This window comes from Canis lupus, chromosome 5, assembly GCF_011100685.1.
Source record: "Canis lupus familiaris isolate Mischka breed German Shepherd chromosome 5, alternate assembly UU_Cfam_GSD_1.0, whole genome shotgun sequence".
Taxonomy (NCBI): domain Eukaryota; kingdom Metazoa; phylum Chordata; class Mammalia; order Carnivora; family Canidae; genus Canis; species Canis lupus.
The window spans coordinates 68,668,689-68,725,804 of record NC_049226.1 but is presented as its reverse complement, the minus strand read 5'-3'; the positions used below and the strand labels follow the sequence as shown (position 1 = coordinate 68,725,804).

Genomic DNA, 57,116 nt, shown 5'->3' with positions numbered 1-57,116 from the left:
TGTTTGAACCTTCCCCCGCACCCGCACTCCCTCCATTCTTCGGCCAGACTGACTCGCCACACCCGGCCACACACCACCATCTCGCTCTGATCCTGACCCGGGGCTCTGATCTAGTTGTACCCGCGCTATTCGCACCTCCCCTTCCTGACCCTAAAGGGGCATTATACCCACCTGACGAAGTGAAGGTTAAATGAGACGCCAATAAACAATGGTGCTTATGGCTAGACCCTTCCCATTCTGAGAGCGCATCAATGTTAGGAACTGCCAGAGAATTCTTGACTTTTTCCCATTGGTAAATCCTCAAAGTTAAGCAGTCCCTGCTGCCACCACGCATTGCGCTTGATCTTCAACTTAACTGTGGTGTCTTAATGTGGAGTAAACTGGCCTAGACCAGGGTTCTTTTAACCCACCTTGAAGTCACTGTACCCCTGAACACATGACCCAACTGTTAGGAACTTAGGTAGGCTAGTGAACTGCCGACACCCCTGCCATATGATGGTGAAGCTCCAAAGCAGGGAACAGGGCACTGCTCCAGCTCGGAGAACCTTATGAAATGAAGTGGGGCAGGGTAGGAGAGGGGTGTTTTGGAAATCTACCGAGAAAGAATAAGAACCAGAGGATTCTCATCTATTGGCTTGCCACCGCTCCCAGTTCTGAAACAACACTATGCTTTATATATATAATAAAGTTTTTGCAAATTCCATGGGAAGATAAGTTTATATTCAAACTAAATACTATTTTAAAGAGTAAACAGCCCAGCCAGTACTGAGAGACACGGACAGACTGGACTTGGTTTAGGAGGGCACACGATGTCAAGATGGAACACACCATCTAACCCCCTGGTTCCCAAATGTCACAAGATTTTGAGTAACTGAGATTAAAACAGAACAAAATTTCTCAAAAAAGCTCTCCCCTTGCTATCTCCCTTTTTCTCTCCACTGTGTCAAACCCATTACAATTGACCTTTCCTCCCCACCAGGAGACAAAATGGCCCATGGCAAAACCAGCAGCAACCTCCAAGTTGCCAGTTAAGGACGGAAATCTACTTTCATCTCCTTAACCTATCAGGAGAATGAGAACAAGAAATCAACTTAGTCGTTTCAAGAGAATTAATAGACACATGGTTATGTGCAATCTTCTTGCTGAATTACCAGCTTTTAATGAATTACTACCGTAACTGTTCATGGATTAATGTTTTGGTAATTTTAAAGCAATTGTTTCTATGGGGGAAAAATCTCTCTCACAAATATATGGAGCAAAATCTCCTCCACGGGAAGCAGAAGCAACAGCTTTTATTCAGTTTTCAGTTCACAGATTGTTTCAAAGGTTATTAATCTCCCCCATACCTAATAAGAAACCCCATCTACAGTGGCCCAATGATGATTCTCAAGCTCTGGGAAGAAGTATTTTATCAGAGGAAACCTAAGAAGAGTTTTGGTTTTGATCTTTCACTAGCTTTGCACCCAGCAGCTTATTTACACTTCCTGCCAAGTAAAGAATTTGAAAACATCACTGTTGCGATTTAGTAACAGTGACTCAATATGTAACCTATAAATACAACACTGCTAAGCCACATAACACCTTAGATATAAATATGGTGCATTTACACAAAGTTGCTGCTTCTTACTACATTTCAATTACAATTCAGGTCGCTGTGGCAGGAAGTCAAATTTTTTCTAGTCTTAATGACCATACGTTAATTGTTGGGTTAGGGAAAATTGCCTCATGTAACAAAATGAAGGCCTCCAAGCTCATTTCATCAACAGCTTCACGTGCTGTGTAACACCGCTAGCAGGTTTTCACATCGGAAGGTCTTTTGTGTAATGAAGGCCTGGTCTATACGTGGAAGAGCTTCTGAATTCAACCACTGATCTTCTAAGTCCAAGTCAGATCTGGAAAGACTGAGACAACAGCACTGACAAAATTGTGGGTATGACATAAAAGTATGCTCAGGCCTAACTCATAATAGAATACCATCTCAGAAGAAAATTCCATAGAAGTCCTGATTTCAGCCAATTTACTAGTTTCTGCATCAGTGTAACAGTAATAAACCCCAAACTCTTAACTTGCACATATTGTCATATTCATACAGTGATTTACAGTTGCTGAAGCACTAGAGAGTGGTCCTCAAAAATGTGTGGCTTTAGAAGATCTGAACCAAAAACATTTATTTCACAGTAGGCGTCAATGCCAACCCCCTATCATAGGGGATTGCGCATAACGATCTTCACACCAACAAAAGTGTTCGCTGTGATGCATAAATTTGTTACACTGACCAAGAATGAGCTTCTAACTTATTTTAACACATACATCATATCACACACATAATTTGTCCATATTTTAACCACTATTCCATAAGTAATTGATGTTTACTCCATTAATGCTGCTATAAGAGAATATTACATAGAAAAGTGTATGAAAACCAGATATAACAAGCTCTAAAGGGCTAAATTTCAGTTATAAAATGGGTCATAGACTGAGAAATCACTATTTATCCACAATAATTATAAAACAAGAGATGACTGAGGATCAACCATTATAGGTTCAAATCTAGGAATGAATTAATTCCACAGCAGACCAAAAAAAAACCCAACAACAACAACCAACAGAATGTATATTATACATGGCAAACCTATAGCACAAAATTGGGTAGGCTTGTATAATACGAAAAGGAATAAGCTAGAATTTTAAGACCCCATAAGGTTCCACGTTAAGCCACCTTAACAAGACACCTTTTTAAAAATGACTTACCCATAAATAAAGTTGCCCAGATGTACACAACATACATACACACACGGCTTTCTGGTGAGATATCGCTTGAAGAGCAGCATTTTCATACACAGAGTCAAACAGAGCTATACAATGCGATATACACAGATTTCTACTGCTAATTACACCAGCGATCTTACTCATAAAATAACACTTTCAAATGGTCTTTCCTGATGAACATTTGAAAACCAATACTATAATTCATCTACTGAAATAGATCACTTCCCTTAAGAAACTACATGTGAAACTACAAATGCTGACAGGTCATGCTACAGGTCATTGCTGTAGCTCCAAGAACAACATAAATCACACGGCTTTTAGACAGCTTACAGGAGAAAAAGCATCACAATTTAGGTTCCCTTGATCAAGTGTTGTGCCCTAGCCACACCCGGGTGTGTGCTCTGTGCCCTCCATGTGATGCGGCCCTTGTGGTTTTTCCACAGCATTCTCTACAAGTATTATGTATGCTTTCCAAGTGAGGAGTCAACAGTATGCTAAATACGCAGGAGTAGAAGAAAATGCAGAAGATAAATTAAATGTGTTCTTCCAAACGTCAGAATACTGCAGGTTCCCACGAGGTGGCAAAACTTCCCAGACCATCATGCAGTTTCATGCTTTGCAGGATAAGGCCTCCTTACGTAAAGAACGATTGAGAACATTTGCTCCCCACACCCAGAGCCATTCAGGCATATACTGTGCAAAAAGAAACTAAAAATGAAAGAGAAAAAGATTATAAGGTTAGAACCCAAAGCACAGATGTGTAAGTTTCAGTATATGACTTACTGCAACAAATATCATCAATCAAATTAAATTAAAAAAAGAAAAAGTCCTTAGGTGCTCTTGTACCAAGCACCTATGCCAGACTCCACAGGACTACAACAAACATGCCACCCCCTGCCCACCCCCTCTCTCTAATGAGGCTGGGCAGACTCACACACAGTCATATGATTCCATCCTTATCTAACCTGATCAATAGCAGATTCATTTGGTCAAGAAGGACAAAACCACTCCAGGAATAAAGAGCAGCAGAAATGGATAAGTGCATCCCCGATTACTACTATGAGAGAAAACTAGAGCTTGAGGGGTGGGATGGGGTGAAATGAAACAAGAGAACTAGGTCAAAAACCCTGGGACCCATGGGGATCCTTGGGTGTCTCAGTGGTTTGGCACCTGCCTTTGGCCCAGGGCGTGATCCTGGAGTCCCGGGATCGGGTCCCACATCAGGCTCCCAGCATGGAGTTTGCTTCTCCCTCTGCCTGTGTCTCTGCCTCTCTTTCTCTCTCTGATATACATAAATAAAATCTTAAAAAAAAAAAAAAAAAAAAAAACCCTGGGACCCTGAGGCCCCAGACCTGAGATGTGAGGAGACAGCCTGGGCATCCCAGGGGGATATATAGTGATGTCCTGAAACATCCCTGGTTGTCACGCCTGAGGTGCTGCTGAACATTCTATGATGCCCAGGACAGCCTCCCAACAAGGATTATCCAACACCAAATGCCAACACTGCTGATGCGGGAAACCCTGCACTATGCTGACAGGTTTGTCTAAGACTGAGCTGAACACAAGTTCTACTCGTATGGTTAGGAAGGGAGGTGAATGGGATGACTGGCTAGCTAAGTCAGTAGACCATACAACTCTGATCTCAGGGTTGTGAGTTTGAGCCCCATAATGGGCATAAAGCTTCCTTTAATAAAAAAATAAATAAAGGGAGGGAGGGAGGAAGGGAGAGAGATGAACAGGCCACTGCAAGTGCTACAATTCTAGCCTTGAACAGAAATAAAACAACAGAGGTTACCCAGACCCAGGGAAGCCACACTGAACAGGAGGGAGTCCCAGTATCATAGACAGCCACAGCTCTCCATTGCAGGGTCCAGAGAAGCTCCGGCTCATCACCTCAGAGACAGGAGCTCAGTATTTGGTCCAGAGCCACAGGAAACTTTCTGGGGACACAACAAAGGTCACTTTGGGCCTCTTTAAAGAGCCAGGATTTTGTGGAAAATATCCTGGGATACTCTTCCTTGGAGCTCTGTTTTAAAGCACAAGATTCTAAATGCAAAGAGACAAAAGAAGTCAGCTTAGGGTCTCTTAGGAGGACCCTGGAAGTAGCGATGCACTCAAACACGTAGGCACCTGGGACAGACTACAGAAGTCCTCTTCCAAGTACAATAGTGCTCCCACTCTCCTGGTTTGCTTTCCACAGCTTCAGGTACCCATGTCAAGGTCAACCATGGTCCAGAAGCAGATGATCCTCCTGATTTACCGCCCTGTCAACAGCAGCCTAACGTGTTATATCCTCACTCCCTCTCCTCACACAGGCATTTTATCATCTCATGTCATCACAACCAGAAGGCGGCTTCATACTGTACAGGTGTTTTCGGAGAGACCATATTCACATGGCTTTTATTATAGGACATTGTTATAATTCTTCTATTTTATTATTAGTCATTGTTAACCTCTTACTGTGCCTAACTTATAAATTAAACTTTATCACAGGTACATACAGAAAAAAACATAGTCTATACGGGTTCGGTACTAGGTATGGCTTCTGGCATCCCCTGGGTGTCTGGGAACATATCCCTGTTGATACGGGGAAGACTGTTATGCATTTTTTTCAGGATTTATTTAGCGGAGAAGGGATCAACACCTAGAAATCTGTTGGTTTTTAATTTCCATTCACGACCATTGTCTATTGCATGGGGACCAGCATCAGCATGTATCTTGCCAGCCTCCTACAGCGCTACGTGTGGAGACATCACTGGCACAGCATTTCTGGCTTATCCTAATGGAGTCTCAGCACTCTGGGGAGCAGGATGGAAAGAGCTAGGTAGAAAGAGCTAATGGAAGAGGAGAGAACTTCATCCTCTGTGTACTGGTAGATTAGAAACTAAGGGGTGACTCATCTACTTGTTTAAAGGCAGAGTGAGTGAGTGAGGGGGCGGAGGGAAGGGAGGGCTGGGTTTGGGCTCTGGAAGGCTCTGTGCATGTTCAGAGACCCTGACCCAGCTATCTAGGCCTAGGAAAGGAGCTGTCCTCCCCTGCAACAAAAGCCAACAGTCTCTGCTCCTGATGTGGCACAGCCCCTGTGCAGATTGCTGTTCAGTAAGACTTGGGGCCCAGAGCCAGAGGAAGTCAGTGGGCAAACGTACACATTCAGCTGATTGGAGATCTGCCTTGGCAATAAAAACGCCAATGCCGTATATTTCCCAGAGACTGGGATGGGTAGGCCTAGGTAAGAAATGGGGACAGAGAGGAAAAACTGCGGCTGGATCCTTAGGCCAGAGTTATTCCAAAGGTAGAAGCAAAGCTGCAGTGAGGGTGTATGGTTCACAGTTCCTATCCTGGCTGGCAACGGGCATGGGAACTCGGCCTGGACAGGAGGGCCATGACCTCTGACACAGCTGCTGGCCTGCCTCCCTTGGACCCTCAGCCACATCTCAATATGTAGCCCCAGGGCCTTCACAATGCCAACCAGTTTGCCTCTCCTCTAAGTGCCACATCCTCTTTTCCAATAGCAACACACGCATACTCTATGGGAACAAATACACCTAAGGTGGGTAGAAATTCAGAGCAGAATGCAGGCCAATCCAGAGAGCTCAGGGACACCTAACCTGCTTGCCAATTCCTGGGGCTTTCTCTATCATCCCACCACTAGGAGGACAGCCCCCAGAGTTATAAGCAAGACACTTACTGGTCAAGCTGTCAAGTTAATGGCTTTTTCAACCCAACACAAAGCCATGTGTTTCTGGTTCACATCAAGTAACCCAAACAGAAGGCTACGAGCTTTTCTGCCAGCCTTACTTTGTGTTCCGAAGCTGACAATACTGGCTACTGCACTTCTGAGAAAGAGAAGAAAGGCTTCCAAATCAACACTGATAACTAGGTGACAACTAAAGCTGAGACATTTGACCCTTTTATAGTTGTTTTAAATCCAAATCTTTTTTTTTCTACTTCCTGCTTGCAAATCATTAAGACAACTAGCATAACACAAAGATGATTAATCATCTAATTAAATGTATGCCAAGAAAGCAGAAAAGGCCAGTTCTCCAACTGCTCCTGTGTAGAAACAATGTTTTTGCAGACATCTGTAAGGGCTGGGGCCCAGGCAAGGAGTGAAGATACCTCCTCCCTAACCTCTGTGCAAGCTCATCAAAAAGAGCCTTTTATACAGACCTAGCAGTGATCAGTAGATCAATAAGACTGTGAAATCACTGTATAGGCCAGCCCGGCAGTGGCTCCCACAAGAGTCACTCACACAGGTACAGCAGGCTGCTCTCCACCCCAGACAACTCTCACTTCAAACCTCCTCACTCTGCAAGCCCCCACTGCACAGGAGTCAGCAGACAGTGGCCCCTGCTGGCCTCTGTGACTTCCCCCATGGCCCCTCCACTGTGCTCTGGGTCCTGCCCCCATTGCTGGGAACCATGCTTTCTCTCTCCCATCTTTAGGCTGTTCTTCTCCACACACCCCTCCCTGCCAGCACTCACTCACAGCCATGTCTCTGCTGCCATAAATGGATTAACAAACCCAACTCCCTCCTCTTACCCAATCTACCTGCCGCCACACCTACACAGCCTTATTTATGGAGAATGCAGTGTCCACTCCCTCACCTGCTCATTGCAACCCATCTCTCCCTAAAAAGCTCCCCAAACTGCCTTCATCCAAGGCATTGAGTGTTTCCATGATCCTACACGTAACACAGGCTATCACTCTTACTTAGGCTGTAATGTGGAAGAGTAACGGGGGTTAAGCACAGATAACGCTTTATACAGTGTGTTTGGCACATCAAACTCCCTCCAGGAAAATCCTTATATGCTAAAAATCGACAGACAATGAAATCCTGACAAAATTTAGATCTTTGTGACCTGACAAAACTCCATTCAGAAGATATGGTGATCACAAATGGAAAGCCTCAGTGTGAAAAGCCGCCAGAGAATCTGGCTATAGGCAAACAGTGATTGATGGCCAAATAACTGCTGTAAAATTGAAAGAAAAAAAAAAAGTGATAATGCTGAAAATATTTTGAGGAAAATAAAAATGAAAACAGGGAAAATGAAAAGTTTTAACAGCTTTATACAGAAAACTACTCTGGGAATTAAATTAACAGACTTTTCTGGGTAGAAAAAAATACACATTCTCAAGAAGAGTTCATCAGTGTGAATGAACTATAATTTAAAATGTTGGTGCTGGGGTGCCTGGGTGGCTTAGCAGTTAGCTGAACATCTGACTCTTGGTTTCAGCTCAGGTCATGATTTCGCCTGCATCTACATGCATGCACGCTCTCTCTCTCTCTCAAATAAATTAATAAATCTTTTTAAACCAAAAAATTAAAAAGTAAAATGCTGGTGTTTTACAAATGCAATGCAAACATCCGCCGTCTCTAAGCCCCACCCTCGCCACCTCCACTCGTCACTTCTCCAGGAACTTTATGCTCAGTGGCTTCTAAAGTTACTTCTTTGGTCTCTCTGCTTTTCCCTAGTAATGAAGGATCTGGAAATAGCCACTTAAATAAAGCTCCTTTTATTAGAAAAACTTTCAGCCAAATCTTATGATAAAAGTAAAAATTAATTGTTGATTTTCTTATTTATTATGTGGTGATGGCAAATTTAATCATCTTCATGCAAAGAGTCCCCAAAATATCTGCTTGGTGATGGAGATGACTGCATACTTGCGAACAACAATTCTCAACTACTGCACGTCCACTCACACTGCCACAAGCCCGTTACAACAAACCAGGAGCTCACAACCTCATACTCGGAATCAAATTGCCAGATACTTAAGTTACTCTTTAAAATACTAAAGCCCTAAATCTTTGTCATACCTGAAATGTAAACTTGTCAATAAAGTCTACGCTTCTTGAACAAATGAGTCCAGGACTATGCTGAGATATTAACTGGCCTGACAGTTATGTGAGATCCAGACCAAGTCTGTGGTTTTATGTTTGCGAAGTAGGCTGCTGATTCACAGGTACCCTCTGAATCTTTGTCACTTTGAAATTCCCACATGAATACTGAGTATTTTATACTACTGCCATTTACACCATATAAGCACCATATTTCATCTCTTAGGTGCCACACAGATTAAAATACCAGTAATAGTTTCACAGAAGAAAATTTAAGGACTTAACCAGAACCACTACGAGTGTCAGGTTTAAGAATCAGAATGTGTAATTCTCATATTTCAGCAGTAGGCTTCAATCAGATTGCCATGTATCATTTAGAAAGGTTTAGCATGCATTAACCTAATTACAAGAGTTGAGCGCGTACTGTTACCTGGATAGAATGGGACCAGTATCCTGTGGTCCTTTTTGAAATGCCAAGGGTAGAAACAGCATGATGTGCATATACTTTTGGCGAAGGCACCAACCATGGGCACTTGTGCAGAAAGCTGCCGGGAGAGGTCATGTTGGTAGCCACATAGAATGGGATTAGACTCTGTACAAAGATTCCTTTGGAAGCATATTCATACTGCAGTGCTCTGCTGAAGTGGTCTAAATAAGCCTGTTAAAACAGAGCAGGAGTAAAGATTTAATTTAGGGGGCAGGAACTTGGAAGAAAATTCAGGAGAAAAAAGGCTTATTACCACTTCAGGAAAAAATACAGTATAAGTAAACATGAGTTGGAGACAGAGAGCTTGACAAACTGGACCAAACCACATAAGTGTCCTATTGCTTTATGACTTCACTTTCCAATCAGGAACACATTACCTTAGAAGCAGAATATGCAGCCAGCTGGGGAGTTGGTTTGCAGCAAGAACCAGAAGAGATGGTGACAACGGCGCCCTTCTTTCTCTCCACCATCCCTGGTAACACTATATGGACCATCAAACTAGCTGCAGCAATGTTTACATTTATGATGTCCCAGAGTTTGTCCTCAGAGACCTGAGTAAAATATTGGGGGTAGGGGTAAAACACGCCGACATTATTCACCAAGATGCCAATGTCTTTGTCTTTCAAGGCTTCTCGAATCGGGTCGTAGATCTCGCGGCCATTGCTGAAGTCTGCAACAATAACTTCGGTTTCCACTTTGTAGGTGTCAGCTATGTCTTTAGCAACCATCTGCAACTTGTCTTGATTGCGACTAATGAGGATGATACTGAGACCACGGCTCGCTAGCTCTTCTGCATAGGCTCTTCCGATCCCATCGGTCGCACCTACGATATGAGCCAGGGAGAGCAACCATGCTCATTTAGTGGCACGACCTTCGGAGTGAACCTTAAATTCCCCTGGGTTTACGCCGAAAAGTTTCACTCTAGAAATAAGCCCAGTCCTAATCCTGATCACTATGTCGAGTACAATGTCAAATCCAAATATGCACAACACATGATAATCCAACCCTCCTTCAGACACCCTGACAAGTAGAGGAAAGGTAGTCTCCCGTTCACCAAGCTGCTGGTGAGACATGGCAGGAGACGGTTTCCAAACTCCTATCTGGCTTGAACAAGTGCCAGGAGGTACTTTCCTGGGAAACAACGATAAATCAAAATGAAATCTAAAATAAGGGAAGCACTGCTGACAGTGGTGACAGTTTCTAAGGACAATTTCAAAACAAAGCAAAACGAAAAATGAGAGGTGGGAAGGTGGGCTGAGGCAGGACCGGGAACAGGAGGGCAGAATAAGAAGGACAAAACGTCACAGGATGATCCTTCAGAGGAGGGCAGTACAAAAACATCAACATAATAACAACAGAACTATGTTCCCATGAAAACATCACATTGAATTCAGTGACTCCTCAAATAAGGCATCTAATTTAAAACACAGCTTAAAACAGAAGAGATTATTCTGTTTTTAAAATATGCAACAATTGAAATCTCATTTCTTACCACTCACGACTGCCCATCTTCCATACTGCTTGATCAGATCTGCTCTGCTCACCAGGCGTGGGATGAAATGCAGTCTGATCAGGCTGTAAAAGTCACAGATGACAGTGATGCTTTTTCTGGCCGTATACCAAGCTCCGACCAAGGCCAGAGCTTCCATGTAGCAATTGCAGGACCTGGCGATCTCCCTATACAAGAGGTAGAAGCTGTCAACAGCAGCCATGGCAGCCTGTAGGGAAGGGGAAGGAGATAGGAGTTCTTTACTTAATTAAGTTAAAGGAACATGCATAGTCTAAATGAAGACACCTAAGGACATCAGAGCTTAACAATTATGCACTTAAATAACAGTGACGTTTCAAATGCATGTAACCCACGGATCCACTCAATTTATAATCTCATTAACATATGCAGCTTATGAAGTCCTTTTCTTCCAAGGAGATTAGTCAACCTAACTACCAAGAGCTATCAAATTCCTACTAAAATTCAGGCACTGTGCTGCATGTTGTGGATACAGAGATAAACACAATATGCTCTGCGGCCTAAAAAAGCTCCTCACCCGGCACAGTGACAGACACAGACTTTTAATTCATGTAACAGCTGAGAGGTGTGTTTACTTCTCTGCTTTCTTCATAATCAGCCAGTACAGAGGGCCTACCACCCACACAGACAAAAAGTAGAAGAAACGGCAGCAGTATTAAGATACCGCCTTGGCCAAAAAGAGCTTACAATACATTTGAGGCAAAACTCAGCTGTAATAAACTTTCACATAAATTATATTCTGTATAAATAATATACATAACCATTTATTCACAAAGAGATGCTCCCCAAACTTGAGGAACTGGTTTTCTTAAACGACAACACAGTGAGCGCTCCTCCGTCTTACTGGGGCCGGGGGCACCCCTAACTTTGCCCTGGCCCTTACTGTGAGCAAAGAGTCCAATGCAACTAAGTGTCCACACAGCAAGCATTTATGAAGCACCTAGTACGTTCCATGCACCGTGACAGATGCTAAGGGTTCAAAGATGAGTTTAACAATTGGACCTAGGAAGAGAAGGACATTTAACAAAACTATTTTATTTTATTTTTTTAAAGATTCTATTATTTATTCATGAGAGACAGAGAGAGGCAGAGACATAGGCAGAGGGAGAAGCAGACTCCATGCAGGAAGCCCGATATGGGACTCGATCCCAGGGCCCCAGAATCATCCCCTGAGCCAAAGGCAGAAGCTCAATCACTGAGCCACCCAGGCACCCCTAACAAAACTATTTTAAATGCTGTCGGAACCGCACTAGGTGTGCCTGTGGTGCAAGAGACGACCCTGCAGAAGCAAAGGCCAGGCACCACTGATGCTAATGAACTTGGTCCTGGACTAGACCTGGGAACCGCAGAGGCCAATCCAACTGTGTGCTGTCTGTGAGGGACAAGATATCGAAAGGATCACAAGAGGCTGCAATTAAATTATAGTGAGCTCTGAGAGGCACAAACACAAGGACGTAGCATTTATTACATAAAAGAAAATTGACTTGCATCCAGAATCTATATATAACACTTCTGGGAATGGCCCCTCTTTAGAAATCCCATTAGAAGAGAAAAAAAAAATTTGTGAAACTAAGAAAATTTCCAATGATAGCAAAAATAGGTATAAGCTGAAGGAAGAATGATTGAACGCCCTCTCACTCCACTGCAGTGTAATCTGAGCCCAATCAAGTTCTGTGGAGTGAAAATGAGCAAAGTAGGAGAAAACCAATTAGCCATTGAAATGGAACACATTCTAAGAGTGACAGCATCCTGTGATAAAAGGCACATAAAATAATGGAAAACCTGATGAATATAGAGAAAAATAGATATGTGAATATATATTGATACTGATACATATATGAATGTGTAATCCCAATTACAAATCAGCAAAGCACACAAGGAAATGGGACAGAAAACTAAAGAGAGGTACAGACAGTAGGATCCCAAATGTCCTGCAACAAGGACACGATTGCTCACATAGGAAGTCATATACAGCCACCGTACTACCAAGTAAGTTGATATGGCATTCAGTTCAAGAAATGTTTTCCCCAAATGGCACAGAAAACAACGGAAGTTGGGCCATCTCATTTCCTGCTGGTAAACGCTATATCCTGAGGTTCTATTCATGGAGACGCTCCTCCTAGGACAGGAACGCCAAAACTGATTCTGAAAAGAAAACACTGTAAACTTTATTAACTCCACAAGCCAAATACTTAATAACATAAGAACAATTATATGCTCCTTTGGGGTAATTTCTCTTCAGGGACCACATCAACTGAGATTCTCTGAAATCTGAAGTATCAAGATCAATGGAGTTTGGACCAAAGAGGCCCTTCTTGTCCTCATCAATCTACCAAACAGGAGGTAACAGCACTGGGAGAGTTGCTCCCAGATCCTTAGAAATATATTCACAGTTAGGATCATCTGTCTCGAATATCTCCATTCTCTTCCTGCTGTACATGAATGCCCCTCCAGGCCCCCAATGCTAGAGAACAAGGAGTGTCACATCACCCCTCTCAAGGGCTCTTGCTCTGCATCTCAGTACATAGCCGAGTCCCCGTGGTGGCAGGTGGCTGACTGGGCAGGCCCCTGAGCTGCGCAATGGCTGCAGTCCCTCAAGCATTGTAACTGTAAGATTCCCAAAGAAACAACCAAAACAGGAATTTCTTATAAGAAAGAATATAAGAGGGCACCTGGGTGGCTCAGGGGTTAAGCATCTGCCTTTGGCTAGAGAGTGATCCCAGCGTCCTGGGATTGAGTCCCACATCAGGCTCCCCACAGGGAGCCTGCCTCTCCCTCTGCCTGTGTCTCTGCCTCTCTCTCCGCGTCTCTCATGAATAAATAAATAAAACCGGAAAGAAGAAAAGAAAAGAAAAGAAAAGAAAAGAAAAGAAAAGAAAAGAAAAGAAAAGAAAAGAAAAGAAAAGAAAAGAAAAGAAAAGAAAAGAAAAGAAAAGAAAAGAAAAGAAAGGAAAGAAAGGACAAAATAATGCAATTCCATGTTAAACCTTCACTTTGTGGGAATCCCTGGATGGCTCAGGGGTTTAGTGCCAGCCTTTGGCCTGGGCATGATCCTGGAGTCCCAGGATCGAGTCGAGTCCCACATTAGGCTCCCTGCATGGAGCCTGCTTCTCCCTCTGCCTGTGTCTCTGCCTCTCTGCCTCTCTCTCTCTCTCTCTCTGTGTGTGTCTCATGAATAAATAAATAAAATCTTTAAAAAAATAAATAAACCTTCACTTTGGGGAGTTCCTGATTTAAAAGTGTACAAGTGCCTTCTGTCATAACGAATCCAATATGAAGCCACAAGAAAAGTAAATGCAAAATATACTATTTTTATATTACTAGTACTAGTATATACTAGTTTTCCAACACAGTGTAATAAAATTAGGAATAACAAAACTACAACAACAAAAAATCTAAATTCTTAGAATATTAAATCTATCCTCCCAATCAGGTGGGTGTATATCTAAGATACTGAAACACTGTTTTGGTGCAAATTTATATCCTATGTATCGCTATCTACTGGATTGTCATCAAAGCACTACTTGTGGGAAAATTAACTATGCCCAGAGTCTGCACCAAGGTTCTACTCAGAAGGAGCAGGTCAGACATGGCTCGTGAAATGGCCTTGTACTAATGAGAACTGGTGTAAAGGGAACTTCTTCCTCTTCAAACACAATTTTTTCCAAGAATCTGAACGTTTGTGAAGGAAAAACTCTAGCAAGAGGTGCCTGACCACACACAAGATTTCTGATTTTTCTGCTGTCGTCCTTAGCTACCTTGGTTTTCTCTTACCTTCTCTCTGCCGGTCCTGGGTTTTCAGGAAAACACTGCTCTGTCTTTAAGGCCAACCTGTGAACAAAAACCAACATGAAACAAATTCCCTTCTTTCCCCCTCACAGCTCAGCTGGGAAACCTTTATATAAACATTAAGACCAAAGTTTTTAAAAATTAAGAAAACACAAATTCTGAAGCCCTGAATCCCTGGTACAGGCAGGGAAGCATTTCCTCATCTCAGAAAAAGGAAGGCACCAACAGCTTCTGCTGAGAGGCTCAGCTGGAATGTGCCCACTTTTCCTGTACCTTCTTTCTTAAGGGACATTTCATCAAACGGAACAAAACCAGTTCTGAGAGCTGGAAGAGAGATGGTGCTCTGCACAGACACTGGGAGCTCAGGAGCAGCTGGGTCCAGGAGGGGGAGCAGACCAGGCCATCTTTGTGCCCTCATGTCCACCCAGGCTTTCCCAGGGCCTCACTGCTCTCTCTCTCTGCAAGCCACCTTCTTCTGCTCCACCTGCAGAGCACCTGAACTTCCACACTACTGCAGCCCTGGCACCTCTATTCCTGAGCCCAGGCATCTAGCAGTCACCTAACCCACTGGCAGAGGTGGTGGGGAGAAGTGTCCTGTGGTATTTGGAGCAGCCTCTTCTAGCCTGTGGGTGGGGCAGGTGCTTTCAGGTTGCACAGAGGAAAGGAACCTCTGGCACACCTCTCCCCTTCTTTCCACCCTAGACACTGTCTTACACCACTCTGTTTTTGAAGAACCCCAGTGGACTGAGTTGCTCCAGGGCTGAGGCCAAACTTTATGCCTCTTTGTTCTTCTAGTCCCTTCCACAGCCTGCGGCCCATAGCAGGAGCTAATAAGCAGGCAGCTGCTACATTAGCCACACTACCTAATCTCTCTAGCTCAGCTCTCAGCTGCACGCTTTTCTCATTCCCCTACTTGCCAGGGGACCACCAAAATCTCTGATCCTCTACAGAAGGAAACTCCATGGGTAAAACCCACCAGGGACCTCCTGCTCAGGTTCAGCAGAAAGACATAGCAACTTCAGACACTCGCTGAGAACAGCAGTTTCAAGGGCCTTGGACATGGAGTGGCCTGGCTTCCTGGCTCTGCCCCACACACTCTCCTCTACCGTCCTGGCACAGGGGTACCATGACGATATTTAACATCACAGTTCCACCACAGGCAAACACCTTAAACGTATACTGACATGGCTACATTTTTTTTTTTTTTTAAATCACAGAGAATCAGAGAGCTGAGAGTATTCTAGGCCTGGTCTACAGCCTTGAGGAAGAACAATGCCATCTCATCATTCTTCAGATACAGCTCAAGATGGAGAGACCTGACTCACAGCCACCAACTCACAGAAGACTGACAAATTCAAACATCAACTTATTTATGAATAATATACAACACTGTCAAGAAGTATAAACACGCATGGTCGCTGGTCTATAGGCAAGTCCACCCAGGAAACCAAACTACTAAAACAGTGATGAACAACTAAGCAATGAATGACCAAGTGTCAGATGCTGAGGACTCTTCCCGAGTAAGCCAGGAGTCCCTGCATCGCTCTGTACACAGAATTCATCAAGAGAAATAGCAATTCAGTGCAAAGTGACAAGAGCACTGTGGAAAGGTGTAAGCACTCCTGAGGAGAAAGGAGGCAAGGGCACAGCACTGAAAAGGTCCGGCCTGCCGGGAAATGCTGACCAATTCAACAGGCATAACGGCACAGGAAGAGCACCCAGGGGTGGCAAGGGGGTTGGGAGAGAAGGCCAGATTGTGAAAGGTCTTTATGCCAAACAGAAGTGTGTGGACTGACTCTGTGTAAATCCCTTCTGCCAAAAGAGGGAGCCGAGCGGGGTCTGTTGTAAAAGGCGGAGGCTGGTGGCAGAGGGCCAGCGGCAGAGGGGGGCGGCTGTGCTGGAGCAGGCAAGGAAGTGAGGGGTTGGAGATCCTGGTCCTTCCTGATGGAGACAAGTCAAGGCTGAATGGAGAGCCTGTGGTTTTGTGATGTCCTCTGTCCTGCTTCTCAGACACACCAGACGTTTTCACACATTTGTTCCTACCCTGATGGACCATAAGTGGAAAACAACAGGACATTAGACATTCCTCACATCCTCTTCATCCTCTCCCCACCCTTAAATATGTGATGGAAAATAATGTCTTCCTAATGAAAGAAGAAATCAAGACTTCTCTCAAAGCCACTAACATCCAGGAAATCTCACGGAACCCAGGCTTAATGGAGTTTATTATACACTTAGGTGCAGAAGCCCACCAAGATATGAACAGATATTGAGCTGCGTTTAACTTGCGATGACAGTTTGACTAGTTAATTTTTCTGCAGATAGGTATTAGCCTAAAACTTAGAAAAATTCATTATTTAGAAAGCAACACTGAACCACAGTAAAATTCTGGTCCCTACCCAATCTGCTCATAAAAGTTATCATAAAGCTTTGTTTTCTGGCCTCTACAGAAAACTAAATCATCAATGAACAAAATAGAAGAAAAACAGGTGGAGGAAAAGAGTCAGAACTGTGCCCAAAATAGGAAAAGAGCAGTCCCCTATCGTCTGTTAGGCATCTTCTACATCTACAGGGAAACATTCATCAGGGCTAATGCATCAAACACGTAAAGGTCCCCCAGGCAAACTATGAACTTCGCGTGATGATGATGTGTCGTAGGTTCATCCTTGATAAAAAAAACAAAAGAAAACAAAAAAAGGTACCATTCTGGTAAGTGATGTTGACAACAGGGGATGTGTGGGAGCAGGGAGGGGGATACGGGCAAGCTCTGTGCCTTTCTCTCAATTTCACTGTAAACCTAACCCTGCTCCCGAACAGTTCTAAAACAAAGCCTGTAAAAAACAACAAACAAACCCTAAAGGAAATATTTCAAGTATAGAAGTATCAGTGGAAAATTTTGGTCAAAACTGCAAGGAGCAAAGTCACCTCTTCAGAGCACTGCCATGGGGGTGCCTGGTTGGCTCAGTTGGTAGAGCGACTCTTGATCTCAGGGTCATGAGTTCGAGCCCCACGTTAGGTGTAAAGATAATAAAATAAATAAACTTTAAAACAAAGCACTCCTGTGGCCTGTAACATTCTCTCAAACCAGAGTTTAGCTTGCTCAACTCAGCAGTGAAAAGGGCAGCAAATCTCATACAAAGCCTTCATGAATCAAGAGTTCGGCAGGAGAAATCTTGGCTCAAACACTGACATCATCATGTTATCTAAACGAATGAGGCCTGACAGTAAAAGAATATCAGACAGACTGGCCACAATGTTTTCAAGGAAAACGAAGCAAGCATGATGGGAAAAGACAGTGAAAGCAGCACTAAGTGAAGGCAGCACAATGGGCTGAATAATAGCCCAGGGAGATGTCCACATCCTAATCCTCACACTTCACAAATGCCCCACCTTATGTAGCAGAGGACTTTGCAGATGTGATTAAGCTAAGGACCTTGAAATGAGAAGATGATCCTGGATGATCCAGGTGGGCTGCTGTGATCACACGTGTCCTTGGAGGAGGGGGGCAGGAGGTCAGAGTCAGAGGAAATGTGATCAAGAAGTGGAGGCCAACGAGACAGAGAGTGGAATTTAAAGATGCCAGGCTGCTGGATTTGAGGATGGGGAGAGGGTTTACCCTCTAGAATGCAGGCACCTCTAGCATCTGGCAAAGGCAGGAAACAGATTCCCCAGAGCATCCAGGAGTGACACAGCCTTGCTGACACCCTGACTTTAGCTAACCAGGCTGATCTCAGATTTCTGACCTCCAGAACTGTAAGAGAATAAATCTGCAGTTTTAAACCACTAAGTTTGTGGTAATTTGTTACAGCAACAATAGGAAAATAAGATAGATGAATGGATAGATGGATGGATGGACTGAAAGACAGAGAGACTATCAGTCTAGTTTTTAGGACAGTACAGAGACAAGTTGCAAATCCTGCACATCCCTTAAGCCAAAACATTCTAGTGTTCTCAGGAGCCACAAACAGCCTGAGAGAGTCCTCTGACCTTCCATGGAATGGGGCAGGCCTGAGGTGGTCCTCCCCATCCTCAGCCATAGCCAGCACTGTGCAGCCTTTCAGTAAGGCTCCAGGCCTGTGGACTTCATTCTCGTTAATATGTTTTCATAGGGATCTTACTTTTTTTCACAGGGTCTGCATCTGTCTTGCTCTTAGCACTCAAATCCTGTCTGTCCTCCCAAGACCAGCTTGACTCTCAATTCAATGTCAGGGCTTACTGATCAGTGCCAGCGACACGCCAGGCCTGGGATGAATGGGAGCCCTGCATCTCTTCCCACTCCTTCCTAGGCTACTACCCCAAGCCCCTCCCCTCTCCCTGAGTGTGTGTCTGTCTGTCTGACCCATGCGACTCTTGCTGCACTGCTGTGTTCTGCTTAGCTGTTTCCTTTGTCTCTTGGTTCCCCAACTAGAGCACAAGCCTCTAAAGGGCAGGAGATGTATCTAAAACTAGTTTTTCTGTAACTTGAAAAGAACTGAAAAAGACACACGGAAGTCATACAAGCTATTATGCGTAGTTCAAAGAATAACAAAACAACACCCATTTAGAAGCCCCATAGCTTCTTCCCTGACCATATCATCGCCTTTTGCCGCCCTGGAGGCTACCACTCTCCTCAATTCTGACATCATTCCCTTGCCCTTTTTAAAAAAACAGTTGTACAATTACCTCAGCAGAGATTCTGAAAGAAAGTGTTCAGTTTTGCTGGCTTGGGACCTTATATAAAAGAATCCCAGCACGTTTGTTCTTTGATAACTTGTTTCTTTAACTCAATATTGTTTTCGAGACTCATCCACGGCTCCTGGAGGCTGTGGGTCATATACTTTTACTGCTGCACCCTCTGTCACCATACAAACATGCCACGATTCGTGCATCCATTCTATTGCCAATACACATTTGGGTTGGGAGTATTTTGGCTTTTAGTTTACAATTATGAACAGAGCTGCCATGTGCACTCTTGCACACATCACCTGCACCCTAGTGCCAGAGTCCATTGAAGGGGTATGCCTGAGGCTGATTGCTGTGCCACAGGGTGTCCATGTGTTCAAGCAGGCCCTGCCCAAGCTGCTAGGCCAATCCCCACGCCCACCATCAGCCAGTGTGAGTTCACAGTACCCCTTCCCTGTGTGGCTGGCTCTGTCAGTTCACCTGCCCACAGGGTGTCTTGAACCAGGGGCTGACTGTGGTTTTAACTTACATTTTCTGATTACTGATAAGGGTGACTACATCCTTGTGATGCTTCTGTGTTTGTGGCTCCTTGTCTGTGAAATATCTGTTTCTAGCTTTTGCCCTTACTTCTACTGTGTTATCTTCCTTTTCAGTCTATGCTCTAGATACTGGTTCTCTATGTTTGGTCTCTTTATAGTGCTTCTGATGAGTTGAACTCTTGATTTTAATGCAGCCAAGTGTATTAGTCTTTCCCCCATATGCTTTGTGCTTTGTTATGCTCCACTTCAGAAATCCCCTCCTAGCCCCAGGACATAAAGGTATCTTCCTATATTATTTTCTCAAACTTTTCACAATTTTGCTCTTCAGATTTAAGTCTTTAATCTTCCTGTGGCTCTGCAATGGTGTGAGGCTAGGATCACACCCACCTTAATATTCCTCCTCAGCAGCTGGTACAAGACTGCATATATAATATCTGTTTAGTAAATAGAAGCAAATACTGCTTTGTGTTCAAAGCTCAAATTTCACTCTTGAGAAAAAATTTAAGGAGCTCCTCAAACTTTGTGTCAGCACTTTGATGAAGTTATTATTGGTGTATCGTGACATTCTGGAATTTCCTTTCCCTCCTTTGCCAATTTTTGGGATACGGCTAACCTGAATTGACGCGGAGCTCAGCGGAAAGAGCAAAACATGGGAGTTCTCCACCTGAGATCCAACAGGCCTGCGTTTCAGGTCTCCATTTGTACAGTAGGAATTGAAATAACAACGGCATCCACTCCTAGGTATACACCCAAGACAACTTATACCCACACAAAAACTTATACAGCCATATCCCCAGCAGCACTATTCACAAGAGCTAAAACACGGGAACAAAATGTCAACAGACAAATGGTAAACAAAACGCAATCTGTCCACGTAATGGAGTATCAGTCAGCAATAAAAAGAATTAAGCAGGATGCACACTGCTACAGATGGACCTGGAAACCACCACACTCAGCAAAAGAAGCCAAACACAAAAGGCTATGTACTGTATGATCCAATCTACATGAACTGCCCAGATAAGGCAAATCCAGAGCCAGAAAGGAGACTGGGGGTGCCGGAGCACAGGTACAGCGGGCATGGGGAGTGCCTGCTAATGGGGTAGTTTTTTTTTTTGTTTTTTTTTTCTGGGAGGATGGGAAATCATCCTCGCACATAATGAATATGCTAACGGGGTAGGAGTTTTTTCTGGGATGATGGGAACCACTGCACATGGCGAATATGCTGCTATGAAGGGCACACTTCTAAATAGATAAGATGGTGAATTTTATGTTTTTTAAAAATTTTACATCAATTCTTAAAATCTACTTAAATGATTTGTTGGACTCCATGCCCCTGGAATATTACTGTAGTGACTAAACCACAGACTCTGAAAATAGACTTCCTGGAGTCTGATCCAGGCTTCCCACCTAAGAGCTGTGTTTTGGGTGAAGGTGAAGTCCCTTCACCTCTGTGCTTACCTAAAATCAAACGAAGCCCTACACACAGCACGGAGACCTCGGAGCTCCACTAGCCGCTCCCGCCGGCTTCTGTGCGGCGGTCAGGGTGAGAGCTCGGCCACAGACCCCCGAGCGCTTCCTCCCGACGCCCTCCAGTCCTCCCACCCACCTTAGGAGGCAGTTACAGCCATCCCGTTCGCAGAGGGGGAAACTGAGGCCGACAGAGACGAGCAGTACCCAGGACCAAGGTCCACCGAGTCCAGAGCCCGGGCTACCGCCCATGGAGCCCCCCGCCCCGGGGAGGGGTCCGGGCTCCAGCACCAGCAGGGCTGCGGGGCTGCGGGGCTCCGGGGCTGCAGGGCTGGGGCGGCGGGGCTGCGGGGCTGGGGCGGGCTGGGGCGGGCTGGGGCGGCGGGCTGCGCGCTGCTCCGGGCTGCCGAGCCCCTGCCCCCGCCGCAGCACGCCGCGGGGCTTCGGGGGCCGGGGCGCCCTTCCCGCAGCGCTCCCTCGTTCGGAACAAAGACGACACATCCCACCCCGACCCAGCGCTTTAGAAAGGAGAGCCGAGCGGCGCAGACAAAGGGGCGGCTCGGGGCCTCCCGGGAGCCCGGGCCGGGGTCGGGGTCGGGGGTGGGGCCCAGGGCCGCCGGGTCCCGGGGGGGGGGGGGGGGGGGCCGACCCGGAGCACGGGGTCCCGGGGGCGCAACGCCCGGTGCAGTCCGGCAGGGGCGCCGCGGGGCGGGGGCCGACGGGGTCGGGGGTCCCCGGTGCGCAGGGCGCGGAGGGGCACGGTCCCGGGGGCGTGGCGGGGCGCACCGGGCAGGGCGGCCGAGGCGGAGCAGGCGGGGCCGGGGCGGGGGCGGGGGGGGCGCGGGGCGCGGTACCTGCAGAGGCGGCGCAGTCCCGAGCCGGTCCCGCCAGAGCCGCGCGGCCGCCGCCCCCGTCGCCACCGGCAACCCCGTCACCGCCGCCGCCGCCGCCGCCGTTGCCGCCGGCCGCGCCCCACGTGACCCGCGCACGCGCAGGGGGCGGAGCCGTTGCGGGGCCCTTCCCCCGGCGTCCCCACGCGCCGGAGCCCCCCCGAGTGCGCGTGCGCGGCGGTTGCCGTGGCGACCCGGCAAGCGTTGGGCGGCCAACGACTCCGACGCGGGCGGCGGGCGGGCGGGGAAGGAAAGCAGCGCGTCGCTGACCCGGCGGGCGGCTTCGGCGACCCCGCGGAGCAGGGTGTGCGGGGCTCCCGGATGAGCATGCACCCCGAGGCCTCGGGGCCCGCGGTGGACGGGCGGGCGGGGCAGGGCCGCGCACAGGAGCCGGGCGTGGAGCAGTCGGCGGGCGACCACGGGGACGCAGGCCCGGCGGGCCGCAAGGAAGGTGCACACCGCTGCCCGGGAGCCGAGGGGCGGGGGGCTGCGGCCGGCACCACCCCTGACCCGGCCGGCCCGCGGGAGCCTTAGTAATAATGACGCGCGCGCCGCACGCCTTGTAAAGGGTGCTCCCGCCCCCAGCGATGGGCACTCCTCCCCGTTTCATGCAATTGGAGAAACTGAGACTTAGAGAGGTTACGAACTTGCTCCAGAGACATTACCCTCGTGAGGTCCTTGACAGCACAGACTCCCGCTGGACAGTCGGACTTCGCAGCGCAAGCCCTTACCCAGCACACCCGCCTCCCCAGCGCCCACCTATTACCTATTTGGAATGTTCCCCTTTATTGCAAGATCAAAGATCAAAGGCTCGGGGGGCAGGACGTCCTGACTGAATTAGCAGGGTCCAGTCCAGTGCCTGACCCATGGTAGAGAGTGAATGGGGAGCTGGTGGTTCTGAGGTCAGTGGGTGACTCCTCACCAGCTTCTCAGACAGCTTTCAGCCTCTGCTCTCACTTTGCTTGGGGCCCCAAGGGAAATCTTTCAATGGCTGCATAAGCTACTTGATTTGTATTTCGTTTTTTGAACTCACTCAACAAGCGTGTCTGGAGCATTAGCCGTCCAGGCAAGCCCTGTATGAAGAGCTGCAGGGAAGCTGTGTGGCTCACTGGAAACAGACAGGCTTTGGAGGTATTCACACTGGGTACAGATTGCAGCTCTGCAACTTGCCAGTTTTATGGCTGTCAGCCCAGAGATTAGCCTCTCTTTGCGGAGGGGGGGGGGGGGGGGCAGTGTACTGGTCTGTAGGTAGGGGTAATTATATTAGGTTTCTGGGCTACAGTGGGCCATTAATCAACACTAGCTCTTATTATTCAGATAATCAATTATTATGTATGCTGAACACCTCTTGTGTATTTATTCCCCCAAACACTTATCTGGCACCTCCTGTGGCTGGACATTGCATGCAGTGGGAAATGGAAGAGTGTAAGACTCTGTCCCACACACAGAGTGGTTAGTCTGGTTCGATAGACCACAGGAGCATAGAGCACAGCAGCCAACAACTCTTAAAGATTTAAGTGCATTTGAACTGGCCAATTTTGATTGACCTTTAAAAAAAATTAAGTGCCTTTGAACGTGCTCCTTCTCTTTTTACCAAAGATGTTTTCGACACTTTTGTTTCTTTTCCTGTGGTTTTTCTTTGGGGCACTTTTTAAAAAGAAGGGAGAACATTGGGATCCCTGGGTGGCGCAGCGGTTTGGCGCCTGCCTTTGGCCCGGGGCGTGATCCTGGAGACCCGGGATCGAATCCCACATCGGGCTCCCGGTGCATGGAGCCTGCTTCTCCCTCTGCCTGTGTCTCTGCCTCTCTTTCTCTCTCTGTGTGACTATCATGAATAAATAAAATAAAATAAAAATAATTAGAAGGGAGAACATTGTAACAAATAGCCATGTATCATCACTAAGAATTGAAAATGATTAAAGTTTTATCATTTTTACTTCAAGCTTTTTTAATTAAGACATTTCAAATAAAGTTGATGCTCCTTTTGCCCTTCTCCCCCCAATTCTCATTCCTATACCCTCCTCCCCTTCCCTTGTCCAGAATTTTTGTGTGGATTCTTTCAATCACATCTGTCTCTCTCTCTCTCTCTTTCTGTCTCTCCCTTCTTCCCTCCCACCCTCCCTTCCACACATGCTTTCTCCCCTCCTCTCTCTCTATGTATATATATTATTTGTCCATAAACACCTCATAACATTGGTTTGTATGTTTTTAACTTATATAAATGGTATATATATGTGCTTATCATGAAACTTTATTTTCTCCTACCTGTTTCTGAGAATTATCCGTATTGATTGATGTAGTGCATTCTTCCCCAAGGCAGATACTAATCCGTTGTTTTACGTAACTAGCCACCACGGGTGGTTATTTGCATTGTTGACTGTCTTCTGCTATTAAAAGTAATGCAGTAATGAATACCTTTGTACATGCATCCTTGTGCACCTGTACAAAAGCTCTCATGGAGGACCTCCCTAGAAGTGAACTTGCCGTAGTCTTTACCAATGCTTTACAAATCGTCATACATTTAAAGAGCCCTCATGTTCCATATTAAAAGCCAACATTTACTAATCAAGTTGAAATTGGGCATTTTATACATCTCTTGATCTCTATTCCCTTATTTTATAGAAATTAATGACCCGAAGGAAACATGTGTGAGTCCTTCTGACACATCTTACCCAAGCAAGCAGAAACAGAGTGGTGACAGCAGGTCGGGCAGTTGCTTAGCAAATGAGAGAGATGACCAGGAAAATCACAGCCCCAGGTATGTGAGCATGCTGCTGCCAATTACAGCACATTTACTGAGGAAAGTATATGGTATAATCACCCCCCCCCCTTTTTTTAAAGATTATATTTATGTAATCATGAGAGACACAGAGAGGCAGAGACATAGGCAGAGGGAGAAGCCCCCCATAGGGAGCCCAATGCAGGGCTCGATCCCATGACACCAGGATCACACCCTGAGCCAAAGGCAGACGCTCAACCACTGAGCCACCCAGGTGTCCTGCTGTAATCACCCCTTTGAACAGATAAGGAAATTGAGGCTCACGGAAATTAAATAGTTGGCCCAGTGTCTAAGAATTAGTACCAGAGTCAGAATGGCGCTGCATTTATAGCACAACTAACCACAGTGTATTAAACTTTAATGCCAGGCCTGGAGAGAGAAACATCAGTAGTTCTTGATGACACTATTAAAAGTATTTTTATTAGAACATACATTGCAATTTTTAGGAATGCTGAAAGTAATGATATTGGAGGAGGCCCTGAAAGGTATACAAAAAAAGAACTTAAAATAGTTTATTAGGCAGAAAGAAAAGAAAGAAAGAAAGAAAGAAAGAAAGAAAGAAAGAAAGAAAGAAAGAAAGAAAGAAAAAAAGAAAAGTTATCAGCCACTTAGGTTATTTTGGAATTTGGAGAAGAAATGGGTGTGCTAAAGAATTTTTGGAATGTTTCACAGCTGACAAATTGAAATAAATTTCTTATTCATGTTTCTCACTTAACAGAATGACTAAAAGTTTCCTGCAAAAACTCTGCAAGCAACACAAGCTTTATATTACCCCAGCATTGAATGATACACTGTATTTACACTTTAAAGGTAAGGACCTGGTAGAGGGGTCTGCTGTCAGGCAGAAGGCTCTAGTGGTATAAAAAAATTTCTTGCTGGGATCCTCTGGAGTTCTCAAAGTATATATGAGTAGAAATTTCAGAGTTTTGGGGTACCTGGCTGGCTCAGCCATTTAAGCGTCTGCCTTCAGCTCAGGTCATGTTCCTAGGATCCTGGAATGGAGCTGTGAGTCAGGCTCCCTCCTCAGTGGGGAACCTGCTTCTTCCTCTCACTGCCCTTGCTGTTCTCTCTCTCTCTCTCTCTCTCTCTCTCTCTCAAATAAATAAAATCTTTAAAATAAAAAAAGAAGGGGCAGCCTGGGTGGCTCAGTGGTTTAGCACCGCCTTCAGCCCAGGGCATGATCCTGGAAACCTGGGATCGAGTCCCATGTTGGGCTCCCTGCATAGGGCCTGCTTCTCCCTCTGCCTGTGTCTCTGCCTCTCTCTCTCTCTTTCTCATGAATAAATAAAAAAAATCTTTAAAAAGGGGGGGGGGCACATGGGTGGCTTAGTGGTTGAGCATCTGCCTTTGACTCAGGTTGTGATCCTGTGGTCCTAGGATGGAGTCCCACATTGGGCTCCCCACAGGGAGCCTGCTTCTCCCTCTGTCTCTCTGTCTCTCATGAATAAATGGGTAAAATCAGAAAAGAAAGAAGAAAGAGAAAGAAAGAAAGAAGAAAGAAAGAAAGAAAGAAAGAAAGAAAGAAAGAAAGAAAGAAAGAAAGAGAAAGAAATGGGTAAAATCAGAAAAGAAAGAAGAAAGAAAGAAAGAAAGAAAAGAAAGAAAGAAAGAAAGAAAGAAAGAAAGAAAGAAAGAAAGGAAGAAGAAAAAAGGAAAGGAAAGGAAAGGAAAGGAAAAATTTCAGAGTTCAGTGAAGATCTGTAGAAAAGCAATAATATTTCCTTGACAAGTCTTCACTGACTGGAGCTGATAAAAGGGGCCACTGAGTATATAGATACCAGGGAAGCATGTGACATCCTTTACTTATATTTTCTGAAGGACTTAAAAATTTCTCAAACCAGCAATCCAGTAGTGAATGCTGGGCTTGGGTGGGACACATCTCGAAAGAGGAGGGTGATTAGTGCCTCCCAGGTCAGAGAAGCATGAACAGTGGCACCCCAGGGGCCCCAGGCCTAGTGTGCAGGATCCCATGTAAACCTCAGCGAGGGTCCGTAGACCTCACTAGTCCCAGCAGTGATGAAGAGGAGGGACAGCTTCAGCTTCCTCTGAATTCGGGTGGTCAACTCACTTCATAGACCCTCTCTGTGTGTTCCTTTAGTAGGAACTCTTCTGTACTCTGCTGGCGATGCAGAGGCACGTGCAGCCTGGCATCTGGGGGTTGGGGCAGCCACCGCGAGGCATGCCATGCCAGGGAGACCCAGGAAGGGTGCCAGCAGCACACACCCCTTAAGGAAATGCAAGGACTCCTAACTGATCTCCACACCTCCACGTTGCCATCTCCAAAATCTGGCACCCAACATGTAGGTGTCACAGTGAATAAGATGACTTAGGGGAGAGCCCAGGGGACCAATTTGAAGAGGTGGGGAGAAGAGGATCCAACAGGTCAGACTTAGTGCAGAGTTAGAAGGTGGAAGAGCCAAGACGGAGATGTGCCCGTATTCGCTCCTGCTCCCCTAGACCACACAAACCTAGCAACTGAATTCACTATCTGCTGCTATTTCGAGGGCCAGAACCGGGGGAATAGCTTAGCTGGCTCATTCTGGCTCACCAGGGATACTATAACTTTAATCAAAACTTTTTTAGGCAACAGAATAACTTTCAAGGGCTTTGGTGATAACAGATGAACCCCCAGTTACAAACTGATAATGAGTTACCAATGTAAACAAAGTGTTTGTTCTCCTTACCTTAAATTTGGCTCCTAAAACTGAAAAATAGAACAGGACCCACAGTTTGCACTGGCCTCGGGCTCAGCTGGATCCCTGTGCTCACGGCATGGCTTCACCGCAATGCCTGTTTCCTTCGCTTGGTTGGCCCTGCTCCTCTGGTTCACTGGGGGCAGGTGATCCCTCGCCTCCACCCACTGCCAGCCAAGAAGGGAAGGCAGCTGCTGCAGTGCTAGGCTTCACCCCACGGGGCTGGCAATTCCCCATTCTCTCCAGTGGAGCCAGCAAAACCTCCCAGGGTCCATCAAAGTTGGCCCTGCTTGGCTAAGTGTGACCAGCCCAGAGCAAATGGCCGTGCCTCTGATTGGCTGCCCGGGGAGCCACGGGGCAGTATCAGCAGAGGAATGCTCCCATGGTGTCACTAGGGGAAGGACATGTGGATGGTAGACGGGTAGTCAAAAACAAGGGTGACCCTGTGTCTTGCATGCATGGAGGAGCTTAGCCAGCACCCCCCTTCCTTCTCACTAGGTTTCAATCGGATCGAGAACTTGGAAGAGTACACAGGGCTACGTTGTCTCTGGCTGGAGTGCAATGGAATACAGAAAATCGAGAATCTGGAAGCCCAGACCGAATTGCGCTGCCTCTTCTTGCAAGTGAACCTGCTTCATAAAATCGAGAACTTAGAATCTCTACAGAAACTGGATGCTCTTAACCTGAGCAACAATTACATCAAGACCATTGAAAACCTCTGTGAGCTGCCCCACGAGGGTCCTTATGCCACTAGGTCCACCGCTTTCCCTTGGGGGAGGTCCTAAAGGTACTTTATACTTTTGTTGCTCACTTCTGCTGACCTCACCTTCCAGCCTGTCTGCCAGTCCTGAACACGCTCCAGATGGCCCACAACCACTTAGAGACTGTGGAAGACATTCAGCATCTGAAGGAGTGTTTGAAACTTTGCGTCCTTGACCTTTCCCACAACAAGCTGAGTGATCCAGAAATCCTGAGTGTCCTGGAGAGCATGCCTGACTTGGTAAAATGTGCATGCACACAAAACTTGCCTTCTTTCTTTTTTATTTTTTTATTTATTTCTTTCTTTTTTTTTTTTTTTTTATGATAGGCACACAGTGAGAGAGAGAGAGGCAGAGACACAGGCAGAGGGAGAAGCAGGCTCCATGCACCGGGAGCCCGATGTGGGATTCGATCCCGGGTCTCCAGGATCACGCCCTGGGCCAAAGGCAGGCGCCAAACCGCTGCGCCACCCAGGGATCCCAAAACTTGCCTTCTTTAGATACTGAATCTCTTCCCCCCTTGCCTCCTCCCACCCCTCCTTTCCTCCGACCTTCTTTACCCAGCCTGTCCTCTTGATGTCTTTAGCTGGAGCACTTGAAAGCTTTTTGAATGCTTTTTGTTTGTGGACAAAATGTGTCATTTTGTCCACAAACACTTCAGTGTGAATCTCCTCGGGGGGGGGGGGTCACTCTTAGTCTCTGCTGTCCCCTCCCATCAATCTCCGAAGACACCAGTCCCGTTTTCAGGACTGCCACATCTGGATTTGGTTGATTGCGTCCCCAGGGTGTCATGTAACATGTTCTGCTGGTCCCGTATTTCCTGTGGAATGCTGATGGAGCCGGAGGCTCTGTCCAGTCCAGGTTCAGGGTTTCCCTTGGAGGTGTGTGGCTGCGTCGTGTCACAGGGCCTTCTCATGTCTGGTTGCCTCTGTTGTAACTCAAAGACAGCCTGATGGGGACCCGCGTGGTCAGCCTGCCACAGCCAGGAAAAAGCCCTCATCCCTCTGTCCCCAGTTGTATAGCAGCTGCTGGTGGACACCGACTCTGCCTCATGAGTCATGGCTTCTGGAGCCACGCAGTGGCCATTGTCCAGCCCTCCCATCCCTGCCTCATTTATTAGCTGGAGCGTTCTCTGACGAGCACCTCCCTCATCACCTAAGGGTTCCCTAATATAGAGTTCTCACAGAAGGGTCCAGGATGGAGGTTTGGTTCTTTTTATTCATGGATTTTCAGAGAAAGGGAGCAAGTACCTAGCAACCACGAACAGTGACAAGGAATGGTTTTTCCTTCCCTTGTGTCATTATGAACCATGGTTTATGTATATAGTACTTGATCTGATTTCATCCTTGCTGTCATTTTAGTTTTGGATATTCAGATAGTCCCTTCTTCCGGCCTATGGGGACCCCTCCAGGCAGCTGCTTCCTGTGTCCTTGTGACTCAACTCCAGTAGCCCTTGACAGCTTCCTTGCTTTCTTGTGTGTGCATGTTGTCTTGTGCTCTAGGTAAAACATTAAAGATAGCACCCCAAAACCCTGAGTTCACCATGTACTGCCTAGGGTGTGGATATGTAAGGAAAAAGTGAGATGATTTAAAGAGAAATAGTGAGCAACTCATAGGTCAGGAATAGTGTTCTGAGTAGATTGTCAGGGAGGACTCGTTTAGAACTGCCAGCACACAGCGATCATATACAGCTGTGTCATATAACACTTTATTTTCTTTTTGCTTAACTGCTATAACAAATTATCACACACTAGGTGGCTTAAACAGCAGAAATTTATCTTCTCATGATTCCAAGAGGGTAGGAATAGTCCAGAATTGTGGTGCCAGGGGTAGGTGAGGGGGCTTCTCCCTGTGTCCGGTGTCCTCGCATCGTCTCCTCTACATGTCAGTGTTCCAATCCCCTCTTCTAAGGACAGCAGTCGGGTGGGACCAGGGCCTGTAATCTGAATCACCTCTTTAAAGGCCCTCTCTCCAAATACAGCCACATTCTGGGGTGCTGGGTTAGAAATTGAACATATGAATTTGGGGATGGGGAACACAGTTCAGTCCATGACAAAAGCAGTCTGCTTTACAATTGTTTTGTGATTGGTTTTTAAAAATTTTTATGTATGTATGTATGTGTATGTGTGAGAGAGAGAGAGAAAGAGAGTGAGCAAGCAAGGGGAAGGGGAGAATGGGAATCTCAAGCAGACTGCCTACTGAGCATGGAGCCCAATGTGGGGCTCGATCCCATTACCCTGAGTTGGGTACTTAATCAACTGAGCCACCTAGGCACCCTGTTTCGTGTCTGCTATTAAATTCTCCACCCATATAAAATCTTTAAAAATAAATAAATCTCCACCCACCATGCAGCCCCCTCATGCCTGCTCTGGGGTGTATATTGCACACACATACACACCCCTATTCCCCCAGCCCCACAGAGTAAATACCCACCAGAATGAAGTTTGGGGAATGTTAACCTTACTAGGTTGCAGTATATTTGTTTTTTCCAATAACACAGACCACTTTCAATAAGAAAACTCATGAGTGGGACGCCTGGGTGGCTCAGCAGTTGAGCGTCTGCCTTTGGCTCAGGTCGTGATCCTGGAGTCCTGGGATCGAGTCCCACGTCGGGCTCCCTGCATGGAGCCTGCTTCTCCCGCTGCCTGTGTCTCTGTCTGTCTGTGTCTCTCTCTCTCTCTCTCTCTCTTTCTCTTTCTGTGTGTCTCTCATTAATAAATAAATAAAATCTTAAAAAAAAAACTCATGAGTTCAGGCAAACTAGTTTTAAGTGGATCTTCTGCTGCATGTTGCTTTAGCTGCCCACTTCTCCAAGTGTCACGAGCAGGAAAGGAGGAGACAGGGTTTAAAGACAGGGGATGCCACGTGACATCCAGCAGATGCGTGAGCCTGGCGAGCTGGCACATTCCATCCTTTCCCTATCCGAGCTTCCCATCTGCCTGGCTGCTGTGTATGCTTTCTTAAAATGAGTCCTGGCTGGGAAGGTGAGAAAACAGCCAATTAGACTGAAGCTAATGTCAGCCAAAGAGCTTGGGTGAGCAAAATAACATCCTCACTGAGTTGGACAGGCCTCCAGACGTGTTTTCCAAGGTTGTTCTGGAAGGACAGTGAGATTTCAGGTCTGTGGTTGAAGTACAAGAATGGGCTGCTCCATTACTAGGACAGTTATGATGGCCAAAAAGCAAGGAAAACCTTCTAGCTTCCCTGATAAAGTCATCTGGGGGTGGTGGGGGGCACAGGCGTCTTATTTATGTACTGTCAGAGCACAGCACGTGTAGACTACTTGAATCATACCCATGTTTGTTAGTAATCAGTCTGGCTCTGCCTGTATGCTTCCAGCGCGTACTGAATTTGATGGGAAACCCCGTTATCAGGCACATCGCTAATTATCGAAAGACTGTCACCGTTCGGCTGAAACACTTAACATACCTGGATGACAGGCCAGTTTTCCCAAAGGACAGGTAAGGAGGAGAGAAGCCTTTGGGTCGCATGTTAGTACGTAATGGTTGAACACGCTTAATAATAAACTTGTACACATTGCTAAATTGCGAGCATTTGCAATATTCTTAGGAAACAAGTTTAATGGCTACATAATTGTTTATAATAAGAAATTACCTATTCTTGAGCACTTACTCATTGATTTTTTTTTCATAATCCTCTTATAACTATCCTTACACATAAGTCTCTGACCTCATTGCTGATTTTGTTAGGGTGGAATTTGAGTAGTTGTATTATTGGGTTAAAGACTGCAGTTTGAGACTTTGTAGAGGTGCTTGCAAATATTTCCTAATCATTTTCTAGAAAATTTGTGATGATTCATGACTTCATCAGACATAGCCATATAAATGAAATCTTCATCAGGCGACTCAATGAGTGAGGACTGTATCTCATCTTACTGTGGGGTAACTGATGAGGTTGGGCACTCTTATGTGTTTGTCAGGCAGGTGGATCTCTTGCTCTGTGAGCACCCCATTTATAACCTCCTCCCAGTTTCCTTTTGGAGGTCCTTTTGTTATTGGTTCATAGGAGGTCTTTTTTTTCTTTTTTCTTTTTTTCATAGGAGGTCTTTTTTATATTAAGAATATTGAACCTGGGACTGCCATGTGTATGGTCACGACTCTTGTATCTATGTTTTTAATTTAAGTCACCATTGATTCTCACTTAGAATAAAATCTCTGTACCATGGGCTGCTTGAAGTGAAATGCAATCTAAACTTTAAGGTACACAGCATTTTTTTTTTTTTTGGTACACAGCATTTAAGAAGCAGTGTAGCTGGTAGTATGTTTTTGAATTCACAAAGTTAAATCAAACTAACAAATATTTCAAGTAGAAGTGAGAGCCTCCAGGTGAAGAAAACAAGACCACCTGCTCCTGGGAAGTCGGGGGAAGGCGTACCCAGCTCCACGGCACCCAGGGGCCACAGGGGCCACAGAGCAGAGCCTAGGCAGTGACTTTGAAACACAGGCCTGCAGCCCTGAGGTCTGTTCCCTTGGGTGGGCTCCCCCAGCTTCACATTCCTCATCAGGAAGGTGGGGACAATATGACCACAGGTGGGATTTGAGAAGTGCTGGGCTCAGAAGGAGTAAACCCATGGGAGCAGCAGCTAAGGATTCTGAGCCTCAACCATGGGTGGTGCTGAGCCACAGGAAAGTGGGAGCAGGGATAGGAGCCAGCCTCTTTGCATATTGCCACTCTGGTTCAGGGGTCGGACTCACTGGGGTTTGAGCCCTAGTTCCTCCCATCCCCTTGCTGTCCCATATCAGCCACTTGCTGTTCTCCCTGCCAAGGAGGTTCCTCACAGGTGTTTGCAGGTGTCTGATCACCTGTCCCCTCAGGCAGCTCTCCATCTCACGAGCACCTTTTCCACCTGGTGTCTCTCTAACCGGCTCTCTTTTCTTTGGACACATCAGCCTTTGACATACTTGTTTCCTTTTGAGTATCCATCTTTCCCCATTAAAAGGCAGCTCTAATAGAGCAAGTATTGTCATCTCTTGTAACCTGCTGTATCCCCAGCCACTAGAACAGTTTGCCCACTTAAAGTGTACAACTCGATGGTTTCTGGTATATTCACAGAGTTGTACAGCCACCACCACGTCAATTCTAAAATATTTGTATTGCCCCAAAAGACTAACCCTTACTCATTAGCTGATATTCCTCATCCCCTCTCTCTTCCAGCCCCATCTCCATGTTTTTTTTTTTTTTCCCTATGCTGGATGTTTCCTATCAATGGAATAGTACAATATGTGGCCTTGTGTGATTGGCTTCTTTCACTTCCACAATAGTTTCAAGGTTCACACACACTGCAGTGTAGATCAGTAACTCATTCCAAAATAATGTCACAAAAGAATATTCCATTTGGAGACACCATGTTTTATTCAGCCAGGAATTGGTGAACTTTGCAGTTGTTTCCACTCTGGGGCTCTTGTGACAGGTGCCGCTACAAGTGTTTGTGTGCTGGGTTTTGTGTGGACATTGGTTTTCAACTGTTGAGCAGATACTTAGGAGCACGATGCCAGCTTGTAGGGAAGATTACTCGTAGCTCTGTAGCTGCCAGGCTCTCCTCTAGGGGGCCGCACCAGCCTGTGTTCCCACCAGGATGAGTGGGCTCCACCTTCTTCCCAGCATCTGGTGTCAGTGTTTGGGATATCAATTGTCCTAATAGGCGTGATGTGGCATCTCCTCGTTGTAACCCGCAATTCCCTGATGTCAGAGGACACTGAGCTGCTTTGCCATCTGCCTGTCTTCTTTGGTGAGGTGTCTAGATCGTTTCCCGCTTTTTTTTTTTTTTTTAATTGTGGGTTGTTTCTTTTTTTTGAGGTCTCATAGTTGTCTGTTTTGAACATAAGCCATGTATCAGTTCTCTTTCTTGTAAATATTTTCTCCCAATTCATGGCTTCTCATTTCATTCTTTTAAATTTTTCTTCTACTTTTAAATTGTGTTGTTTTTGTATTCATGAGTCATAGGAGTTCTTTATTCTATATACTCATCCCCTAGTAGGTGTATGACTTGCAGATATCTTCCCACATTCTGTGGGGTGTTTTTTTACTTTGTGGTATTCTTTGTGTTACAAACATTTTTAATTTTGATGGAGTCTGGTTTCTCTATTTTTCCTTTTTATTGCTGGTGCTTTTGGCATTGCATTGAGAAGCCTTTGCAAGCCATTAAGGAGGGGAGTGTGCATATGTTAACCGATATTCTGTGGCCACACGTCCCATGTGCCTTCAGTTTGATTTGGAGAAAATGAGCGAGTTTGGTGAGACAGTATATTTTGAATTACTTTTACCTTGTTGAAAATTAGGAACTCTCCAATTTCTGTTTTTTGTTTGTCCTCTTCAACAGAGCTTGTGCAGAGGCCTGGGCCAGGGGAGGGCTTGCAGCGGAGAAGGAGGAGAGAGAGAAGTGGGAGAGCAGAGACCGGAAGAAGATTGAGGACAGCATTGAAGCCCTAGCAATGATCAAGCAGCAGGCAGAAGAGAGAAAGCGGCAGAAAGCCAGCCAGGAGGGAGGTACGCGCTCTGGGTAGCAGTAGCACCCAGGGCTCTGTGTAGACTAGAGATCTGGGCTGGGGAACTTGGCCTTTCATCTCTGGGATTTAGCTTTGACCTTTAGCTTTCACACACCTGCGGATGCCTGTGCATGTGGCCTCACCCACCTGCCAAGGGTTAGGAAGAGCCCCAGCATTAATGGGCAGTTTCAAGCCACTTTCAGTGATAAAAGTGCAGTTGTGTTAAAATAGCCTCAGTCTTCCAAAATAAATGATCTATTCGTTTTTTATGACTGTCATGACAAATTACCATAAATTTAGGGGCTTTAAAACAACACAATTTTATAGGTCAGAAGTTGAACGTGAGTCTGTGAGTCTCACGGAGCTAAAATCAAGGTGTGGCCAAGGCTGCATTCCTTCTGGAAGCTCCTGGGGAGAATCTGTTTTTTCATCTTTTCCAGCTTGTTGAGATCCCCTCAGTGCTGCCATCCCTGGACCTGTGGCCCCTCCTCCACCTTCCTCTGCAGGACCTTCAAATCTCTCCTGCTCTGACCCCCTGCCGCCCTCTCTTTAGGATCTATGTGGTGACGCTGAGCCCACCTGGATACTCTAGGATCATCGCCCCATCTCAGGGTCCTTAATCTCCTCTGCCAAGTCCCTTTTACTCTGTGAGGTCACATTCTGACAGGTTCTAGGGTTAGGATGCAGACACCTTTGTGGGGCCATTATTCTGAATATCGTGAGTTCATATCAAAGCACTGTGCTATTGTACTGATTTCATGCTCACCCCACATAGTGCCATTGACAGCAATAAATCTGCCAGCATCTAGACCGGGGGCTTAGTCTGTGTCTTCATCCCGTATCTCAGCCACATGGTTATTAAGGTTTTCCATTACTACTCTTGCTCCTTTAAATCCACCATTTGCACGCAGGAAGTTCTCTCTGCCCACGTAGTGGGGATGGGTATAAATAAATAAGCTTTTGCACACAAATGCAGGCACATGTTCTTCCTCACACAAGGAACTGGCTCACAGACATTGTCACAGATCCTGACAGGGAGAGCACTAGGTCCTTGCTCCTTGGAGTTTCCCTGGGGAGGTGAGCTTTTTGGAAAAGCCTAAGGAATAATAAAACAGCTGTATTGTCCACCTAGATTGTGTTGAGTGCACCCCCACCTCCGTGGACACAGCTCCGTGGCTTCAGTGCTCAGCGCACACTTGGATGGACATCGCTGCATCCCCAACGGTGCCCCGAGCTCGCTCCCAGCAGTTTGCTGCATGTCCCCGAGACATGTCCAGACTGCCCTCCCACCCCAGGTCCTCCCGGCCCACCTTTGGTCATCTCTCGTTTAGGGGAGGAGCCAGTGCCAGAGGAGAACCAGAACGTGGATGCCAGCATGCAGGGGAAGGACAAGTCTCATGAGGAGCAGGAGAGGCAGCAGAAAATGGAGCTGTTTGTCAGGGAAAGCTTCGAGGCCAAGGATGAGCTATGCCCGGAAAAGCTGAGTCTTATAGAGGAGCTGCCTGTGGAGGTCAGCAGGCAGACTGAAGACCAGGAGCCGGGGGTGCTGCTCCTGGGGGAGGCCCTGAAGCCGGCCGCCCCCAGAGCCACCTGCAAAGGTAAGGAGCTGGGGGCTGCATGAGGCCCCCCGGGGGACCACAGCCTCTGAGCCACCCTGTGGGGCGTTTCCCATTGCTGTGCCATTAGGACACAGTGGTGTCTCATTTGCCAGAGCAGCACTGCCCATGGAAATACAATGAGGCCGAAGTATATTTTCTAGTAAACAGAGTAAAAAGAAATGGGTGAAACATTAATATTATATTTTAACCAAACCCAGCCTATCTAAAAGATAATCCTTTTAATCAATATAAAATTCTTCACATGATACTTTTATTGGCACAATGTCAAAGCCCAGTATACATTTGACCCAGCACGTCTCAATGTGGATGCTACCTTTTCCCTGGTTCAAGGGAGATGTAATCCTCCTAAAAGGAGGGAGGCTGTTTTATACTGCTTCAGGTGTCGAATTTAAATGAATCAAAAATCAAAACAAATTAAGAACTTCAGATCCTCAGGAGTACTGGTCACATTTCCAGTGCTCAGTAGCCAACCTTGTGCAGCTACGGCTACTGCGGTGGACGATGCAGGTCTAGGCAAAGCGGGCCCCCTGGTGGGTTCAGCCACATTCCTTGGGTCCTGCTAACTAGTGGAAAAACCCAGGACTTCCCTGAGATGCTGTCCTATTGCTGTAGCATTGGTGAAGATGAGCCAGGCCTGGGCCATGCCCTACCTGCAGGGCCTTGAGAGACGGGGAGCACGTGGTCCCCCTGAGCAGCATCTGGGGTCTGTTTGGGGAGTTCAGCTGGTCTGACCCAGAACACAGGTGCCCAGCAGGAAGGTGCCCACTGTCAGAGAGACCTAGAAGTAACCCTGTCCCCAGACCGCCGAGACCACCAGCCAGAGGGACAAGGGCCACACCCCATCATGCCAGGTAGGGGTGAATTCTCTTTCCAGTGAAAGGATTTGGACAGAGCAGACCATCCTCAGTGATGAACTCAACTGACCCCACCCCCGAACAGTGCCCCACTATCCATCCATGGGGACTTAGAGCCACAGCCTTTCTTCAGTGATATGTGAAAAACCCAACTCCTTTCACAGGCTGCGTGTGGGAGATGAAGATGCACATTAAGCAGGAGGCATATATAGGCGGGGATAGACCCCCCGCCCCCAGGGACTCAGAAACCCTGTTTCTGCCAGGGCCGAGACTCAGGAATTCCCCAGGGATCCCAGGGGAGCGAGAGGCAGTGGGCAGAAAGGAAGAAGGAGCAGGAGGGACAAGTGTGCAAGCCCTCCAGGCCCTGCCCCCGAGCGCTACAGGATGGAAGAGTTCTGTCCCCGAGCGGCCACTGCCACAGAAAGAGAACAGTGCTCTCTGGTGCTGCACCTGGTGTGGCAGCAGAGTGACCCCTGAGGGATGCCAGCCTTTGCCTTCCTGAATGGACAGAAGGCACATTTGAAAAGAAGCTTGTTCACTGCAGTGGCCATGGTCTGGAGCACGAGACACAGCCAGCTCTGTTATCCAACATGCATTGCCCCCTGAGATGGCCAGGGCTTCCCAGGTCTTGTGTGGCCCCATTTGACGGAAGTGGAAACAGAGGCTCAGAGCAGTGAAGTAACTTGCTCCAGGAGGGGAGCAAGTGCATGGTGGACACAGGGATCAAAGCCAGCACTGCCCCGGTCCCTGCTCTCTGCTCCCCCTGGGCTAACCCCTCTGGGTGTCCGCGTCCCGAGAGGTGAACTGGGCTGGCAGAGCAAAGAGATCCTCCTTCCACTTTGATTCAAATGACTCTGCCACAAGAAGGGCCAATCTCAACATAAAAACCTTCTGTTTAAACAACTACTTTCCATCCCCCTTTCCTGCATTGGACCGTCTTTCCTCATATGTGGAGGATGGGAGGAGTGAGGAGGTGGCCAGCGTGAGCAGCTGTGCTCCATTCTCCGTGCGAAGTCTGGACCACCTCCTGTGATCAGGAGTCCGTGCTGGCTCCCTGAGGAGCAGGGCCGGGATTGGGTGCCCGAGTCACCTCCCAAGCCCATGGGAAGTCTGCATCTCAGGGCAGGGGGAGCACCTGCACCATCGTGGAAATCGCAGCACCTCCCGCCTCTCCTTCCACCCTCCCCAGAAGGGCTTCAGCTGCTTCCTGGTGGTCCCCAGCACGGTCTGAGGACAACACAAGTGTTTCACTAAAACTGTGTACAGGTGGGGCAGGGAAGTTTCTAGATAGATATCCTGAGGTCAAAGCCACATCCAACCCCTCAATCAGCTGAGTGACTGCAGGCAAACCCCAAAACCTCTGGGAGCCTGTTTCAGCCACTGTGAAATGAAAACAGTCTCTCTGCCATGGATTGAACGAGGTACGTAAGCTACACTCCCAATAATTGTTCATCTCTTCCCTGCCTTACCTTTTCCCAAAACAAAGCCTAGGCAGATTGTTTTTAGGCAACAAAGGGACCCAGCTGCTGCCTTGAGAAGCTTCTGGTGGCTGGCCGGAAGGGAAGCAGACCATGGTAGTTATCACCAGCACTGAATTGCAGAAGCCACAGGGACGATGATGTGGAGACCGTGACCGCTGGACCCAGCGAGGGAAAGCCAACCACAACAGCGACCACAGAAGCCCTCTGCCCACCTTCTTGTTTCATGGGACATCAGGCCCACTGGGGTTCTCTGAGCCAAACTGGACACAGTGGACCTGTGTGTGGCTAGGAAGGTTGAGCCTTGGATCTCTCATGATGGAAGCCATGAGGCTGAAGAGCAAGCAGAGAACAGGACCCAAGGATAGGGCCTGGGGACGTCCAGGAGTGGGAGACTGGAGTAGGAGGAGGGACCCGTCCCAGCTTCACATTCCCAGGCAGCCCTGTGTTACTTAGTGAGCCTCCTGGATGCTGGCGCTGCCACCAGGGATGGGCAGGCCCCACGGGTGGTGGACTCTGCCCGTCTTGGGCAGGGCCGTCACCCTGGAACCTCCAGCCTGCCTCCCATCCACCTCCCAAAGGCCTTTATCCCCTGCCAGCCACCCCGGCCAAACTGCCACCCGGCTAGTACTTTCACCTTGTCTGAGTCACTGCCCAGTTCCAGCCAGAGGGTGGCTCTCTCGTCTCCTTCTCCTTTCTCTTTAGACAGAACCCCGTCCTAATCTGGTGATTCTCGCAGCTTCGGTCTCTGGGGCTGGCCTCCCTCTGCCCTCGGGCTTGTCAGCCTGTGCACCGAGCATACAACCAGCCCCGAGGTGACTAACTCTGTGTCATTCTTAGAACCGGCCCCCGACACTGTGGCCCCCAACACCGCGAGCCCTGAGACTGTGGCTGGAGATGAAGATTTGGAGGTGAAGGAGAAGCTCTTCATCGATGTAAGTAAACAGCTGCCCCTGGAGAGAAGGGTCTGCTTTATGGTTGGTATCGGATCACACGGAGACCCTCCAAATCCTCACGAACCAACGTGTGCTCTGTGGCCAACGGGCTTGCCATCCACAAGCTGCTCAGAATTCATTCCGGGTGCTCGGGCCAGACCTGCCTGTTAACATGGTCTCCCCAGGTGTTCATACGTGTGTGTGTTCAAGATTGAGAGGTGCCAGGCCAGACGGTTCCCCATCTCCCTTGACAGAACTCTCGATTTGTTTTCTCCAAAGTGACACTGCAGAGCAGTTCTCTGGCGAGCCTAATACAGAATCCTTGAGAATGTGGCATTTTTCACTGGAGCCTCCAGTCCTCTGCTGACGCCATCCAGTGAGCAGCATGTGCCACATCCAGGCTTGTTGCTTCTTGATGGTGGGCATGTGGCCTCGAGAATCCCTGTCCTGGCTTTGCCCACGTTGGTGACACAATAAATGCCCTGGCCCATGGGGGTGGGTACCATGGGGTTCACACATTTCCCACCTGGCCAGGGAAGCGTGCTGGGAGTGGGGACCAAGATTGCGGAGGCATTTCTCCCCACTTCAGCCTCACGGCCTGCAGGCTGCCGGTGCTCACTTGGGTCACTGGGTGGGATGGCCAGCTTCCCGGGGCACGAGTGAGCTCCTGCCGGCTTCCCAGGCAGCCTCCTCCATTTCCTGTGGCTCAGCAGGACTTACACGGAGCAGTCAGTGTTCAGAGCAGGCTTCTAGTTTTCAGAGCCTATGTAGAGTAAAAAACAGAGCTGGGGAGAGAGAACCAGCTGTATATAGGATGGCTAAGAGCTAATGCTTATTTTTTTTTAAGATTTATTTGAGAGAGAGAGAAAGTGAGAGAGCGAGCATGAGCAAGGGGAGGGGCAAAGGGAGAGGGAGAAACAGACTCCCCGCTGAGCAGGGAGCCCCACATGGGACTTGATCCCAGGACCCTGGGGTGATGATCTGAGCCGAAGGCAGACGCTTCACCGACTGAGTCACCCAGGTGCCCCAATACTCACGGTTCTAATTGTGCCTGGCACTGTTCTAAAGATACCATATATTGGTTGACTGACCCTGCCAGTAGGTACCATTCTCATCCCCATTTCACAGACGAGGAGATTGAGAAACAGAGGTTAAGCAATTTGCCCAGGGCTCCACAGCCAAGCAGGGACAGAGCAGGAATACCAAGCTTGGCAGTCTGGCTCAAGGTCACACATCCAACCACATCCATCGCTGCCTGGCTCACGTGCTGGGCTGGTGGCTCTAGAGGAAGAGACAACAAACCCACAACACAAAAGCCCCCTAGTTGCAGGGAGGCCCAAACCACACTCATTTTATAGCACTTTGAGTCCCAGGATGAATCTGGACATTGGCAGTGCACGTGGTTTGGGCCCCACATCTCTCCCAGGTGATCTGGCCCCGTCTCTGATGACAAAGCAAAGTGGAATGAGGAATAGGTATTCCTGGGAACCCCTTTCGCTGCTGAGGTCGGGATCCTCAGATGGCAGCGTGCGTACGGTTGCCCAGAGTGCTTGCGGTCCTTATGTCTCTGCACGCTTTGCTTGCACGGGACCCAGGCTCACGGACTTGCTTGCTCTTCCAGGACCTGCCGGACTTGGAGGACGCTGATGTGGGCGAGGCTCTGGACGGCCAAGATGAGGTCATCAGCCCTGCTTTCCCACTGTCAGCGTGATGTCACGGTCACTTGGGCCCTGTGACCCACAAAGCACGGCTCCCTCCCTAATGCACCCGGGCCCCCTGAGCCCCCTCTCCAGAGCAAGTGCAGCCGCTCACTTCCATCAGGTCTTATGATGACTCCCGTGTGTCTTCCTGGACACACGTTTTGTCACTGACCTTCACTGCTCCTAGCAGATAATTCCCTGAGGACAATTCTGTCCTTCAGAGGTAGTTGGTGTGCACTTTCAGGATGTCTGTCCTGTAGTGACACACAGATGGGGAAGGGAAGGAGGAGTACAGGAGGCAGGATGGGGGCTCTCCCACGTGGACCGGCATTGCTGGGGCCTGGGTGCCAGACTGGGGCCCGAGGGAGAGGACAGCGTAAGGCACCGTCTCTGTGCAGGAGCACATTGTGAGCTAGGAAACGCGCGCGCGCGCACACACACACACACACACACACACACACACACACACACAACCCACCCCACAGCTCCCCTCATCTCCAAGTGAGCTAGGTCCCGGAGGAGCATCTGCCAGCCGATTCGGAGCCCTGGGGGGTGGTGTTGGTGTAGCAGGCACAGCACTGGTGGGGGGAGTGTGGCTGGACGCCTGGCGGAGGGCTGGAGCGGAGCCCCGCTGCACACCTCGCCACCACCTCGGGGCTCGGGAACGGCTGGCCAAGGGCATCGGTGCTGAGGCCTCTCTTCCCAAGGGCAGAGTGTTAGGCTCCCTCAGGCCTGTCTTATACGTGGAAACAGAGTATTTTATGATTAAAAAAAGAAAAGGCAGAATCAGCATTGGGCATTTTATAGGTGACTATCGGGAAAGCAGAAAGGGTCACACACGTTTTTATCTTAACAGATGTGCTTTCCAAAGGTGACAGCCATCTCGAGCTTGAGTGATGACAGTGAACCCGAACTGGATTACTCCTCACTCCCAGTCCTGGAAGACACCCCAGATGCGCTTTCAAACATATTCGCAATCCCCAGGGACACCTCCAGGAAGGCTGAGACACCCTTTACAGACATATTTAAAGCAGCTAAGAGGAACTCGGAAACCCCAAGTAGAGACACCAAGTCCCCACGCCCGCTGATCCAGGAGCTCCACGGCGAGGAAGCTTCAGACCAGTCACCAAGGTCGCCAACCTGCCAAAGGGACACCACACCACCCCTACCACCCCCTTCCAGTGAGGACGGGGACAGTGACCTGCTTCCAGCCTCTTCCCCAGGTAAGACCACCCTACTTTCAAGACCACAGAGGCCCAAGCTCGGATGGGGGGAAAGGAATTGCCAATAACCCAACCCCAAGCGGAGGGCAGCTGATGGGTTGGAGAGGCCGCTCACAACAGGCCACAGAGATGGCTTGGAAACCTGTATTCACCCCCAGCCTCTCCAGACTCAGGCTTCTGAGGGCAGGCGGGCTCTGGTGACGTGAGGACTGGGAGTGTGGGACAAAATGAGTGACTGCTGGCCTGAGGGTAGAGGATCTGGTGAATGCTGAGAAGGGTGGTGCTGGCGGGGAGGGGAGGCTCACCTCCTGGCAGGGGTGGTGCTGGCAGGGGGTGGCCAGCTAGAGTACACCTGGCTGGGCAGGACAAATCACACGTTGACTGGTCAGCCTGGCCTGGCACTCGGGGCCCATGCATATGGCCAAGGAGAGGCACGTGTTGGGGAAGCGGGGAAAGCGGGGTCGTGTTCACTAGAATGAGCCAATGGGGCGGGGTAGGGTGGCTAGTTCAGGAACTGTTGCTGGGCCTCCGCTGAGCTCAGGCCATTCCTGTTCTCACCCGACGCTGGGCTGACCCGAGGCCTGCAGGCAGGAACACACGAGGGGCTGCCCACAGTTCCCATGCACACGACCTTCTTTCCTAACTCCTTAGAAAACATCACCAAAGAGAATGAGGCGCTGTCTGAGCCCGAGCTTGTGGAGCGTGAGGCGGAAGGAGACCGAGAAGACATTGAATTTGGCTTGGACTGAACCCTCAAGTGGCCCTTCTGCCCCCACACTAATGGGGACAGCTGGTGGCTAGGGCCCTCCATGGGCTCAGGTCACCCCCTTGACTGGGCTCCCCTTCCTTCCTGAGAGTGCTCGGGGCCTCCGCTGCCCCTCCACTGGTGCCTCTGCAAGCGTGCGACAGCCGTGTTCCTGTTCTCAAAGCAGGACACGACTGACCTCCCCCGGTTCTGTGGCATAAGCTGTGTAACTGAGCATTACAGACATTTTAGCATCCACGTGAGTCAAAGTGTTATTGGATTATTTACTATCTGTGTGAGTCCTGTGCTTCCTTGCACCAAGTATCCTGAGAAAAGATCCACTCTACATGTGTGATTAGAAATCTAGATCAAATCCTGGTGTCCTGTGATATTCTGAGGGGCTGTTTTGCCCCCAAGGGAGCAAGATCTTCCACTGAGTGAAAGGCTTCCGAGGACGTGAATGTAGGCGGTACACATCCCAGGCCATGTGAGGGGACACTGCTGGTCTCAGAAACTGGATCACTCTAAACCATGCTCAGCTGCCAGCTTTATTCAATCCCTAAATGTGGGTCCAGAGTGCTTCCCTCTACAAAACATCAGATCCTGGTAGAAACTGCTGAATAAAAACTAAGCAGCAGCAGCAGCTGCAGACTCCAGGTGAGGAGGTGGCGCCGTCACCCCAACACCAACGGGGGACTCAGGAGGCCCCCGCTCCCCTGCAGCGGCTTGACTGGTGCCCCTGCTTTGAAGCATAACACTGCCTCTTGGAGGGAATCCCAAAGACACTGACTTTCAGGACAGGGTCACCAGGGCCTTTCAACATGCCTTTTGGAATGATTTTCTAGCAAAAGCATAAACAGGAGAAACCACCATTCTGTTGTCCCCCCGACTCCAGAAGCAGAAAGGCCTGCAGCATGTTCTCTGCACCTCCCAGCTTCTAGCTGTGCAAGGCACCACCGGTCCAGGACGAAGGGCTCTCCGAAGGTGGGGGAGCAGCTCCCCTGGGCTCTCAGAAGCCCATGCGGGGCTTCTTCCGGTGTCGTTGAGAGCCGGAGAGGACGGGTGTCTGTTGCCTGGAGGGGGTGGCCTGGAAGCTGGAGGTCTGGGAAGACGGGAGAGCCGCACCTCTCGGGGGGTTCCTTCGTGGTGGCAGCTGGGTCGCACCACCCTGGAGGGTCTGCTGCCAGGAGGGCGTGGCAGTCTGGGAGAGGGATGAGGAGACCTCTCCTGGGGCATCCCCTTGGACTGGCAGCTTGGCCATATAGTCCCGGAGGGTCTGCTGCCGCTCTGAGGGGACACCCTGAGCCCACAGCTCCTGAGTCAACTCCTGGGAGGGTGGGGTCACCAGGGGTTGTGGCCTGGCCTCAGATGAAGTCCGGTCTGGGCTGTGAGGGGGGCTGGTGGCATCTGAGAGGTCCAGGCGGCCACTGAGTGAGGAGAAAGTATTGGACAGCTGAGTCCGGCGCTTGTGCCGCTTAGGTGGTTTTCTGGGCCCGGAGCTCCTGCCCTGCTGCTTCTCCCACCAGGCAGCCACCTGGCCTTCCCAGGCTGCCTCCAAACGTGCACTAAGCTCATTCTCAGGGCCTGGCTCAGGGGCGGGGGGCGGCTCCGCAGAGGGGAGTGAGCCCAAGTCCCTCTGCTGTAGCAACCGTCCTTCAGCCATGGCTGCTCGGAGACCCTCCGGCACTTTCTGCTCCACCTTGCTTGGTTCCACCTGGGTGAGCAGACAGCGGTTGGAAAAGGTGGGTGCTGCCCACACAGGCGGAGTCGGGGGTACCTCCAGCAGGGTCTTTAGCCACCGGCTGCAGCAGGCAGTGGCTTGGGGAGTCCAGGAAGCTGTGGGTGCACGGGAGTGATGCCTGGGTTCTGCCTGGAGGCGGAGGCGCTGGTAGAAAACATCCCCAGCCGCAGAGAGTTGGAAGAGTGACAGGACTGGCTCGGAAGCCGAGGACGGGATGGTGGCAGCCAGGCCTGGAGACAGGAGGGACAGTGACGCCAGGGCCTGGGGCGGGTGAAGCCCCCCCCCGGGGCAAAGCCCCCCCGGACCTGTTCCCCACCCCGGCGCACCTATGGTTGGTGCTTTCAGACGCTCCTGCAGCCGCCACTGACTCCTGGGCTCCAGCAGGGGGAATGCGGAGAGGGAGTCGCTACTGGAAGGGAGAGACTGGGGGGGCCCCGCCAGCCGGGGTACAGACGCCCCCTCTCCTGGAGGAAGGACACATGGCTGAGGCCCTGCCCACCCTCCCACACACTTGCCACCTGTGCCCCGAGCCTTACCTGCGAGGTGCAGCAGCTGCAGGTGCCCGCCCTGGCCCCCCAGGAGCAGTGGCTGTGGGTGCCCGGGGCGCGGTGGCGGCTGCAGCTGGGCCCACAGAGGAGCAGAGGGGAGGCCGTGGTCCCACTTCAGCATGGGCACCAGGGGGAGGCGCTCGTCCACCAGGTAGAGCGAGAACTGGAGACCCATAGGAGACAAGACATGGGGGCGGGGTGTGACCCAGGGGGGCCATGACCGAGGAGGGGAAGGATGTAATGGGAGAGGTAGGGGAACAGGATGGGTGGGGGGGACGTGATGGGGAGGTGGGGGGATGGGATGGTGAGGAGAATGTGATAGAGATGTGGGGGGGCAAGGCTAGATGAAGGGCTACAGTGGGGGTGAGTGGGGTTTCGTAGGGGTAGGCTATGACCCAGGGGGGCTGTGACTGAGGTGGGAGGTGGGGGGAGATGGTGACGGAAGGGGGCCGTGACCAAGGCACAAGGAAAGTGTCTGATGGGACAAGCTGCTCTGCGTGGCCTTCACAGGGCCCTGTGTGGCTCCCAAGAGGAGTTCAAGTCCCAGAGCTGTCCCAGCACTGCAACCACCCTCACATCTGTCCTGTCCTGTGTAGGCACCCCACAGGAGCCACTGCCCTGGTGCATTGCTCGGAGCGGCCCTCAGGAGAGGCGCAGAGCAGTCTTGTCATACAGAGACCACCTGGCCTTCCCCAAACCCGCCCAACCCCGGAACCTGTGCTTGACACACACAGGCTAACACCCCAGGGCTCAGGGGGATGGGAGGCAGACCCTCAGACCTCTTCTTTTCCTGAACACACAGGGAAACTGCCCCACTTTGCACACATGCTCCCCTGACACCCCATGTCTCAGCTGTCCCATCTGACGCGGCGCACAGGGACAGGAGGGAGAAGGCACCACTCACCTGGGTACAGATGAGATGGACCGTGGGAAGCAGAGGCTCAGGGCCGCACTTCCCCAGGTACTGGGTCAGCAGGACACGTTCCCCTTTCTGGCATGATGCTTCTGCTCCCCCACGGAATAGCAGCAGGCCACATCCGGGTGGGCCCTGGGGGAGAAACCTAGGTCAGCCCTCCCACAGCCCGGAGCTATGGCAGGATCCCTGTCTCCCCTGACCAGGCCCTCCCCCATGCATCTGCTCTGTCCCACTGCTAGGCCTGTAATGGTCCCCTCTGCTCACCTTAGTGTCAATCATTTTCACTCCCGTGCGGTCACCCACAGTCAGCACCCGGGGATGAGCAGTGAAGTCTGCCCAACGCCAGGGAGAGGGGTCCCAGAACACAAGGGTCTCAGGGTCCTTGTAGACTTGCTGCAGCCTTGGGGAGACAGGCCAGTCATGGGTGAGGAGATGGGCTGATGTTGGTGTGGGGGCCGTGGGGGACACAAGGATGACCTGACCCAGCATGCAGGACATGCTGTACAGGGAGCACGGGCTGTGGTTCTAGGGTAGCTGTTTACAGTGGTGGAGGATTTTCACAGGTAAGGGACATTACCCATCCTGGGGAGTCCACAGACAGACGGCTCCAGAACGGCTGCAGACAGCCAGCTCCCCAGGCAGGTGAGGGCTGCAAGGCACAAGCAGGGTCAGCTGACCTGCCCCTTACCCACACCCATCTCCGTGCAGACCAGCCCGACTGAGCCCCTCACCTGAGGCTGATCCCTGAGGCCCCCTTCCCGACCTGCAGCACCTGGAGAGGGGCGGGGTGTCCCTGCTTACTGACCTTCCACAGGGCACAGTGGTAGTCAGAGCGGACAGCCAGCAGGGCTGAGGGATAGAGAGGCAGGGCCAGTTAGGCGGCAGACCAGTCAGGGACGGAGGCAGAGGGGAGGGAAGTATCCAAGGGACTCACATTCCCCTTGCACAGTGCGGGTCACCACCTGCCGGACAGGTCCTCGAAGCTGGATGTGGCCAGGGTCCCCAAGAGCCTGAGGGTCACCATCTGGGGTCAGATTGACCTCTTGGAAATCTGGCCCTCTGGCTAAGGATAAGCATATGAGCTCTGGTCACTCCCAAGTCCCCCGACATCATGCCATTCTCCTGGACCACGCCAAGAGCACCTCTTCCACCAGAGAGCCTCCTCCACCCCCTCCTGCCCCTGAGAAAGGATACAGAGCTTGTCTAGAGCACCTCCCGCTGGGTAGACCAACTGTCCAACCTGGGGCGTCTTGCCGGGCACCCAGGCCAGAGCGCCCCCCGTGAACGCATCATCCAGAAGCAGCTGCTCCCACCGCATAGCCAGCTCCTCATGCAGCAGCTCTCCCAGAAGGCTGGCCACTGACTTGCCCAGGACAGGGCCCCCAAGGATGGAGAATCGGCGCTGTCGGAAGCTGAGGAAAGCCCAGGGACAGCTGGGAATGAGAGAACAGCAGGAGATCAGGCTGTGGTGGTGAGAGAGAGAACAAGGTCCCATCCCAGGAGAGACCCAACCAGTAGATGCATTTTTTTTTTTTTTTTTTTTTTTTTTTTATCAACTTAGAGTGTCTTCCATTGGGAAATAATTCTTCCCTACTCCCCAGCTGCAATGGCACTCCCATGTCACCTCTGGCCACAGTGATTGGCTCATGGAGGAGCCAAATACCCAGGCCAAGCCAACCACACCCTTCCCAGGACTTCTGCTGCTGTGTCAGGAAAAACACTGGCTTTTTCCTTGAAATCGTAAACCAGCTTCCTGCCACTTAGAAACAATCTGCCCAGGAATTAAGCCAAGCAAATTAGAAAATAAAGAGATACACCCTATTAACAATATTTGAACAGCTAGATGCAGTCACGCCGGCAGTTCATCAATTCCCTCTTCCACTTAGAGCTGGAGTTTGGTATAAGGAACCATGGCTCCTGACCACATGGGGGAGGGGAAACAACTGTGAGGGGAGCCTGGATTGGTGCCCCAGCTGCTTCCACATCACCCCAGCTAGGCCTGCCCAGACCGTCCTTTCTCACTAGCCACTTGCCCCCAGGGCTGGTGTCCACCGAGGTCCTGGAGTAGCCTCTTCACACTGACCACTGTCTTCTTCTTAGAACGACTCTGTGTGGAAAGGCCTTGTCAAGCTCGCACACCCAAGGTTACCCCGACAAGAAGTAGGGAACCCCCTCTCCGGGCTGGACAGGTGTCACTCACCCCTGCTCCCTCCAGTTTGAAATTCTCCAGCATCAGCTTCCCCAGGGGTGCAAAGGCTATGTCCCCATGGTCCCACAGGAACCGACTGAGCTGCAAGGGAGGAGGCCAGGTCACTTGGGAGGGCCCCAGCTGCACAACACCACCCACTATGTGTCTACTCACCTGTTCGGTAACATCCAGCACTGCCTGGGGCTTCCTTCGGAATGAGAAGCCTCCCCGGAAAAGCAGGTCCTGGGCAGTCACCCCAGGGTCCCAGGGATCTGAGGGAAAAGTTGAGGCCAGGAAAGGGGTCTGACTTGAGTGGAAAGGGCCCAGAAGTGGGGCCAGATGTCCCAGATGACAGGAGGTCACCATCAGGGAAGAAGGACTTTGGGTGAGAGGTGGGGGACAGAGTGACATGGGGAACAGCTTGGAAGGGAGCCCCAGGGACCAAGATGCTTACCAGGACCAGGAGGCAGCAAAGGAAGAGGCCCCGGGGTCTCTGGCTCCCAGAGTAGGCCCGTGGCCAAGCGCGGCACCCCGTTCTGAAGAAACACAGACAGAAACATAGTGAACATATAGTCCTAGGCCAGGCGCAGGCATGTGTCTTTTTTAAATTATTTATTTCTTAAAGATTTTTGTTTACATTCATTCAATCATAAGAGACACACAGAGAGAGGCAGAGACACAGGCAGAGGGATAAACAGGCTCCATGCAGGGAGCCTGACACGGGACTCGATCCCGGGTCTCCAGGATCACACCCTGGGCTGAAGGTGGCACTAGACTGCTGAGCCACCCAGGCTGCCCTTTATTTTTAAATTTTTATCTTAAGTAGGCTCCACATATAATGTGGGGCTTGAACTCATGACCCTGAGATCAAGAGTTATATGCTAATACCACTGAGCCAGCCAGGTATCTCACGATTTACTTTTAATCTGTAAGAATGTATCTTATCAACTCATTGGTACAAGTCATGCCACTTTGAAGCACTAGAGGCAAGGGGAGGCTCACCCCAGGAAACAGCTGGTTAAGAGGAGGGCTGGGAGCCTGGGACTAGTCCCGGCTTCCAACCTGCAGGCCCCGCCCCATGCCATCACCGGCTGCCCCAAGTGCCGCCTGATTCTCCCTTCTACTCAGGAGACCTGACTTACTCAGGGCACCCAAAGGCCACTCCACTCCCCAGTGCGGGGCCGGCCTAAGATAACTCAGCCTCAAAACTTGCAATCACTGGCAAGCTGGGCTCCCAGAGGGGACCAATTGGACATTAAGCCCTTCCTTGTCGGGGGACCCCACCTCACCCCTGGCATAATCCCAAGCCTGTCTCCAAGTGGGAGCCAGATGGTTTAGGCTTCCAGGGAAAGCACCTTGTCCTTCCTGTCCCAGGAGGCCTCTCCTCCCCTCCCATACCCTGCCTTCTCTCCCGGCTTCATGCCTATTGCGCTATTTGAGCATCCTCTGGGTTTCACGCAGAGCTCTTATCACACAGGGTGAGGATTTTATCCTTTGGTCACTTGTCTCATGGGACCTAACCCTAAGTTCCACAGTGCAGGGGATGCCTCCGACATAGTCACCCTGGATTCCCAGGCCTAAAAAGGCCCCCTGAACACTGTAGGGGCTGATCAGTGAGCATCTGCTGAGCAAAGGCAGGAAAGGAAGACTGAAGGAGAGGTGCTCCTGTGCTCAGGAAACTTTCTGCGGAGAGCAGGGTATCCCCTGCAAATGCAAGTGGCTCAACCTATGTCTTGGCATAGTGCCTATGTCACCCCACCCTGGCTCCTGATAATGGGTGTGAGTGCTGGAGAGGAGGGCCGGTGAAGGGGCCCTGCCAAGGCTCTCTGTGCCGTCCTCACCTGAGAGTTCTCGGGCAGGGTCAGTGCGTCTCTCCAGCTACACATGAAGGACATGTCAGGGACATTACTCAGACCAAGGGGACCAGTCATAAACAGTGTGGGGTGGAGAGAGCTAGGGAAATCCATCCTGGAAAACAAGAAGCACACGTCATGCCTTCGTAGAGACAAGAATCTGATCATGCCCTCCAGGGTTCCTGGGAGAATGGCAAATACCCTAACAAGAGCATATTTCATTTCAGGAGGTAGATAATAAGCAACAAATAAATATGCAGCTTACTACCAGATATGAACAAGTGCTATATTAATGTCCATGAGGCACGGGATGGTGATGGGCAATGGCAGCCAGGGAAAGCCTTGCTCATTAGGGAGCATTTGAAGCCTGAACCCAATGAGGAACAGAACCATGCAGATGACTGAGAGGTGGGTTCCTGGAAGAGTGAATGGCAAGTGCAAAAATCCTGGGGCAGGGAAGTATGTGAAAAACAGCTAGGAGGCCACAGAATGAACAAGGTGGAGAATGGGAGGGGAAGAAGTCAGCCAGGCAGCAATGGGGCAGCTTCCTAGCTCTCCTGTGCTACAATCACACATTGTAGACTATGCACCCTACACCCCAGGCTGCATTCCCAAGACCAACTCAAGTTCCCCCAAAGCCAGGACAGAATCTTATTCATAGGTCTTCCCACTGTCAAGTACGGTACTTTGCAGAAAATACAATTGACCTTGTGCTGAATAATAATAAGTTTATGTCAAAGGGGAAAAAAATTTAAAAATAAATTTATGTCAAAGGGTTTTGCCAAACGCCAATTGCTCTAGAAAAATAAGCAGCCATACCATCCCTTTTATTTTTTTTAAAGATTTATTTATTCATGAAAGACAGAGAGAGAGAGAGAGAGAGAGGGAGGCAGAGACACAGGCAGAGGGAGAAGCAGGCCCCACGCAGGGAGCCCGACGTGGGACTTGGTCCCGGGTCTCCAGGGTCACGCCCTGGGCCGAAGGCGACGCTAAACCGCTGAGCCACCCGGGCTGCCCTCCCTTTTGTTTTATTAACCACAAGAATAACAGTTCGCTTTACTGAACACAGGCACCTGCCAGGCTCGGGCTACATGTCCATTCTCCTGGTGCCCCATCTTGGGGTTCAGGAGACTGAGGCTCAGCCAAGACAGCAAGCACCCCAGGGCCACCAAGCGTGAGCCCCCGTGCCATTCCCGGTCCAAGTGCTGAACCCGTCTGCCCTCCCGCATCCACAGCAGACACGAGCTTTCGTCTCGGTCCACAAAAATCTTCCCCCGCGCTCTTCGCTGGTCCAGAGCGCCCGCCACGCCGTCAGGGCTGCTGAACCCTCCCCAAACGGACGAGCAAGCGCGCGCGGCCCGGCGCGGCAGCCTCCCCGTCGCGCGGTCTCGGCCTGGCCTGGCCTGGCGGGCGGGCCTGCCCTCCGCTCTGCTCGCAGACTCGGGGCTCTCCTCCCGGGGCACGGTCGCAGCCGACGGCTTTCGGAGTTGGTGGTGCCGCGCTCCCGCCCTCACGCGCCGTGCTCCGGCAGAGCAGCAGAGGGCGGCAGCACGCATCAGGGGAGCGCTCGGAGGAGCCTCGGGCAAGACGCCGGCCGGTGGGCAGGGCCGAGCGCCACCCTCGCGGCGGAGGCCGCGTCCCTCCCGCCCCCCGGCTGCGCTCCCCGCCTCGAGGAAGCCAGCGCCCTCCCCCCGCTCGGCGGGCAGCAAGCCTCGGCCCAGCACCCGCACCCTCGCCCAGGGCCCGCGCTGCCACGTGTGCCAGGGCCGGCGAGGCCGACACCCTCGTGCTGGGACCTGCTCCGGGGCCGCCGCGGGGCCTCGCTCTGTGCTCCCGCGGCCCGCAGACAGCGAGGGAACAGGCGCAGCAGCGAGCGCCCCCGGGACCCGGGACCCGGGACCCGGGACCACGGACGGCGGCGGGGCGGGGTGGGGGGGGGGTCTCCGGGCTTGGCCTCCGCGCCGACCGCTGCGGCCACGCTCCGCCCCTGCGCGGCCCCGCCCCGGGGGAGGGGAGCCGACCACCCAGTCGCACAGCGTGGGGGCCGCGGACGCGCGCGCAGGCCCAGCCCGGAGACCCCCCCGCCGTCCCGGCGGCGCGCGCTCTTACGTGGCCCGGGCCCGCTGCGCTCCTCGGGGACCTGCACCTCGCCGCGCCCGCGAGCCGCGAAGGAGCCCGCGATGGGACGGCGCCTCCGCCGCAATTAACGGTCTTCCGGGCCGTGCCGGAAGTGCTCCCTCCAAGGCAGGAAGTCCCGCCTCCCAGCCCGGCCTCCTCGGGCTCCCTAGAGCGCCACCGCCCGGGTGGAGGGGGAATGGGCGTGGAGGCGGCGCCCTGGTCGGTGAAGTATACAGTCTCAAGGGCCCATAGTGAAGGCCAGTTTGACGCGGGTTCGAATCCCATCTCTGTCTAACTTCCTAGATCACAGGCTTCTTATTGAGCGCTTAAAAAAAATTTTTTTTAATCTATTTTCTCATGAGAGACACACACAGAGAGGCAGAGACATAGGCAGAGGGGGAAGCAGGCTCCCTGCGGGGAGGCCGATGCGGGACTCCATCCCAGGACCCCCCAGGACGAGGACCTGAGCCCAAGGCAGACGCTCAACCACGGAGCCACCCAAGCATCCCTTGTAACAAAAGTATTAACTGAATTTATTCCACAAACACGCACTGAGCACCAATATGAGCCAGACACTGTATTAGTGAGTAGAAATCCAGTTAATTGTCCTCATACCCTATGAACCAGTCTTTACAACTAGGGTTACCAGCATCCGTAGAGTGCATGAGGCCCTCCCAGTGGTCAAGCAAGTACAGCTCTAGGCATTGCTTCTCAAATTCTAGCTTGCATCGCATCACCTGAACAGGGTGTAACATAGGTTTTAGGTGCGGTGGGACCTGATAATTTGATCTAAATTCCCAGGTGATACTGATTGTGCCTCCTGGGGCGCACACTTTAAGAACCACTGTGCAATCATAAATCTTACCATTATCTTAACCCAATACCTCTCAAAGTTGAGCGTACAACAGAATCTGGAGGGCTTGTTACACCAGTTTGCTGGGCCTCACTCCCAGAGTTTCCAGTTCAGGAGGTCTGGGATGTGACTCAAGAATTTGGCATTTCCAATGAGTTCCCAGGTGATACTGATGCTACTTGCTGGTCCAGGCACCATGCTTTGAGGCAATTGTTTTTTAAAAATCCATTTCCAAATTCTCAGCTTCCATCTATACAGTTTTATCTGAGAGGTGCTTGAGATAAGACAGTTGTCCTTCCACATTTTCTTTCTTCCACACTGTGGAGTATTGCCAGAATTGTGTGCTGAACAAAAAGCAGAGTTCCCACAGAAGAGAGTTCCCATTAGACTAAGAAAAGTGGGTTCAGTAAGAAATAGTGATGGAAGGACACAAAAGGAGGACTTTTGGGAACTGACCATACTATGTTCATGTCAGTGCTAGTTACATGGATGCGTTCAGAGTGTGAAAATTCATCAAATGATCTGTGCAATTTTCTGTACCTATGGTGTACAGCATTAAAGCAGCATTTTTTTAAAAAAGAAAATGTGATGCTTTATCACTTTGAAATTTCAACTCTAGGTTAGGCTGCATGACTTCTCAGCTGTCTTAGAAACAGAATGCATGGGCATCCCAGGGGGCTCAGCAGTTTAGGACCGCCTTCAGCCCAGGGCGTGATCCTGGAGACCCAGGATCGAGTCCCAAGTCGGGATCCCTGTATGGCGCCTGCTTCTCCCTCTGCCTGTGTCTCTGTCTCTCTTTGTATATCTCATAATAAATAAAATCTTTTAAAAAAATGCAGATGGCACTTTATGAGGGCAGGAATTCTTTTTTTTTTTTTAATTTTTATTTATTTATGATAGTCACACACAGAGAGAGGGAGGCAGAGACACAGGCAGAGGGAGAAGCAGGCTCCATGCACCGGGAGCCTGACATGGGACTCGATTCCGGGTCTCCAGGATTGCGCCCTGGGCCAAAGGCAGGCACCAAACCGCTGAGCCACCCAGGAATCCCCCGAGGGCAGGAATTCTTCCTGGTTGGTCACTCCTGCACCCGAAACACCTGGGAGTGGATGCTTGGTGAGTACTTGAATCAATGGAAGGGGACATGAAATGAGATGTCCTTCTGAGAAAATGTCAACACGTTTACTAAAACTGAAAAAAAATAAAGTCAGACTGTTTCGGACAGGTAGTGATTCTGTTTTAGCTGATAGGTTTGATTAGGAGGGTAGGCTTTGCCAATAAGATTATTTGGAGGTGTATTTCATAAGTGGAATAGGTGAAGGTTGCATCTCCATGATTTTGGTGGAAACATTGGAAAGATGATTATAATATACAATAAGAAATTGCTGCTTTTGTAAATATTTAAACTTGCGATCAAAAAATCGAAGATGTATAGTTTTTCAAAATTGTTCTAAGGGTATATATATGCAAAAAAATTATGAAGACCATTATATGAGTTTCCCATTACTGCCGTAACAGATTGCCACAAACTTAGTGGCTTAAGATAGCATAATATTGGGGGTGTTTGGGTGGCTCAGTCAGTTGGATATCAGAGTCTTGGTTTCAGCTCAGGTCATGGTCTCAAGGTCCTGGGATGGAGCACTATGTTAGGCTCCACACAGTGGGGAGCCGGCTTGAGATTCTCTCCCTCTCCCTCTGCCCACCCCTCCCTCTAAAATAAATAGATAAATCTTAAAAAAAAAAAAAAGACAACAGAACACTGTACAGGTTTAGAGATCAGAAGTCTGAAATGGGTCTCACTGAGCAAAAACCAGGGTTTTAGCAGAGCTGTATTCCTTTCTGGAGGCTCTAGGGGAGAATCGGGGTTCTTGCCTTTTCTGTCTTCTGGAAGCTGCCTGTGTTCCTTGGCTCATGGCCCCCTTCCATCTTTACAGCCAGCAACGGTGATGCCAACATTCTGATTCTGCCTCTGTCTCCCTATTCCCTATTTAAGGACCCTGGTGATCGATTACCCTAACACTAGCTCCCTTAAAAAAAAAAAAAAAAAAAAAAAGAGGGCAGCGGTTTAGCACCGCCTTCGGCCCAGGGTGTGGCCCTGAAGACCCAGGATCGAGTCTCACGGGCTCCCTGCATGGAGCCTGCTTCTCCCTCTGCCTGTGTCTGTGCCTCTCTCTCTCTCTCTCTCTCTCTCTGTCATGAATAAATAAAATCTTTTAAAAAACGAAAAGGCACCAGTGCAGCTCACCAAATCTTTACATGTGCAATACCCCCATAACCAGCACCCAGATCAAGATAAAGAATGCTTCTGGCACTCAAGAGAATTCCCCAGTGCTACTTCCCAGTCAATATCCCCTTCAAGAAGTAATCATGACTTTGACTTTTATCACTATAGATTAATTTTGCCAATCCAACAGATTTATATCAATACACTCATGTTGAATGTGATCACTTTAGTCTGGCTCCTTTCACTAGACATGCCTAGGAGACTCACTCATTTCATGCATGTGACAGTAGTTTCTTATTACTGAGTTATAGTTCATTGTTGAATAGTTCCCCATTTGTCCATGCAATTCCTTATGGGGGATGTTTCTTTTTTTTTAAATTTTATTTATTTATGATAGTCACACACACAGAAAAAGAGAGAGAGAGAGAGGCAGAGACATAGGCAGAGGGAGAAGCAGGCAAGCAGGCTCCATGCACCGGGAGCCCGACGTGGGATTCGATCCCGGGTCTCCAGGATCACCCCTGGGCCAAAGGCAGGCGCCGAACCGTTGCGCCACCCAGGGATCCCGGGATGTTTCTTTTTAAATTTTTATTTATTTATGATAGTCACACAGAGAGAGAGGCAGAGACACAGGCAGAGGAGAAGCAGGCTCCATGCACCGGGAGCCCAACGTGGGATTCGATCCCGGGTCTCCAGGATCGCGCCCTGGGCCAAAGGCCCGCCGCGCCACCCAGGGATCCCATGGGGGATGTTTCTGAGCCTGAAACCCTATTCATGTTTTTGTGGTTGTCTGTAGCCATCATTTCATTTCTGAGCGTCTGCTGTGATGACCCTTCTATCCACTATGCCTACTTCCACTCTCTGAACTATACCCCAAAACCAGAATTCTACTTCCTGATATCATCCCTTAAAACATTTGAGAGGGTGAATCTACCCTGCCCTGCTCTTCCCAGGTCAAACCAGATTGCTGGTTCCACTGATTGGTCCCCATGTGCCCCAGCATCCACACTACCTGGTTAGCATCATCAGATCCAAAGGTGACTATCACTAGCAGCAGCAACCATAGTGACAAATCTTACAGACTGTGTACTAAGAAACTGATCATATCTTCCTGTTTCTTGACTCCTGTAGGACTCAGTTAAAGGTGTGGCCTCTTAAAACAATTGTGTATTGCACCTGACTTAATCTTGCTTTTGATATTTTTCCTTCATTCCTAGTCCCTCATCTTAAAGAACTGCTGTCTTATGGTAATTTTTAAAAAGATTCATTTGAGGGAGGGAAGGAGAGAGAGAGAGAGAGAGAAAATGAGCGGGGGAAAGGGCAAAGGGAGAGGGAGAAGCAGACTTCCCGCTAGGCAGGGAGCCCAACATGGGGCTCCATCCCAGCACCCCAGGATCATGACCTGAGCTGAAGGC

General features: G+C 49.7%; 3 protein-coding genes across 10 annotated transcripts; 1 reads left to right on the top strand and 2 right to left on the bottom strand.

Annotated features, from left to right (window-relative positions):
- Positions 1-1,136: 1,136 nt before the first annotated feature.
- HSDL1 (hydroxysteroid dehydrogenase like 1) lies at positions 1,137-22,038 on the bottom strand. Of its 6 annotated transcripts, none has more exons than XM_038538155.1 (6): positions 16,209-16,483; positions 14,398-14,454; positions 10,588-10,772; positions 9,473-9,918; positions 9,039-9,266; positions 1,137-1,901 (listed from the first exon to the last, which is right to left on the bottom strand). In XM_038538155.1, the coding sequence occupies exons 1-6, from the start codon at positions 16,466-16,468 to the stop codon at positions 1,887-1,889; spliced, it is 1,191 nt and encodes a 396-aa protein (XP_038394083.1). In that variant the 5' UTR covers positions 16,469-16,483; the 3' UTR covers positions 1,137-1,886. The 6 variants fall into 6 exon arrangements, with proteins under 6 accessions (XP_038394083.1, XP_038394084.1, XP_038394086.1 ...); XM_038538156.1 differs by lacking the exon at positions 16,209-16,483 and adding an exon at positions 21,935-22,038 and having other exon boundaries at positions 1,140-3,477; positions 10,588-10,813; XM_038538158.1 differs by lacking the exon at positions 16,209-16,483 and adding an exon at positions 21,935-22,025 and having other exon boundaries at positions 1,140-3,477.
- Positions 22,039-22,220: 182 nt separating this feature from the next.
- DNAAF1 (dynein axonemal assembly factor 1) lies at positions 22,221-43,523 on the top strand. Its single transcript, XM_038538153.1, has 12 exons — positions 22,221-22,421; positions 24,593-24,728; positions 25,468-25,559; positions 27,941-28,162; positions 28,276-28,442; positions 31,540-31,661; positions 34,541-34,707; positions 36,038-36,304; positions 39,498-39,592; positions 41,214-41,270; positions 42,149-42,515; positions 43,167-43,523. The coding sequence occupies exons 1-12, from the start codon at positions 22,292-22,294 to the stop codon at positions 43,262-43,264; spliced, it is 1,920 nt and encodes a 639-aa protein (XP_038394081.1). The 5' UTR covers positions 22,221-22,291; the 3' UTR covers positions 43,265-43,523.
- Positions 43,524-43,787: 264 nt separating this feature from the next.
- TAF1C (TATA-box binding protein associated factor, RNA polymerase I subunit C) lies at positions 43,788-52,736 on the bottom strand. 3 transcript variants are annotated; one of them, XM_038538150.1, is made up of 15 exons: positions 52,616-52,736; positions 50,495-50,621; positions 49,108-49,189; positions 48,828-48,925; positions 48,666-48,755; positions 48,499-48,572; positions 47,660-47,898; positions 47,400-47,516; positions 47,197-47,314; positions 47,043-47,114; positions 46,730-46,865; positions 46,454-46,597; positions 45,538-45,712; positions 45,328-45,465; positions 43,788-45,231 (listed from the first exon to the last, which is right to left on the bottom strand). In XM_038538150.1, exons 2-15 carry the CDS (start codon positions 50,618-50,620, stop codon positions 44,270-44,272), a joined length of 2,571 nt encoding a protein of 856 aa, XP_038394078.1. In that variant the 5' UTR covers position 50,621; positions 52,616-52,736; the 3' UTR covers positions 43,788-44,269. The 3 variants fall into 3 exon arrangements, with proteins under 3 accessions (XP_038394078.1, XP_038394079.1, XP_038394080.1); XM_038538151.1 differs by lacking the exon at positions 48,499-48,572 and having other exon boundaries at positions 52,616-52,698; XM_038538152.1 differs by lacking the exons at positions 48,666-48,755; positions 48,828-48,925; positions 49,108-49,189; positions 50,495-50,621; positions 52,616-52,736 and having other exon boundaries at positions 48,488-48,510.
- Positions 52,737-57,116: the final 4,380 nt, after the last annotated feature.

Excerpts from the sequence above, each read along its gene's own strand:
- TAF1C (XM_038538150.1), bottom strand. The coding sequence starts at position 50,620 with ATGGATTTCCCTAGCTCTCTCCACCCCACACTGTTTATGACTGGTCCC. Across the intron at positions 48,926-49,107 it reads TTTGCTGCCTCCTGGTCCTG|ATCCCTGGGACCCTGGGGTG; the intron begins GTAAGCATCTTG and ends CTTTTCCCTCAG. Across the intron at positions 47,899-48,498 it reads GGTGGACACCAGCCCTGGGG|CTGTCCCTGGGCTTTCCTCA; the intron begins GCAAGTGGCTAG and ends TCTCATTCCCAG.
- DNAAF1 (XM_038538153.1), top strand. The coding sequence starts at position 22,292 with ATGAGCATGCACCCCGAGGCCTCGGGGCCCGCGGTGGACGGGCGGGCG. Across the intron at positions 25,560-27,940 it reads ACTGTATTTACACTTTAAAG|GTTTCAATCGGATCGAGAAC; the intron begins GTAAGGACCTGG and ends CCTTCTCACTAG. Across the intron at positions 39,593-41,213 it reads AGGAGAAGCTCTTCATCGAT|GACCTGCCGGACTTGGAGGA; the intron begins GTAAGTAAACAG and ends TTGCTCTTCCAG.
- HSDL1 (XM_038538154.1), bottom strand. The coding sequence starts at position 16,468 with ATGGTCCATCAGGGTAGGAACAAATGTGTGAAAACGTCTGGTGTGTCT. Across the intron at positions 14,455-16,208 it reads GCAGAAGGGATTTACACAGA|GTTGGCCTTAAAGACAGAGC; the intron begins GTCAGTCCACAC and ends TTTTGTTCACAG. Across the intron at positions 3,478-9,038 it reads ACTGGTCCCATTCTATCCAG|TTTCTTTTTGCACAGTATAT; the intron begins GTAACAGTACGC and ends TTTCATTTTTAG.